The 71,798-nt window shown below is 46.1% G+C and overlaps 3 protein-coding genes across 3 annotated transcripts; 2 read left to right on the forward strand and 1 right to left on the reverse strand.

The window, feature by feature from the left end:
• The first annotated feature begins 4,071 nt into the window (after positions 1-4,071).
• Positions 4,072-9,935, forward strand: LOC133911916 (uncharacterized). The gene is made up of 5 exons (XM_062354395.1): positions 4,072-4,976; positions 5,079-5,423; positions 5,524-5,796; positions 8,278-8,505; positions 9,355-9,935. The coding sequence occupies exons 1-5, from the start codon at positions 4,575-4,577 to the stop codon at positions 9,673-9,675; spliced, it is 1,569 nt and encodes a 522-aa protein (XP_062210379.1). The 5' UTR covers positions 4,072-4,574; the 3' UTR covers positions 9,676-9,935.
• A 6,382-nt stretch (positions 9,936-16,317) lies between these two features.
• On the forward strand, positions 16,318-21,553 carry LOC133911917 (protein OBERON 4-like). Its single transcript, XM_062354396.1, has 2 exons — positions 16,318-20,321; positions 20,807-21,553. Exons 1-2 carry the CDS (start codon positions 16,934-16,936, stop codon positions 21,355-21,357), a joined length of 3,939 nt encoding a protein of 1,312 aa, XP_062210380.1. The 5' UTR covers positions 16,318-16,933; the 3' UTR covers positions 21,358-21,553.
• Positions 21,554-42,849: 21,296 nt separating this feature from the next.
• On the reverse strand, positions 42,850-48,239 carry LOC133911918 (sugar transport protein MST4-like). Its single transcript, XM_062354397.1, has 5 exons — positions 48,004-48,239; positions 46,433-46,752; positions 44,301-44,425; positions 43,909-44,197; positions 42,850-43,799 (listed from the first exon to the last, which is right to left on the reverse strand). Exons 1-5 carry the CDS (start codon positions 48,137-48,139, stop codon positions 43,119-43,121), a joined length of 1,551 nt encoding a protein of 516 aa, XP_062210381.1. The 5' UTR covers positions 48,140-48,239; the 3' UTR covers positions 42,850-43,118.
• Positions 48,240-71,798: the final 23,559 nt, after the last annotated feature.

Consider the following 71,798-nt stretch of genomic DNA (forward strand, 5'->3'; position numbering starts at 1 on the left):
TAGACTAAAATACCCTTGGTAGTAGATAGGAGCGTACTATAAGAGAGAGGTATTTTGATAACAAGCTAGTAACATTAAGAGCCAAGTTTTCTAGTCTTATAAATAGAGGGATATGCCTACGAAAGAGTTTGAACTAGTCACTTAAACCTATTGTGTCATTCATTTGAGAGCCTAGTGCTAGGGTTTTAGAGAAGAGTAAGATGAGTGCTTAACCTATATAATAGGTGAGAGTTTTTGAAGAAAAAATCTTTGTAATCTATCTAAAATGGAGCTGACATCTTTGAGTAATGAAGTTTATATTTTTGTATATGCTTGAATTTTCCTTCTTCTAGTCTTTCTCTATTGTTTCTCTTGCAAGTTTGCAAGTTTTTCTTTTTCAGTTTTGATTTTCTTATTGATATTTATTTTTGCATTTGAGCTGTGATTTTTCAATCTTAGAAAGTTGTTCTTTTAGTTGCTAGAGATATATGTATTTGAGAGGGTCTTGAATTCGCTTGTCTCTAATCCATCAACTTAGAGAGTTGTTTCTTTCGGTGCTTGTCTTTTTGTTTTATTCTTCGTTAAAGTTTCAAGTTTTTATGCTCAAAGACATATGAAATAGTTTTAAATAGTGCTTATGGTTCATATTTCATCTGTGGACTCGTGTTGATTAGAAACTTTCTTTCTCACCTTGCCTCTATAAAGTTTATACTTTTATTTATACATTTTTGAGAGACATTAAGTGAACAAGAAGTATGCTATCTATTTCGTAAGAAATTTATAAGATATCTATTCACCTCTCTAGTCGTCATTCTTATCCTAAATAGTCATTAAGCAGGTCTGTTTACCGGAAGCAAATTCTATAATACCGATTTCTTAAAAAATCTCTTTTCCTGTGATGATACGTGTTTTCTCCCTCATCTTTAGTCTAGCTATTTAATCAAAAGATGTGTAGTTAAATAAAAATTTTATATCTTCCCTCTCCACCTATATACTCGTGTCACTGACTTACAATTAACGGCCCCCTCCCTTACTGCCCTGCGCTTGCAGGCTGCAGCCTTGCTGCTGTTGCTGTCATATCCTCCCCTGGCCGCCAATTCAAAACCGTGCCTGCTGCTGGCTGCTCCACATGCGTCCAACTCCGAGACTCCGACCAACCAACGAACCGGCCCCGTTCCAGGTCAGGCGCCCCACATGTCACAGGGGGCACGCGGCTGCTACACTACTCCCGGAGGCCAGATGGAGGGAGGCTCTGCCCCTGAGAGCCACGCCCGCAGCGTCACGTTTTGAAACTTGCCAGCCTTGAGCTCGCCGCGCCCCCGCGCGCCGAGACGACACGGTCCCGCGTGTCACTCGCGGCGAAGCGGACCAGCGGAGCCCGAGGCGACGGGGCACGACGCGGCCGGCCGCGGAACGAGGCCGAGGACGAGACGGAACGGGTGTGCGTTGCGCTGCCTGCGGGTGCGTAACAAAACGGCTACGTTAACTACGGCCCGGAACCGTAACGGCTCGAACTAGCGGACGTGGGGGCTCGGGTTTAAAATTTGCGCGGGGTGGGGTCCCACGCCCTAGTTTAACCGCAGGCGCAGCCTTGCAGGGCTCCTGCAGTCCTGCCCCTGCGTCTGCATGGCGCGCATAGCACAGGCGGGCACGGGTCGCCTGCTCACGAGGCACTGGCCGCCGGCGCCACGTAGAGGAAGTTACTGCGAGTGGCTGACCCCGTGGCCGCGTGACATGGCGCGGCGCTGGGAGAGGTTATTGGATGGGACCAGTGGTGATGTACGGTGTACCGGGGTCTACTGCTAGGCCCGCTGGGAGGATGTTCTTTCTCGGCCGTGGCACAGGCCAGTGGTGAATGAATGTGCGGCTGCGCCGTGCGAGCTCACTTTAAAACGCGTGGGCACTGGGCAGCGTATGCTGGGTTAGGAAATGCGACCGGTGATGTAACAGTGCTATTTCCGGTGACGTCAGTTCTGCACTGATTGAGCATCTGCTTGTTTTTTTAAAGATAAAAAGAGATTATTTCATGGAACAAATGAAAATATCTCAGTCTACATTCTTGGATTTACATAGCTAATACTTATTATAACAAAGTAATCGAAAGGCTTTAAAACCACAAAACAAAATCCAAGTTCTTCTCTCATCAAACAAAGAAGAAGATAATATCAAACACAAATTATATCGTTAAATCTCCATCCATATTTAACGAAAATGTCTATCATATTAGTCTCCAAAAAGCAGCATGCAATATGTATTGCACACTGCTTGTCCTCCTTCTATAGCAATGTCTAAAACTAGATTCAACGTGTAGTCGTGAAAACAACATACATAGAAAAACAATCTTGTGTTTTTATCAAAAATCACATCATTTTGGCTGAGCCAAAATACCCAACACAAAGTACATACCCCTACCAACACCTTTTTTTATATTTTACATCCATCTTTAGCTATGAACCAATATGTTTTGGATACACTACTAGGTGGGTGCAAACCAAAGGTTATTTGAACAGTTCTCCAAATAAATTTAACAAGTGACAGTCGCTAGATAGTTTCATTTCTACTAAAACAACATTTTTCACTCTTTACCAATTCCTTCTTACTAAATTTTCTTTGATCAAAATAACTTCTCTATGCAAAGCATATGCCTGTTTACAGTCCGCGTACGATGGCTTGTAAATTGAAAGAAAAAGATATGTAAGGTATTTCTGCTACTCTAGAGTAAAGAGTCAAGAGTGTGGGTCATCATGCCAAGTCGTTGGGTGAATGTCCATTAATGGACTTTCCAGTCTTTAATTTGAATCAAATAGCACCACCCTTTTGCAATGCAGAATGCCCTTTGTACGGTGGACCATGCAAACTAAAGGAACAATCGTCCATCTAATAATCAATTTCATAGTTTCTTGCAAGATTTTAGTCAGACATTTTCCTTTGTTAGATCAAAATCCAACAAACCTCCTTGTTCGTCTTATATTCTTTTGTTTCATTACTCACACCCGTTCAACTTGAGCTTCTAGTTGCAACCCTTTCCCTGCCACCTCCTCCCCTCCACCGGTGTTGCTAGCTCTTGTAGCCCTCACCAGGACCAGGGAGTTACTCTATTCAGCATCTTCCCCTATTGTGGTACCTCCCAAAACAGCTATCGTCATCACCATTGTTGATGGCATAACCCTCCACCGCCACTCGCCATGGCCGATCTTCTTCTATATCTTTGGCAGCCCACGGTCGCTGGATCCAACACCTCCATGTTCTTCATTGGAGCCACTATTGTCTTTTCCACCTGCCAACCGACCTTTGTTCCTATTTACAGTAGCCCACAACCGATGAGTCTATCGCTCATACGTTCTTTCCAGAGCCCTCCACTCTGGCGGCGCCATGGGCATGCTTCCCTCTCCGCGCCATGGGCATATTTGGTTCATACCTAAGTTTGTTATATCTAAGATTAGTTACATCATATATTTTTAAGTAACTATTTGGTTGATTGCATAACTATGGCAAATTACACTTTATTAACCCTCTAGCCCACACATCATACACTCAGTGTTTTTACTAACTTTACCATACTTACAACTAAAAATTTATTAGCTATATTTTTTTTATAGCAAACCACATTTAGCTAACTTTAAATATAGCAAATTTAAAGACGAATGAAACATGCCCATACATACCAAACCAAAGGTTGGTGCTTGGCAACGTGATGGCCAGAGGCGACAGAAAGAGCGAGCGGTCCTACCTGTGAAGGCAGTTGACTGAAACTTTTCTAATTTTCAAATAACTAAGAATTAGCAAAACCATATGAATATTAATCGGTAAGACCATAGAAGCTGAAGGAACATACAACTAGTAATACAGTCACGGAAAGAGCTCAATATGTCATTTAGTCAAAGGAAAAAAATGCGTGACTACGAACATTTTAAATGGAACTGACTTCCAACTCTATGTGTTCACTGTTCTTATGATGCAGCATTGGCAATACCACGAATTTATGTTGGCGAGCAGAGCAATACCTTTTGGCACACTGTGAGATGCGTTTCAAAATTGTTAGATGCTGCATGGTTGGCTGGCTGCTTTCTCGTAGCATGGGCCACTCGCAGTAGCGCCTGCGCAGTAACGCCAAATGTTCACGCCTGCAACGCGCGGCCAAGTCCTCGCCATAGCCACCCGAAACGAGCAGCAGCTTTGCCCGCTCGATCCCCATCCCACCACCCAGCAGTCATTGCTCAATCGATGCGTTTCTGGGTTGCTGCCGAATCGGAGTTCCAGCCCGGCGTGGGGCAATCCAGTCATTTGCCGGCGAAGATCCTTTCAAATGGTGGCTTTTCGCGGAAAACGAGAAACACCGCCTCCTTTCCTTTGTCGTGCATCCGGTATTTTTCCTCCCAACGCCTTCTCCCTCCGACCAACACCTTCCACAGACCCGCAGCACCAAAAGCCCCCGACCGCTGCCGCCTGAACCCGAGGGAAAGAGAAGGGAACCCACCACTCCACCCCGTCGACATCCATCCGCGCACGCTTCTCCGCCCGCCCCGTTTCTCTCCGTTCGGTTGGGTTCGGTTGGAAGCGCCAATCTGATCTGCCCTGCCCGGAGCGGCGCCTCGATGTCCGCGCGGCGGACGGCCAAGAGCCAGCACGCGGTGTCGACGCCGAGGATCATCAACCTCAACCTAGCGAGGAGGTCGGGCGGTGGTAGGCCCGGCCGTAGCGCTGGGCGCACGCAGCCCCGCCCGGCGGCAGCGCCGGGGCCGGTCAACCTCGGCGCGCTGTTCGAGATGGAGCGCCGCGTGCGCGGGCTGGAGTCCGCGCCGGCGTCGCCGCCGCCGCAGTCTCAGGAGGAGGATGCCGTGGAGCAGGAGGAGGAGAAGTGGCGGTTCCAGGCGGAGATCCTCCGCGCCGAGTGCAACTTCCTCCGGATGGAGCGCGAGGTCGCGCTCCGCAAGCTCGACCGCCACCGCGGGCAGATGGAGGCCGCGCTCAAGTCCGCCGTCGAAACACTCGTCTCGGTAAACATACATCACGCACCAAATGAACTCCTCGTCGTTGCACGTTGCACCAGTCTGATCTCTGATGATGATGTGTACTCGTACGGACGGGTGCAACAACAGGGGAGGAAGAAGATCGACAAGAGGGGCGACGTTGGCGCGGTGGCGGCGCTGGACGAGGGGATCGAGGACCTCGAGGAGATGATGGAGGAACTGCGGGTGGAGAAGGAGAGCGGGAGGAGGGCGATGAGCGGGTTGCGAGAGCTGCAGCGGAGCCACGGCCGGAACTTCGATCGGCAGGCGTCCTCGCTCCGCCGGCGCCTCGAGAAGATGCCACCGCCGGTCGACACCGAGCCCTGCGTCAAGGACATCCGCGAGATCGCCCTGCCCGTCGCCCCGCTGCTACCGCCGCAGGCCGAGCACAGCGACGACGATGAGCGCGTCCACAGCGCCAACAGTACCTCTGATGTAAAGCATCTTAATATTAACACGTATAGCCTGGAGATGTTGTATTGCTGTAACTCATTGCCGATTGCTGAACGTTCATTACGTACTTTGCATACTGAAGGTAGAAATGCTGAGGATGAAAATGGAGGGGATGTCAAAGGGGATGCGGGAGAGGATGGCAGAGTACAGCCGGCGCCTGGAAATGGTCGCCGCCGGCGACAACGCTCGCTGCCAGTCCAGGAAATGCGGCAACCGGCACAGTCGAAAGGCGAGCGCGAGCAGCCAGAGGAGCTGGAGCGGGGGCAGCAACGCGAGCAACAGCAACGTGCCGTTGGCCCGGGACGGCCGCAGGCGCCAGAGCATGGCGGCGGAGCAGCGTCACCAGCAACCGAAGGTAAGATTCAAATTTGGCCCCTTACTGTTCGTGCCACTGCTTAGTATGTTCATCACTCCAGTTTCGATAGTTCTCGGGAAGCATGATTAGTAGCAAGCGGTTCGCCGTTAGTCTTGGGCGCCCGAATGTCGTTGACCTGGGGGCACTGCCGGTCAGCGACTCGACTCCACTTGACGCCATTATCAATACATGATGAGGTCGGCTTTGTTTCATCCGGGAGAGCAAGCCGAGTTTTGAAATCCCGGATGCAATGGCGTCGCTGTGCCGTGGGGATCACTTGTACAGGGTTGTGCACTGGGTTCGTAGGGAGATGAGTAATTGTCCGATGATCCCCTGGGTCCCCAGATCTATGGATTGACCCGATGCGCTCGACACCTAATACATTATGGCCATATGGGTTGATTGTTGCGTGCCTTTTCGGATTTATACTATGCTGCTGTTAATAGTCACAGTTTTTCTTTTGAAGTGGACGGGACCATTTGTAAGAACCGTGGTCCTTCTAGTTTTAGCTTTGCTTCGCCTCACTACTAGTAGAATTCAAAAGATAGCTTTACCATAAGTTCCCCTGATTTGAACCGTCAATGATCGCCAGACGGCCCACACTGTCAGTGATGCTGCCTTCCTCGCCGCAAGTGATCCTGGGCTAAAAGTCGTCATTTTTCGATAGTTCTGTTTGTATCGCTCACGTGAGAGGTGAGACATGGGCCTGCGAGAAGCTTTGCCTGTACGTCTTCAAGTTATTTTGTTTGTGAGGTTGCTAATTTCTAGACTGCATCTGCACTTGTGCATGTGCCTGTCTGCATCACTGCAACTCGTCCAACAAATGTAGTCACTTGGGGCTCAAGCATGACGATGCTGTGCCTGACTGTTCTGGGGATGAACGATTCGGCGCCGACGGGATATGTTTGAGTGGATGCGAAAATTCAATCTGACTTCTGACGCGCAAATTTGAAAACTGCGAAGGAGCTGAACTTCAGTTAAGACAACAAGCACGTGTCGGGGCAGGAACGGAAGTACCCACTTTGGGCAAAGGCGTCGAGAATCTATTTGGAAGAGCTCCATCTTTAAGATTTATATAGAATTTAAAATTTATAAGATAAAATAAAGTGTTTTAAATATGTTTTCAATTCAAGATAAAAACAATATGTCTTAAAAACTCTTAGTCTATTCACATCTTCAACTCTAAAAATTTATAAGCTAAAAATATTCTACTCTAAAAATTGTTAGAACTAGAACTCTACCAGATACACTATAAACTTTGAATCCACAAGCTGGCATAATGTATTTAGGCCAAGTATGACCTTCGCATAGGAGATGTTGCCCCCACAACGAGAAATCTAGCTTTTCCCGGCCAATGCAAAAGGTCTGGGCCAGGCCTCGGGACCAGGGCATGTGCTCGTCGAGTTGCTTTCGCATGAGCTAGTTTGTGTATCAACTGGAACATATCTGCTCATGCGCATGTGCCTACTCGTACACTGAAGTCTGTTGGTGTAACTGAATGAGTGAATGGCATTCCAGTATTGTGCTTTGCCAGAAGAGCCAGTTGAAGAGGCAGCGCATTCAAATTTCAAGCAATTTGTACTAGGAGTAAGCTATGATATTATATGCTTCAGTTTGTCGGACTAGCAATGCTTTCGAAATTGGTCGACGAGCGTTTTCACCATCATAGAGTTTTGTTTTGCACCGAACCATTTGTCGTGTTGGGCTAATTGAAGTCACGCTAAATTTATTCAGTGTTGCTCGCAGAAATTCTTTTAGTGTAACTGTTCCTTTTATTGGAAAATTTAGTACTTTTAGGTTTAATTTAATGTATAAATAATTCATGAGCGTAAACTGATAAACTAACATGTTCATATTACCATAGCATAATCTAGTTATGTGTATAAAAGCACTACATATATCTAGATCTACTACACTCAAAATTAGAAACCACATGAAATAAAATACGAGTAATATGGTTTTTACGTACTGGTCCTACGCTGTGGAGGTTGCTGAAGATACTAGTTGCACTGTGTTGACGGCACGATCGATCCTACTGATGACGCGCCGAATATGTTGACGATGACAGCGGACAATGTCCAAACAACCAGAAAGACGAGCCGTGGTGAAGAATTTGAGCAGTCGCGCGGAGCACTTACAAAAATCTTATTCGCCCTCTCTTGGTACAAGATCTCAAGAGCGAGGGTTTTAGAGACCTGCTCTCCCGATTATCGGTGCACACCGATACCGAGATGGAGATAAAATCCTAACTCTTATATAGACCCACGTAACGAGAGTCTTCCTAATTTTAAAGCTACTCTCAATTAACAGTCTATATATATATAGGAAGAAAAAATTCCACCTCTACATCTATTAATAATATGATACTAACAGAGGGTGAGTCTCAATATGAATCACATCTCTGTAATATGGAATTTTGAGATTTATTAAGAATTATTTCATAGGCCCACTCCAATAATTCTAACACCAACTGTCCATCAGATTATGGCTGAAGAGTGCAAAACGGTGGGATCTGGAAGCTGCTGCGACTGCAGGGAGATCATGGGGAAGATAATGGGGCAAGTAAAGGCAGAATCAGAACAATGGACAGAGATGCAAGATATGTTGGAGCAGGTCAGGTTGGAGATGCAAGAGCTGCAGTCTTCCAAGGATACATGGGAGCATCGTGCTCTTGCTTCTGATATCAGTCTACGCTCCCTGAATTCTCAAGTAAGTACAGGTTCTAAGTTCTAAGCTCATGCACTAGTAATTGAAGTGCTTCATGTTTATTGTAAATGCACAGGAGTACAGGACTGGTATGTGTAGTACTAACTATGAACGGAGTATGTTCTTATGTTCCTTTTGTTATTATGACAAAGAAGGTGCTGCATTTGTGGAGGCTGTGATGAACTGCTGATAACACCTAGTACTTACCCATTCTTTTCTTCAGAGACATGCTTATTTATTCCTGGAATTAGGAACATGAAATGGAGTACTATATACTCCTATATTAGGTTGCTTTTAGAAAATCTACTTCGGCACTGAAATTTATCTGCATTTGGTAACTTAGTCCTTACTCCAGAGTTACTGCTGAATTACTCTTTCTTACAGCAATGCTCAACTAGTCCTGAACTCCTGATACTCTACAAATGCTATTTTTTTTGTCTGTTCTTGACGTAAAAGCACCCTTCAATTGACCATTGACTTTTATAACTTCTATTGAGAATCAAATTTTAGAAAGTTTGATCACACAGAAAGCATTTTTTTTTAAAAAAAAACGGAGGAAGTACATGAAGTTTATTTCAAAACCGACCTATTAGTGCTTCTTTGTGTATTTTTACTGATAATAAACGTTCAATATGGTTTGAAGACTGGTTTGTTTTCTAGTTTGAGAATTAGGTAAACACAACATCTTGTAGTGTTGGTGATTGAAGTATTGAACTCTGAAGCCTGAACATCTCAAATGTTGAGTTCTTTAATTTGTGAGCGTCAGTATCCAGTTTAGTACTGCTGCTTCATGCTTGTATCAAGGTAAGCCATTGAGGTAGTCATCTAAACGAAAAATTTAACATGTGCCAGATGCTAGAGTGGAAACACCGGGCGCAAGTGTCAGAACAAGAAGTGGACGAGCTGCAGAGGAAGATTTCAGAGCTCCAAAGCAAGCTACACACATTCAAAGCCCACTTTCCAACTCCTACCATTCCTAGCCAAGATGAATGGTCAGAAGCGTGCAAGATGGAGAACCCAAGAACCAAGCCTCAGCACCACCGATCGCAGGAATGCGGCAAGGAGAAGGAGAAGCACGTCCTCATCTGCCGCGTGAAGTACTCGCCCAGCGTGATCCCGAAGCGCTCGCCGTTCCAGGAGATTGGCAACATCAGCTTGCCACGGCAGCGGTGAGGACTGAGGAGCATGGGTGTGGTGTGGTGTCTGCTGACTGACGGGCTGCTTCAGTGAAGGTTTCAAACAGGAGTGGAAGAGAGCTCTGTCACTTTGGCCTCTCCAGTTGCATCGATCAACCTCGATCTAATAAATAATCTAACCAAGTGATGAGTAATGGCGTCTGATTTCTCGTCAGATCTGTAGTAGTTAAGTCGCAAGTAGCCAGTAGGTGAGCTGAGACGGAGTTAATTTGCCCTGAGGCTGGAGTACAGTGTTGAGAATAGGGCTAAAATTCAAAATTAGACAACATAAGCGACCGTATTTGTTGAAATAGATAATATATTATTGTATTTATAATTTTAGCATCCGTATCGGCACCTTATTTACCGAAAACTGACTTTCGTCAAAAAAACGTTAGTGTTGATCTTGTCTAACCGCCTCACTTGAGAATATGGCCATAGTTGACTGTTTATGATCAGTCAGCCAAAACTGACTTTTGGACTTGGTCCCAACCAGCTCGAGCCTATAAGAAAGGGGTTTTTCGACATGTTGTCTCATGAATACAAGTGCATCTAATCGAATGGAGGCTAGAACCAAAAATCTAACCGATTAAGGGATGCTTGGAGCAACTTGAAGATCATTGTCCATCACTAGCCATCCATACCGGTGAGCATCCAATAACAACAACATCAGCATCGACATCAACAACGCACCTGCCTCATGCAGGCAGGGGTCTTCGCGGCCTTAGACGAACCTCCAATCAGGTTAGTCACGACTTCATAATGCGAACGTGGTGTTCATGACTTCAGGCTATCGATCTTTAGTTTCAGTTTAAGATTAGATACAATAATAAACCTAACAAACATGTGCCTCATCCTTCACCTAATCAGAGCATACTAGGTCAGCACATCTCAATTGATGTCTTATTGCTGTATGTTGCTTGATTTAACATCTCTGTGTTACTGTGTATGATACAACGCTCAATAAAATTTTCCAATCTTGAACAAGGAAAACAAGCACTGAATTATGTAAATGTACAAATGAAAGGAAGCGTTTATGCTATTCAAATATTTGCATATTTCACAATGAGCATAAAGCAACATGACATGTCCCTAAATTGCACAAAGAATTATTTAGTTCAATCCCACTATAGTGTGAGCTGTTACAAGAAAGCCATGATTCATATTTCAGATTTCTTTTTGTGATGCTTACAACATTTTTCATGATGCCATGTATTCCAAATCTGGATTCTTTAGTTGATTAGGTAAGAAGAAGGTTATTTTTGACCATCATTTATCACGAACTCATGTTTGTTAAGGATTATGTTTGAATGTATGTACATCATGCTTAGCAAGCCCTATAACAAGAAAGCTTGCATGAAAAGTGAGTTGTTACATCCTACTTTAGAATCCATCAATTGTTGGTTTTAAGATGTGTAATCCTTTAGAAATAGAAATAACTCTGTTGGCAGCTTCCATGAACACTACAATCCATTCTTTGACCCAATAAAGAAAAATGGACCCCTATTGCCCCTATTGCAGCACTTGCTCCAACCCTTTGGCCCCAATTTTATTTGAGATGGACATGCCCCTTTTAATCACAAGGCTAAAATTTCTTATGAATTATGCAGAGTCCTGGAGGGCAGCGGCAGCGCAGGCTCGAGCTAGGCAGGGCATGGCGGCAGTGCGGACATGAGCAAGGTGGGGCACGCGGCTGTGGGCACGAGTGCAACGGGTATGTACACCCAGGTTGAAAATACTGGGCCCGCCACTGATGACACACTTACAGTTATACAACCATCACATTTGAAACTAAAAGAAAAATAAATGATACAACAAATAATATATTGTTTAATACATAATCACATACAAAAGTAACATCACAAATAATTTATCTTCACGAACCATCAAATCCGTGACGCGCTTAATAATTTCCCATATAGCTATGGGGATGTTCTCTTTCTATTCATTTGTATTGCACTTCTATAGACCTACCAAGAACTTCTTCCTCAGTTCGTACCAATCATGTTCGTAAATTATATATCATTGTCAAGAAAAATAATTGTACAACTGTATGGTCCAAGAGGTTACTATAAACAGATGTGCAGTGGAGAATATTCATAGTGCAAATCGATGGTTCTCGTTGTTCACCAGTCCACGCACACATAAATTTGATAACAAAAAACCCCATCACATCCCTACAAAGAACGATCAGTTACATATATGTATATAATCTCATTTGTTGTATTGATGTTCTAAACAATTACCAATCTTCTTTTTTTAACACAATTTACTAACTTACGATGCCATACAAAGGTATCATAATTCCATGTGGGGTTTGCTGCTTTGAGTGCTAGCTTTAGGTTATTAACAGTCTTTAAAATTTTGAAGACATAGTACATGACTGGATCATCTTCTTTAAACCAAACCGGTATAGGCCATGGATCCAATGTAGAGATACTTTTAACCTCCACATCGAACACATATAGATGAATTGGCCATGAAAAGATGACATCAATAGAATATGCAAACATTTTGCAATGTCAATAGTCCATCCCAGGCCAGCTATAAAATATTTTTGCCAACCATTGAACATAAAGCTTCCAACGATGTGCCAACTTTCTTTTGAATTTAGACACCGACTGCAATAATAAGAAACTTTATAAACATAAGCAAACAGAGTGATTACATGAATCTAATAACTTACGTAAAATGGCATGTCCATGTAGTGAACTTTGATCTCTTTGAATAGCTGGTGTTAAGTTTGTATAGATTGATAAATTATGGATGATTACATTGAAGACTAATGGGCACTATATATAGAGGTGGATGGGGGAAACTCTAAACTAGGAGATGACTCTTATACTCTTGACACCCCCCCCCCCTCAAATGCAACATCATTGCATTTACATTGCAACTCTTTAAAAAAAATGATACATTGAAGTACGATATCGAAGATGTCGTCGAAGCGTGCAACTCTTGAACAATGTCGATGTGAAAACAAACTCCTCCACAAGGGGTACTGCTTTCACAACGTGTACTTCAGCAAATACCTCAAATATGAATCTTGCTTTGGAGATTTTGAACACGACGAGAATAGTGATATGTGTCAAATCAAGCCGAAGGGAGAAGAAAGATATCACTGCTACAAGACAGCAAGAAGACAATATCGTGATGACGATGAAGGAGACCATTGGTCATGATGTGTAGCAAAATGGCTACAAAAGGACCAAGAAGGCAAGGTCGCATCAATGATGACAATGATGGGATTAGCCAAATCAACGAGACTCAACTAACCATAAAACAAAAGAAGTAATTGACTGACTAACTGAATTTGTGGACACACATGGCTAAGATGAATTGAAAGAGTATATGTGTGGACTTGAATGGACAAACGAAGCGTAAAACATGGAATCTAGACACGGTGGAAGACATAACTCTAAAGCAGGATACTAGCAGCATATTGATAATAGTAGTAGCAAAATGACACAAAAGATAGCTAGCAGCAGATAGCAACATATTTGGATTGGCACAACAGAAACATGACTTGACATACTGGAGATACAAGCAAAAATTAGATTGAAAGAGCGGTAAAGAAGTCACCATGACAAGCTGCTACTAATCAATATGAACAACAAAGGAGTCACCGTCGAGCGTGAGACTTCGATGTCCTCAAGATAGAGGCAGACGACCCCAAGATAGGGACGAACAACGATGAAGAGTGGTGCGACAGAGCAAGTGAGCCCCGATGTGGATGGTGGTGATGATGAAGAACATCCTGACACGTGATAAAGAGTTGCGATGATGGATGACCGCGATGGCGGCGCAAACAGATGGTGGTGATGAAGCACAGACAGACAATGATGATAGGTAAGTGGTCATGACAGGCGACCTGTTGTGCTGTGACGGAGGGTGGTGGAAGGCAACGATGGCATGCAGCATGACGCGACAGAAGATGACTAGATCCCGGTGCAAGACAGTAGGCAAGCAGAATGTAATGACAGGCTACGGGCGGATCATGACGGCGCACACGACAGAGAGTGACGAAGGGAGGCCGTGCTATCCCTAATGTGGAGAGCCGCCAAGGTGGCATCGACTCATGACATGGAACGATGGGCTATCGACGATAAGGGAGGGGGTAGATCTCACCGAATCCGCCCTAGAGCAGGTTGCACAAAGGAAGGGATAGTCAAATCTGCGTCATCGGGTGCAATAGGGTGGCGGGTGGAAGACGTTCGCGATGGGGGCGACGTGATGGCACCGGATCGTTGCTCTGCCTTTGATGACCGTGTAACACAATGGCGAAGGGGAGGAGAACCTCCGCGACGGGCGTAGGGAACACCAACGGCGGAGGGAAGATGCACCTCCGCGATGACATGATGTGCCTCCACAATGAGCGCCTCTGTGATGGCGAGAAGCACCGCCACGATGGACTTCACGATGGGAACGTACGAGTGGGCACAACAACAATGCGGATGCGACCGTGACAGGCGAAGAGGGTGGAGAAGTGACGACATGCGACCTCCAAGATGAAGACAGCGTCGGGCGAGCAGATCCCGTCGATGCCTGACACGGAATGAGGGCATGCTTCTAGACGAATGACCGACAACCGATGCACCGCAATGGAGGATAGGGCGGCGATGAGCGATGCAAATCCACCAAATAGGATGGCTAATAGGGACGGTGTCTTCCGGATCTAGACATAAAGATTGAGGCGGCAGCCAGATCCAGATGTGAAGATGGCAGTGGACAACACGACAGAGAATGTGATGGATTTGGATTGTGGGTGGATTAGACTAGATCTGACCCTAATACTAACCAGGCTCTAATATTTAGTTTGTATAGATTAACAAATGATGAATGATTACATTTAACCCCAACGGGCACTATATATAGAGGTGGACGGGGAAACTCTAGACTGGAAGATAACTCTTATACCGTTGATAGCTGGAACTCGTCACATGCAAGCATTTGTATAGCCATGTTGAAACAATCGTTGTCTATAGACTTACGCACATTCAATGTTTTTTGAGTTTTTAAAAGGTTGAGCTAATGGGGTAAGGCTTGGAGCTTCGCACCTATTCTTTCCTATAAAACCAAATAAGTTCTTACATTATGTATAAAAACACATCAGAATAATCTATAAATATTGTATCTATTATATGAAATAAAATTGTGTACTCTAAAATATTGGTATGATCTATAGACATTATATATTTGCAAAGCTCTAAAATATGTGCATTCATCGGCATGATGGCGTTGGAAAGAACACAGAGTGATGACTGATCTTTTGTGCATGATGGCATACTAAAAAAGCCGCCGCTCGGAACGCACGGAGGAAGCTGCCGCTCGGCAGAGGCGTAACAGCGACATTCGTCATGCACAGACCATCGCGACCGTCATGACTCACGACATGTGGATCAGAGGAGGCCACCGTCGGCGCCATACAGAGCGAGAAGCGTGACTGCAGCCCTCAGCACGTGTGGAGGAGGCCGCCACCAGGAGGATCATGACCGTGGCGCGGGATTATCACGGGTCGCGGCTGGGGTGGGCGCGGACAATAGGGAAGGAGAGATCAAGAAGTAAATTATGTGCGGAAAGAAAAGAGGAAGGGCAAGAAATAGGGATTACTTTCCATGATTATAGTAACACGGAGGCATGAGATAATTCCAAATCGATAGATTAATTGATATTTGATTGGTAATTGATTGGGGTTTATAAGTTAGTCATGATTCGGTAATTAGCTTGCTTGATTTTTGCACATAATTTCCTAATTAGCTTGTTTGATATTTGCCCCCTAATTAATTTGGATTCAATGAGGAAGGAAATACCAACCGTATGTGGTGCACGTAAAGTCGGGGACGGACATCGTGACTTTGGCCTTTGGATGCAATGACAAGACCTGAATCAAATCTTGATTATTACATCGTTTATAGATCTTTATAGATTTGAAGGTGCTGGTTGTCCCCTATGCACTTTTTGGTGGGCATATGATGTTTTGCTTTTGCTCTTTATAGTGTAGATACGAGAAAGCAAGAAACTTGGTTGGACTTTTCCTTTTAAAAAAAGAAACTTGGTCGGGAATACGCTAGATTAAATTTCGTCCTTTGATTCATATCATGAAGGTGATCCAAAAGAGACATCCTTGGTGTTTTCTGAAAGGTAAATCCAAAGGAAAATGATTAGAAAACGATGGCACGAAAGTATCACAGTTGCAAAAAATGAACTGGCACTTGGTGTTGTTTGGACTTTGGAGTGTAATGGCCGTCGTAGAGCGATAACGTAACTGGGCGTTCCTTTGAAAATAAAAAGGTTAACATAAGTGGGCTTCTTAACGGGCCTCTATGGAGAGTCCATCTGAGATTTGGGCGGCAACAAACCCAGTATTGGCCCAGCCTCCCAGGCCACCGACTTTCCGGGACTCCGAGGAGTGGTTGTTGGACTGGAGTAGTGGGGATGGCAGCGGCAAGCGTGGAGGTCAACAAAGTCAAAGTGCCGATTCATTTTCTCTCCGACCTAGGGAAACACCAGTCAAAGCTGACCCACTCCCCAGTCCTCCCCCACCATCAATCCAACCCAACAACCACCCCGCCGCATCCCGGACTCGCCACCAGAAACCCCAACCCCCTCCCCCCCCCATCCCGCCTCTACCACACCCACCACCCCTCTCCCATCCCACCACGCGCCGCGCCGCGCCGCCGCACTGGCGTCGCCTGTTCCGTCGCCCGCGCCGGATCTGCTCTCTGCGCTTTGCCAGTCCGCATCGGCTCTCACGTGGTGTGGGCGGAAGACTACCGCACGTGTCCAGCGGGCAGCGGGCAGCGGGGCAGCCCACCTCACTTTCTCCGTACCGGGCCGCCCCCTGACGCCGGGCCCCGGCGAGCCTCACGCCCGCAAGTCAGTGGCACGCCGACCGCGCGGCATCGGTACGGAGGAGCCGCGTGTCGCTGGCCCCTGTCTGCGGTGAAAACCCGGGGGGGGGGGGGGGGCATGTTACCGCGGTTGGGTGGAGGAAAATCGCCGATCCGGGTCCAAATCCAGGCGACGGCCGTTGACTACGACTGGGAGGGAGTGGCCGGGAGCCAGCGAGAGGAGTGACCCGGAAGCAAGCGGAGGCGGCTAGAGACGAGGACAGGGACGGCAGCGGATGGGGGCGGGATCGGTAGCCATCTCTCGCACTCCTTTCCTTCCGCGCGCTGCTCCTCGCTTTCCTTATCTCTCCTGAGCACCGCACCGCACCGCACCCTTCTCGGCATCCGAGGGGTCTCCGCGGCAGCATGAAGAGGCAGAGGTCGTACGGCGACGGCCTCGACGACGACCGGCGGAGGTTCTACGACCGCGGGCCCCCGCCGCGGCGGGGGCCGCCGAGGGTGTATGAGGGCGACAGGCTGGACCGCCGGAAGGGGTTTGGCGGCGGGTCCTACGACAACAGGTACCGGGAGTACCCCTCGCCGCGGGAGTACGGAGGGGACCGGTCGATGCAGCGATCTGAGAGCTTTTCCGGGTTCCGCCGGGAGTTCCCCAAGGGGTTCCGGTCGGAGCGCGACCGGTCTCGGCGGGATGGGGACGGCAGCTCGTCGTGGCGGCGCCCAGGTGGCGGATGGAGGGACGCAGAGGGTTTACACGGGTACAGGGCACCAGACAGGCTGTCAGCGGCTTCGCTGCCTGCGCCGCCGCCGCCTTCACGGTCGCGATCGCCCAGTGAGCCGAGGAGGAGGTTACAGGTTGCGAAGGTAGAGAAATTGAGGAAAAGCTCCGGCATCAGTGAGATGGAGGAAGGGGAGGTCGCACAAGATACCGAGCCCAAGGCCTGGTCTGCTGCCGTGGAGCATCGGAAGCAGGTTGGGCCAAGCCGTGCAAAGGAGAAGGGACCGGAGCGAGGCAAGTTGAAGAAAGTGGATCCTGAAGTCCCAGCGGATTTTGGAACTCACTGTAAGGGAGCGACTGGTGCATCTGACCCTGATAATGCAGGGAAGGAGGAAGGCAAGCGAAGGGATGGTATATTGGCAAAAGCAGGGAAAGCAATGGATAAAGGGCGTGAGGAGTCTGCCTTGAAGGTTGCTGAGGAAGTCGGGGGAGGACATGAGGTGCAAGCACAAGATGCAGCTGCCAGTGATGCTAGTAAGTTTGGGCTAAGCACTTCATCCATGCAACAGGTAGCACTGCAGGAGGACGTGAAGCCACAAGAAGAGGCTAACAACTCTGTTGGTGTGGTTGGGCAGAACACCACCTCTAGTATCCTGAAGGAGGCTGATCAGGAAGAAGCGACAACACGAGATGAAACTATCAATGATATTGATGAAGTTGGAAAGGGTGCTTCATCCAGTTTAAGACAAAGGGCGCTGCAGGAGGAAGTGACGGTATTACACAAGACTTGCAGTGCTGCTGATGAGATTGGGGAGAGCACTTCACCCATTATGCAGCAAGAAGTGCTGCAGGAGGAAGCATTGGTGTTTGACGGAACTGCATGTGCTGTTAATGAGGTTGTGCAGAGCTGTCCGTCTGGTATGCTGCAGGAAATTCTTCAGGAAGAAGTGATGCAGCACGTTGGAACTGATAATGCTGTTGATAGGGTTGAAATTGGCACTACTTCTGGTCTGCTACCGGGGGCATTGCAGGAAAAAATGACAATACTAGATGAAACTGCCGATACTGTTGATGCCCCTGAACCGGTCGGTTATTCTGGTATGCTGAAGGAAGCGATGCATGAAGGAGAGCTGACACTAGATGGAACTGCCAATACCACAGGTGTGGCGGGACAAAGTAATTCATCCGATGGGGCAGAGGAATTTGAAAATTTAACTGTGATTAAAGAGAAGATGGATGAACCAACTGAATATGTTGCATCTCAGCCTGTAGAAGAGGGACTCGAGATGGATCATTGTGAAAAAAGAGGTGCATTAGAGGAAACCACATTTGCAAAAGAAGAGGCAGCTATGCATGAAAATCAAGTAAAAAGATTTTATATGGAGGCCAAAGCAGAAGGTGCCAATGTGTTCCTTCAACCAACCAAAGAGCATGCTGGGGGTATTAAGGAAGAGGTTGCCAATGCAAATCTGGTGACAAGGGAGCCAAGGGCAGAAGATAAAGGAAATGGCATAGCATTTGATGTCCTTAGTAAGAAAGATAAAGTTGACCGTGCAAATTCAGTTGTAAGAGGTCTTGACTCAACGTTGCAGCTTGGCATAGAACCAACAGAAACATCAAAATCTGCTTCAACTACTTCTGTAAAGCAGGAAAATGACGCAGTCAAGATTGGGAAACTTGATCTTTCGCTGAGCTTATCAGGTTGTTTACAGAATTCTGAATTTAAGTGTTCAATTCCCAAAAGTGATTCTCTAGTCCATTCAACATGCTCTCAGCCGTTACCATCGTCATCTTTCCGCACAAATTCAGATGGGTTCACAGCTTCCATATCATTGACTAATTCTCAAACACTTGGTCACAATCCTAGTTGCTCATTCACCCAACATTCAATTGACAATTATGAGCATTCAGTAGGCAGCAAACCTTTGTTTATGGGAGTTGATCAGATGAGCAATGGTGCAGGATGGCAACCTCAGTTGTCTAATGAATCTACACAGAAAGGGAGAGTACTCCAAAACGGCCATATGCCAGATAATACTTTGGTTGGTATAAATTGGCGTAACAATGGGATGCCCAATGACCTACAAAGACATGCAAGGATCCCAGGAGTTTTGTCGCAAAGGCATAGTCGTGGTTCTCACGATTCTGGATTGGAACATAGTAGAAGGCAGCTTACAAGAGAAAAAAGTAGCAGCAGTCTTACAAGCGGTGAACGGCAGGAGGGGGAACAGCTTGTTATTAACGGTGCTGGTGTCATTGAGAGGGTTATTTCCAAGGTTGTTTCAGAACCTTTGCATCACACAGGAAGGATGCTTCAAGAGATGACAGACAATTCTATAACATATTTGAGGGAGGCCATTTCTGAGATCATAGTCGATCCAGATAAAAGAGGACAAATAATTGCATTGCAGGAGGCACTTAAAAAAAGATCTGACTTGAATAGTGATATTTTACGAACATCTCCGAGGGTTTTGATGGAGATACTTGTTGCTTTGAAGACTGGTCTTCCATATTTTATACAGAAAAGTAGTAGTGTTGCTACCTCTGATTTAGTTGACATTTTTCTCAACTTGAAATGTCCTAATTTCTCATGCCAAAGCGTTCTGCCAGTGGATGATTGTGATTGTAAAATTTGTCAAAGGAAGACTGGTTTCTGTAGTTCTTGCATGTGCATTGTCTGCTCGAAGTTTGATTCAGCATCTAATACTTGTAGTTGGGTTGGTTGTGATGTATGTCTTCATTGGTGCCATACAGATTGTGGCATACATCACTCTCTGATTCGAAAGGGGCAAAGTGCTTCAGGGGCATACAACACTACGGAGATGCAATTTCATTGTACTGCATGTGGACATCCATCAGAGATGTTTGGTTTTGTGAAGGAAGTTTTTCAAACATGTGCAAGGCAATGGAGGATGGAGGCGCTGATTAGGGAGCTACAGTATGTGGAAAGAGTATTTTCTGCTAGTGATGATGCAAGGGGTAAGAGGGTCAAGGACTTTGTAAAGCAGATGCTAATTATGTTGGAACACAAGACGTATTTTCCCGAAGTTGTGAAATGCGTTGTTGCATTCTTTTCTGGTAAGCTACTAATCATAGTTAATGAAATATAATTGTATCATATCCATGTTCATTGAAGATGCTTGCTTTTATTGTGTTCCACCATGCCAGGTTTTTCTTATCTGGAAGTAGAAATCAGATTAGTAACTGGATTTCTGTTTTCATTAAAGATGCTTACTTTCATTGCGTTGCTGTTACTCGTTGCTTGATCCACAAAGCAAGAGCAGCTTCACTTTCAAAAAAAAAAGAGCAAGAGCAGCCAATCATCTTGTAGGATTTCTGTTTTCTAGTTTAGGAAACAGGGGGCACTGAAACTGGCAGCATCCAACTCGTAGTTTGTAACCATCTCTAGCGAGGGGAAAACACTATTAGATGGGAGCTTTGGGCTAAAAGCTTTTGTGATCCATGTTCTGAATTTCCGATGATCATGATGTTGACATATGGATAGACATGCTGTATATTGTCAGCAGACAAAACCATTCTAACTCTCCACTTTCCAATTCCAGATGATTATGCTAACATGGGCACTGGTCCATCAGTACCACTGAAAGGCATCCCATGCAGCATTGCTCAAGGAATAGATGGGATTCCTAGTTCAAGTCGGAAAGCAGCATGGGTACCATTTACCTTAGAGGGACTTCCAGTTTTAGAAAAAACAACTACACTTTCTGCCACAGGGAGCCCATCTGTGCATAGAAAATCTGGTGAACCTGAATTTCAGGCAATCAATAATAAGCCTGTAATTGATGAACTGGATAGCCTGGTCAGGTTAAAGCAAGCTGAAGCAAATATGTACCAGGACCGTGCCAATGATGCACGTAACGAAGCTGACAATCTGGAACGCATTGTCATGGTAAAAAGTGCACGAATTGAGGAAGATTATGCTGCTCAAATTGATAAACTCAACATTAATGAGTTACAAGGGCGGCGCAAGCAAAAGATTGAAGAACTCCAAGTCATTGAAAGGACACACCATCAGTTTCTCAGCATGAAAACAAGGATGAAAGCTGGCATTAGGGAATTGTTGTTGAAAATGGAGGCGTTGAAACAAAATTGAAGCACATGAACTGTGGTTACGACTTGTAGTTAGTTGTAGGATTCGTAATTTGCTGTCAACTTATTGAAGGAAGCCTGCACATATTGTTGTAAGTCAGTAAGTGTTACTCTCGTTCTGTTTTTATTCCCTCTTCTTCTAGGACTTGCATACTGTAAGATTTTTCTCTACTATTGTGATATAGAGTCCTTTTCTCTTACGGATCATTTCATTCACGTAGGCAAAATGATGAGCACTGAACTTTAGTTCTTGATGTATATATAATCTGAATAATTATTTACTTGCACATGCGTTGTTACCTAGTGTCGGGATGATCCTTAACAATAATCTGGGATATATTGGACGACGAGTGTGTTGATCCGTGTTTTCTATACTCATGTATCAATTTGGATTCAAGAACACCGATGTTTATCTAGATTCATGTCTTCCGTGAGATAATAGTTCTACGTCATGTGTATTGTCTTATGAATTTGTGATAGAATATCTTTTCTATTTACAAACACAGTCTTGATCCCTTTATATACTAGAGAAAAAGATGCACAAACAAATGGATTATGCCAAATCCCGTGACAGATCTATGCATGATGGAGTTAACTACTCCTAGCACATCATGCCGTTAGATAGGCATGATTGCCTTGCTCTTGTTGTCTTGCGCGTCTTGCACCATCATCGAATATCAGCACGCCCACCTGTCAGACCATCCCACGGTATTAAATGCTACGAGACGAGTCACTGCAATTTCCACACTGCCCGATGACCATGCTACGCCGAAAGCAAGTGCCTAGAGAAGGAAAAACACTCAAGTATGCAGCATTAGATGAGACTTGACCGGGTAGGACCTCGCTACGCGACTAGGGGGCTGGTCGTGCGAGCTTTACCCTAGTCGTGCGGTGTGGACATGGTCTTAGACAATATCTGCTGCATGTTGACACTTGGCGGTGCGAGACCTGTCACGTGAGACACCCCCTTACCTATTACATCGATAAGAGCCCTTAAGCTCTCTTGTGGTTATGGTGGACTAAGTGGTTCGCTGCGGGGTCCGTGGTCGTTACATGTCATGTGGTCGTGGACGGGTTCGTTCCCATCACCTGGGCCCCAGGTGATCGTAAATTTACCTAGGGAGTGGTTGTCGAAGCAGCCCAAATTAATGATTGACTTATAAAATCGTATCCCGAGGGAGGTTAAACACCCAGAGAGGGAGAAAAAAGTGGGAGAGAAAAAATATGGGAGAGAAACATTAATTGCCGCTAGATCCAAAGGAATTTCGGTTCCCCACGTGCATCATTTAAATTGGCACATCCATAACTCCCCATGAATCTCTTCACCGTCTTCCATCGCCCATAAGCTTTTTTGCACTTAGAGCTCTTCGTCTCATCCACCCTCTCTCTCTATCCTTGCCCTTGCAGCATCTTCCATCGCAATTCGATGGCGCACACCGGTAGCGATTCTGCCTTTCCCAGATCCAAGTGCGACACGACGAGGCTGAAGGAGCAGCACAAGGCCGGCCTGCTTACCCACCTATGAGAAACGGTGACGTCCTAAGAGGAGAGATTATGATACTTAGAAATCTAAACCAAATTGGCTCTAAAAACTTCACAAGATAAACGTATCTCACTTTATATCTAAATAGTTTATCTAGTGTGTCTACTCTACCACTCAAGAGAATTGTAATATACTCTAGCAAGGTAAATTACAAGTATGTAAATACAAAAACGTAAATAAGGTAGAGAGAAACTTGGCATAAGGAATTTTTATCCCATGATATCGATGGCACGAATGCCACCCCTAGTCCATGTTGGAGCTCCACAATGGATATGCTCCTGGTCGGCACGACTCTTCCGGTCACAGCTCTTGAGCTATCAAGTCACCAAGACAAGGTCTAAAGCACGATGAGCTACCAAGCCACCAAGGCAATGTCTCATCATTAGCATCTCTTCCGGTCACTTGCCGCTGTGATCATTTTAGAGCTTGAGCTACCAAGGCAAAGGTCTCTGCATCCCCGTGCACGTGTCTTGCTGCTACTCCGTACTAAGTCGAAGAGTCAACAAGCTTGAGCCACCAAAGCCCAAGATGCCAGTGAGTCACCAAAACTCTTAGACACCGATGTACCACTTGGTATAAGCTACGATCACTCCTTAATCCCTTCTTCAAGCTGCAGCACCTAGCTACAACTCACTCTAGGCTTATAAGTACTAAACACTCTATTCTTGTGCTTAATTTCCTTGGATAATCACTTTAAGCACTTTGGTGGCTTGGAGTCTTCTCAAGTGTGTATGAGCTTCTTCTAGACTTTAGCAGCATGCCACACCTTCAAATGATTGAGTGAGGGGTATTTATAGTCTCAAACCCATCAAGTAGCCATTTTCCCAACGGCTCAGAAAAGTTGTTAACACCAGATGATCCGATAAGAATAGTAGTACTAACACCGGATCATCCGATGAGTACAACCTCAGAAACTAGCCGTTGGACTTCCACTCAAAGTCTCTGTGAACACTGGACACTCCGGTGTGTCTTTAAATCCATCACTGGACCTTCCGATGAGTTATCTTTAGTCATCCAAGCCTTTGAAGTCTCTCTGTATAAAATGCTTTGATGCATTCATCCGGTGTTTATTCTATTCACACTGGATCATCCGATGAGTTAAACCTTCTCTTGTTTTTCCTGACATGCTCTGGTGCAGCTATCTCTCTGATCATCGAACTATGCGGTGAGTTGAATTTTATTCTTCAGCACTTGCAGTCGCCTTTGCAAGAAATGTTACAATGCTATATTCCAGTGTGCACAAACTAAGCATCGGAATATCCGGCGGGTTAATCTTCAGTCTTCTGCTCTTGCATTCTTCTCTACAAGAAATGCTCCGGTGTTACCCTATGCAGATCACTGGACTATCCGGTTAGGCTATCTAGTGAGGTCCTCAGCCTTCTCCCCCTTTATTAGAAATACTCCAGTGTGTTCAATACACAGAGCATCGGACTATCCAGTGGGACGATCAGCCTCTATGCACAATGCTCTGGTGAGTGCAAACTTCTGAACACTGGACTTTTCGGTGAGGTCATTTCTCCTGAGACTTCTCCACTTCAGTCAAACTATGTCCTAGTTGTGGTGACTTCTTGATGTATTGTATCCATAAGATCTACTAACATATATTCTTGATAAATATGTTAGTCTCAATGACTATGTTGTTATTAATCACTAAAATTGCAATCATAGTCTAATAGGGTCATTTTCGCTACAATCTCACCATTTTTGGTGATTGATGACAACACAACCAAAATAAGTGGCAAATAATAAATGATACCAATCATAAAGAACACAAAATCTTATCATATTGCTTGAATGCATGTTCTTACCATTTAGTCTTCCTTTGTTGTGGCTCCCCTTTTCTCCATTGTTACTATCTCTCTTCATCGACCCATGCAAGAACTTCTCCCCTTTGTCAACCTAGGTGTCTCATATTGCTTCTTGTATCTTCTTCTTCTTCTCCTTTTTCAACTTCGGCATTCCTAGACATCTTGTCTCTTGCTTCTTGTTTTGGTCATCAAACTTCTCCCCCTTTGTTAACAATCTAAAAAGGACAAACATATGTTAAACTCGTGGAAGAACATTAGAGCACATGGGAGAGAGCTTCATAAATCCTGATCCATATGAAATGATACTTATTTAAAAGATATACCAATTGTAAGGATATGAGCTATTGATATCAATTGAAAAAGATAAACAAGGATCATGTGGGTTGCTCATAAGAAATAGAGAAACATAAGCAATCTACCATATAAAAATCTACACTAGGTATTGCAATAAAGTGAAATAAGCATATGCAATCCTAGTCAAGGCAAATGAGCTACAAAAATTGAAAGATTTTGCATATAGCTCCATTAACTTTTTTATCTTTGGATAGGGATTTTGGTATATGATGATCATGATCTTCATCAAAGTGCTCAATCTTATACAGTTGGCTTCTTTGCTTGAACATTTACTTCATTTTGGGAGTGAAGTCTCCAAATCCTTACAGACACATCGGGCTTCAAGTCTTCTTTAGAACCTAAATCGATTGGGGCCTATTCATGTTGATGATGACTTTCTTAGGCACCTAAATTGGTTGGTTCCACATATAATTCTTTCTCTCAACCATATGTGCAACCACCTTACCATTGTTCTTCTTCTTGAGCTTTTAGTGGTTGCTTTTAGTCTTGATTTTGTAGTTGGACTTGGTGTACATGTTAAAGGTCTTGTTGGAGAGGTTCATTGCTTTGTTCTTCTCCTTAATCTCCTTCTTGACTTGCTTGCATTGAAATGACTTGTGACCTTCTTGATGACATTTAAAACATGTCACGGTGGACCCCTCCACAAGGTTCTTCACCATAATAGCATGTTTATCTTGAGAAGGTTGAATATGGTTCTTGCCCTTCAATTTTGCCAAGTCCTTCTTAAGTATTTCCACTTCTTGCTTGAGCTCATCATTCTCTTGAGTAATGAGGTCATTAGATTGTTCTACAAGAATATTCTCCACACATATCTCATTGCAAAGGGGTGAGTTAGATACATCAATTAAATCATCACAAAAAGTGCAAGCATCTACCTTAGGATTAAAATTAAATAGAGAGATAGATTGCTCCAAAGGGATCTTAGTTTGAGATTCAATGCACTCAAATTTTGCCTTAAGCTCTTAATGCTCCTTGTTTAGCAAATTAAATTTGCTCAATAATTGTTCATAATTAGAATCAAAGGTAGCATGAATGTCATTAAGTGCATTAAATTTCTTAAGCTCTTTTGATTATTTCTTAAGGGTCATTTATTGCTCATTGATCAAATGAAGGAGTTTATCGTAGGAAGGAGAATACTCATTGGATTTATCATCATTTACATCACTATCCATACCTTTGACCATAAGGTACTTGTGTGATGACTTGCGTGATGACAACTTGTGTGATGATGATCTTGAAAACGAGCTTCTCTTGGAGGAGTGGGTGGTGAAGCTCTCATCACTTGAACATGAATCTTCATCTTCACTCACTCATCTTCTCATGCTTGCAAATTCTTTAGCTCTTCCCCTTGTCTCCCTCTTGCACTTTGTCTTCTTCTCCTTCTTGATGCGATCAATTGTTTTAACCAAGTCTTTTATGGAGATTCGTTGATCAATCTTGATATTGATCTTCTTGATGTTCTTCTCCACTTGAGAGTTGATCTTGGTGACTTCAAGGTCTATTTCTTCATCACTTGATGTGCTTTGCTCATCATTTTCATTGCTCTCTTTATCTTTATCTTCATCTTCGCTTGATCTTGACTCTTGCTCTTGCCTCCTCATCTTCACCTTTATGTGTGAGCATGGTGCTTGCTTGCTTGTGAGAGCAAGGTTCTTAGTGTCGGATGAGGAAGAGGCTTCCACCCCCCATGTTCATAGTCATCTTATCGGTGGTGATTTTGCCGAGCACTTGACTTGGAGTCATCTTCTTGATATCGTTGTTATCGTAGATGATGGAGACTATCAACTTGTACTTTAGAAGAAGAGCTTAAAGTATTCTTCTCACCACTTGATCATCGTCAATTGGCATCAAACCTAGCCTATTTATCTCATTGAGAAGAATATTCAAACGTAAGTACATGTCATTAGCACTTTCATGGGCAAATTATTTGATGCTACTGAGCTTAGTAATAAGCACATGATATTTCTCATTACGTATATCCTATGTGCCTTCATGTATTTCAATGAGACTATTCTAAATATCATGTGTATTGGTGAGAGAATAAATATGATTAAATGCAATAATATTCGAAGATGATAAAAGGATACTCTTCGTCAATGCATCTAATTGCCTCTTGGTGATGCGATGTCTCATCCCTTCCTCGGTGATTCTCCAAACATCTAAGTCTTTAGCTTGCAAATAACAAGTCATTAGAATTTTCCATCGGAGAAATTTAGTGCCATCGAAATGTGGAGTGCTATGTGTATCCATCTCAACCCTAGACGTCACAACTCTAGGATATAAAGCCTATCAAGAGCACGAGACTGTGATACCAATTGTGAGGAACGATGACGCCCTAAGAGAGGGTGAATTAGGACACTTAGAAATCTAAACAAAATTGGCTCAAAAAAACTTCACAAGATAAACCTATCTCAATTTCTGTCTAAATGTGCTCTAAGTTTATCTAGTGTGTCTACTATCGCTCAAGAGCGTTGCAACTTACTCTAGCATGGTAAATTGCAAGTATGTAAATGTAAAAAAACGTAAATAAGGTAGAGAGAGAAACTCAGCAAAAGGGATTTTTATCCTGTGGTATCGATAGCATGAATGCCACCCCTAGTCCATGTTGGAGCTCCACAAAGGATATTCTCCCGGTCGACACGACTCTTACGATCACGGCTCTTGAGCTACCAAGTAACCAAGACAAGGTCTCAAGCATGATGAGCCACCAAGGCACCAAGGTAAGGTCTCACCACTAGACTCTCTTCCGGTCATTTGCCATCGTGATTGCTTCGGAGCTTGAGACACCAAGGAAAGGGTATCCACGTCCCTGTACATGTGTCTTGCCGCTGCTCCACACCAAGTCAGAGGATCAAAAAGCTTGAGCCACCAAGGCCCAAAATGTTGACGAGTCACCAAGACTCCAAGGCACCAACGTACAACTCGGTACAAGCTAGGATCACTCCTTAATCCCTTCTTTAAGCTACAACACCTAGCTACAACTCACTCTAGGCCTATAAGTACTAAACACTCTATGCTCTTGTGGTCAATTGCCCTGGATAATCACTTTAAGCACTTTGGTGGCTTGGATTTCTTCTAAAGTGTGTATGAGCTTCATCTAGACTCCAACAGCATGCCACACCTTCAAATGACTGAGTTGAGGGGTATTTATAGCCTCAAACCCTCCAACTAGCCGTTTTTCCAATGGCTCAGAAAAGCTTTTAACACCGAATGATCCAATGACATTAGTAGTACTAACACCGGATCATCCGGTGAGTACAACCTCAGAAAACCTTCTCTTGTTTTCTCTGGAAATTCTCTGGTGCAACTATCTCTGTGATCACCAGCTTATGCGGATAGTTGATCTTCATTCTTCAGCATTTACAATCACCTCTGCAAGAAATGCTTTGGTGCTATACTCCGGTGTGCAAAAACCAAGCATCGGACCATCCGGTAGGTTGATCTTCAGCCTTTTGCCCTTGCATTCTTCTCTGCAACAAATACTCCGGTGTTACCCTGTGCAGATCACCAGACTATCCAGTGAGATCCTCAGAAATACTCCGGTGAGTTTAACCACGGAGCACCAGACTATCCGGTGAGGCTATCAGCCTCTGTGCATAATGCTCTGGCGAGTGGAAATTCCTAAATACTAAACTTTCCGGTGAGGCCAATTCTCTTGGGACTTCTCTAATTCAATCAAACTTTATCCTGACAGCGGTGGCTTCTTAATGTATTGCATCCATAAGACCTACTAACATATATTCTTGACAAGCATGTTAGTCCCAATGACTATGTTGCCATTAATCACCAAAATCACAATCATGTATTAGTAGGGCCATTTCGCTACACCACCGCCTTTCCATAGGGTACTACTGTGCGGAGAGCGTGTCGCCCCCTCCCCTTCACCAAGGGGAGGTCATACTGTTCATCTCATTCTTTTTGGTAGGCCTCGTGCTGCCATTCTCCGAGTTCTTCACAACCGTCATTTATTTTTACGACATCTGCCACCTCCATCTCGACCCAACTCCATTTTCATATTGAGCATTTTCGCTCACCTATGTGAGAACTTTGTCAGGGTCGAGCCATACCTCAACCTATTCTGGTTCTTCTACACAGCTCGGTCGGTGGCCGGCCCAGCCACTGGGAGCTACGGGTTCCACCTCCGCGATGGTGTCGTGAACTCTTACATCGAGGTGGGCCTCAAGTCATCGTGATCGGGCTGGAGGGAGGATTGGTTCTACCTCACGACCGATGATTCCTTGGACAACCTTCGCGTGTCGAGCACGTCGGTACAAATCACAGAGAACTGGGGGAATTTGCCCATGACCACCCCCGAGCTATTGACCCTAGTCAAATGAGTTGGCCAGCTTTGAAAAGCCAGGCTAACAGGGTTGGTCGTCGCTCGTGACTATAACAAACGGCTGACTGTGTCCCCTGCAAAGGTGAGCACACCCAACGTTCATGTACTCCGGGTTGAATGACGAGACCCGATCGAGCTTCACAGGCTACCCAGTAGTTGAATCCTCTGTACTGCCCTTTCTTCCAAAAAGTGTGCGACCTCTCACACCCCTTTTGTTATTCAAATCTTACTGATGATGTCGTCAGCTCGTGAGATCGAATCCTAATGCTGGGCTACCTGAGGAAAGACGGTCCTTTGGTTGGTGCCCTTCTGCTATGTGATCTCACCCCTCCAGAGAGAACACGACGCATGAGGGTAAGTTTAGCATTTCCACAATTTCCACCCTCGAGCTGTCTTATGACCTGGATTGTCATAGTTGACACAATTTGCGGGGTCTTCCTAAAGTCGACATACTGCACCTGGTCATCAATGAGGTCTTGGGGGCCTCTGGCCAAGCCACTCTTGGGAGTGGATTTCATCTTGATCTCCACTCGGGAGCCCAAAAGGGTGTGGCCCCGCCTCCTCCTGATCAATATGGTTGTGCCTCTGATACACTTGGTCACAGAGGTAGCCAGACCGCTCTGGGTCATATGTTGACCATAGGTGGAGATCTTGCGCATAGCGCTGGTCAACAGAGGAGCACCAGTCTCACCCTGAGCCAGCTTGGCACCAAATTGCTCGTAGTCAAAAGTCGACCACAGGTGGAGGTACAGCGAGCGGTGCCAGCCACCGGGGGAGCGATCAATCACTCCCTGAGCTAGCTAGGTCCGACCAGTCTAATCGTCAAGTCTCCGTTCAAGGGGGAAAAAGGTTGATGAAGAATTTGGCCTCCACGGAAGAATTCAAATGCGCCCGTGGGACATCATCTGTCCACGGCACGATGACGGATGTGGCCTCCCCGTCGGGTCAACTCAGTGGTTTTGCGAAGTCAAGAGTTGTGCTTACCCCTCCGACCACATGGTAAGTCCCCTGATTAGGTGTAGACATTTCGTGTTCTTTCCTTGACCCCATAACTTGTTGTCGTTGTAGGTCCTCCACCCCATCAATGACTCTGATAGAAACTCCTCCTTAGGTGCCTCAGCCGAGCATTCCATCCACCAGACAGTCATGGTCCCAACACCACCTAAAGTGCTCGCCATGACCCTTGTGCCTCCTCCGGTGCCTGCTCTAGCCTCTGACCTGCTCTCCCTGGTCGCCAGCCTCCTTGCCTCCATCAGCCAACTGATCGCTAAGAAGGAGGAGATAGTCCGCAGATGCGCCGAGTTAGAGAGGCTTGTGGCCGAGGAAAAGGAGGCGAGGCACGTGCTTCAGTGGGAGAATGCCACACTTCAATAGGAGAAGAACATATTTCATGCGAAGAGGGATGTGCTCGTTGCTCAACAATCCAAGCTGATGGAGGATGAGCAGATGACCCACGACTTTCTTTGAACTACATTTATGGTGATGCAGGGGGGCACTGAGGAGCATTGGGCTGGAAGCCAACGAGCCAAAGGAGCAGCTCGCGCAGGGCTGGTCCTACTCGATCAGCATCCTCACGGGAAGTTCACCTAGCTCCTAGGCATCCTGATGGCGAGAACGGTAGAGGATGTGGCAAAGGCGGCTAAGATCGCAACAAGGAGTAATGCCTGACTAGCCAACCCTTGCGCGCTCTGTGACCTATTTCCAACCAGTTTGCCAGGAGTAACTGCTCGCGATGCAAAGGTACTTGGAGCAGACGTCAAGGGAGAATGACCAACGGCAGGCATAGTGATTGCCTTAGTCAGGCGTTCACCCACTTTGACTCATTACTCCAATTCGTTGACATTCATGTCCGCCCAACTCTCGGGGATACCGCGAACAGTCATATCGACTAGTTTTTGGCTGCCTCCAAGGAGGCAGGTGACCTTGAGCAGAGGCTTCGCAAGACTGTTGGTGACCACCTCTTTGAGATCGGAGTCTTCAACGTCTACCTTGCCCTCACCTGCATCAGCGATCACTTTCTCGACCTCGACCTCGCTTCGGCAGTCTCTACAGGTTTTGACGATGTTCAACGAATCACGGCGGAGCTCGATGACCTTGTAGACTCATTTCTGTATGCAGCTCGCTCCCTTCTTTGGATTATCTGGTTCAACCCACTGAGTGGCATCTTTGGATCTTATGGACTTTAAATAAAATCATTAGAACCAACCCCCACACATCTTCGGATCTTTTGTACTCGAGGACTTGTTTCCATATAAAAAAAATTGTGCTCGTGTAGTGGTCATTACTTCCAGGGGGATCCCGGCTTTTCATGTCGCTCGCTAGCTAGGCTTGTGGTGCCTAGGATAGCCCTTAGCTCTATAAGCCTTTCGGTGGCAACCAGCGCTCGACTTGAGTTTGAACTTGTGGCATCATGGCCCATATCCATCAGGTGCCCCTACCCTTGACACTAAACAAGCTACAATTCTCATTCCTTATTTGGCACCCATGCATGAGTAATCAACCAAAATGAAAAAATAATGAGACATCATAAAAGGTACCCTAAACAAGGAAAATAACAAGGAAAACCTAAACTGCTCTCGCCCCCGACCATCTGATTGGCAAGAAGGCTACCGACCAGGCGATCTAACCCTTGAATTGAAAAACTTACATGCTAACGGAAGATCGTTGTCCGTGAGATCCTGCAAAATAATGAATTTTGTCACTGAATCGTCAAAACTTGCAAGCCATACTCCACTCTTGTCCGGAAGATCATGCAAAATAGAGAAAATGGCTTGTTTTCGAACAGCCTTATACATAGATCTTGCGCAACTGGGCTACGTTCTAGAACATATGGTTGCACCGAAGCCCATGAGCCTGACCCTGGGTCTACTAAAACTGCCACGTGATGCCTAGCCTATATGGTGTTGCGTGATGCACTATGCTTGCAGGATCAAAGGGTTGCTTCCCTAGGCATTCTTTCATGTCTAAAATGTGTAGACATTGCTTGCATGACCATCACATTTGCCATCTAAGTCACAGTACAACATGCTTGGATCACGTAGAGCTCGGCCTCTGCGACCTCTACCGCTTCGGCTGCTGCAGGCTCCACCACCTTGGGCTTCGATGATCTCTTGCAAGACATCGTAAGTTGAAAACTCTATTGGGTTGACTTCTTTTTTCTTCGAGGTATACCCAGGGGGCTCGTTTTTCCTCGAGTGCTTTGGCTTGTCTATCGGCTGGCAGTGTTTGCGTCCTTGTTTGATTGATAAGGCTTCGGTGTTTTTGACACTGCCATTTCGCTTTTCTTCGATGATGGTCCACTTTGGACCTTGCATATTACTCCACTATGAGGCCTCTTGCTTGTCAACTTTCCTACCAGCAACCCTCCTCTTATGCCCTGGATAGCGGCATCGATGATTGTGTCCTCACTCAAGCCCTTTGTCTAACAGCGCACATGTATGAAGCGACACATGTAGTCCTTCAGTGGCTCTGTCGGCTACTATTTTACTACGAAGAGGTCACTGGTTGTGATCTTCTCAACCCGATTGACCTGGAAATTGTAGAAAAAGGGCATCATGCAACTGCTCCAATGAGTAAAAGAACCCCAGAGGTAAGGCGGATGTTTGGGAAAATAGACCAACCTGAGGATAATGGTTGACGATCACTATCAAAGGTTCCTCCAGAGCCTTCTGCCTCCAGACTCAGCAGGAGGCCCTATCCCCAGAGGCTGCGAACCCCTTCGGGCCACCTCTCCGGCAAGTACATGGCCCTCCAAAGACTCGAAGCTATAACAAGTCCCCCCCAGAGCCTTCGGCCTCCGAACTCAGCAGGAGGCCTTATCCTCGGAGGCTACTGACCCCTTCGGGCCGCCCCTCTGGTGTCCATGCGGCCTTCTAAAGCCTAAAGACGCAGCCGGCCTCTGGAGATAACATTAGGGAAGAAAGGACACCCCCCTACAACCGACCTGACGTGAGGTGACGGGCGATTAATGCCAGTGCAAGTGGTGATTATCCTGACACCCCAACATGATGCAAGTCATCCTGACACCCCCAGCAAAGCGGCGTCAAGCCATAATTGGCAACCGGCTCACCCCTCAGGGGGTAGACACCGACATAGTTACCATGACAGATATTTATCTTCTATGTAGGGTAAAAGGTAGTTATCCAGGATAAGGCTCAGTAATTTAGCCAGGTCCAAGATATTTGTACATAATGCTAATTTATACACTAAGCTACGTACTACCTTATAAATAAGAGGTCGTGGTCACCTAGAAGAAGGAGGCAAGAAGAAGCCCGCTCAACACAGCGCGGAGGAGCATAATCACCAAGTCTTCCTGTGATACTCCCCCTAGCCCAGTTCATATTTTTACTATCAATACATTCGTTATGTTCCTTCCTCTCAAACTTTGTCTCCAAGCTTGAGTCTCCTCCTTAGAAGAAACTCTCGCCGTACTTGCTAGGACAAGATGAATTCTTGTTCCAACAGTGGCGCCGTCCGTGGGATCCCAAACACAGAAGTGCCAAAGAGACGTAGGAATCTACTAGAAACACCACCAACACGTTAGCCGCCATATACATCGTTGCAACCATATGCATGGTTGTCTTAGCCGTGCACATCACGCATACCCTCCAGCCCCACTGCCATATGGGACGGCGTTCCTCCGTCCTTGATCGACCCAGAACCTTGGGTCGGTACGGAAACTCCAAATGGCACGGAGCCCTTCCAGCCTCTACATGGCGAAGACCTCGCTGCACCAGAAGAGGTCGCGACCGAGGTCGCAGCCAAGCAGACCACCTTCCAATGGTTCTGGGCGATCGAACCCTGGAATGTTCCTGCCTGAACTTGGTCCCATGGTATCTCCTTCGACAGCACCTGGGACGCCCCAGGCGAGACAACACCTTCAGAGAATCTGTCCACCCAGCGTCCTCCTCGCCCCCCTCCCCCGGCGAAAGAAAGTTCTGAAGAGGCGCAATGCCCCCAAGTGCGCAGACCCTGCCAACGCCTCTGATGCAGCCCTCGTGACACCAACCACGCGCGGGGAACCCCAAGTCCACCTCGTCCAGGGAGGCGCAGTCGGAGCCACTCCAGCTCCGAAAACTGGTTCACCAGACGACCCCGACGGTCTCCCCAAAGGAAAGGAGGACCTAGGGAAACCACGGGGGTCCATGGCACGCGGCCCCCAGCAGTGACCTGAATGTCAACCACAAGCTCCGGTACCCTCGGAGGCATATGGGTGTATCCTGCATGGACCAGGGCGCGGTCACAGCATCAATGATTGTCGAACCCTCACGACCTTCCAAGAGGAGTACTTGACCAAGGAGGGAACCAGCGAAGGATGACACAGGGGCCGGAAGCCTGGGGTAAACTCCAGTACCGACAGTGCAATATCCCAGCGATGAGGACTGAATTAGAAAACACCATCGCGAGGCTCCGGGCGGATTACCTCCGGAGCCGGGCAACGACTAAGGGTCGAGGGGGTCGAGGACCACCTATCTCGACTAGCATTCGGCTCCACCTCCGACAAACACCGTCGCCAGGCTCCGGGCGGATTACCCCCATAGCCGGGCAACGGCTAAGGGGCGAGGGAGTCAAGGACCACCTCTCCTAGCCTAGTCGTAGGCTTCGAGGCCTTCAGGCCTCATAATAGATGCCTTATTCTGGCAAAGGTACACCAACTATTACTTAATAGATAGTTTACCTAGCTGGTCTATCTTTCTTACAGTACGATAAAATTATGTAGGAGGCCTCCAACCTTACTGCTAGAAGTTTTTACAACAGATAACCATTAGGTAGAAATGGTAAATCTAGATTACATCCCTGTTTAGCAATAAGCAATAGAATTTAAGTTACATCTTCAATTGACATGAGTTATGAATAGCCGTATGACCTAGCTATGTCTTATACTGCAATTAGCTGCATATTGCCAACAGTAGACTCCAAAACTTAACTAGTACATAACTATGCGAAACCCACGCCTGCAGCTGCGCCACATGCCTAGGTCACCCAGAGGGCAGATTTTGTCAGGGTGTCCTGGAAGGCATTGCATAGCATCGGCGGTGTCGAAGCCACGCCACGGGGGATGTCCTCGGGGGTGGTGATGCGGTGCTCTGAGGAATGCTATCTCAAGGAATTCTCGTTGCACAACATGCCTACACGCCGCAGACACAGCAGGCCTAGGTCACCACGGAGGCATCAAGCCTAGGTTTTCTGGAAGGTGTTGCATAGCCTCGATAGTGTATAGATGCCGGTTATCAAGGGACTTCTTTGGTAATGTAGTTGCGGCGCCCCCGACAGATTTCTTCGGGAGGCGTGACATGCCCACGCACTTGTAACCATTGCTTGCCTAAACCTAAGGTCACCTGAAAAGGTTTCCCGGAGGGTAATCTTTGCCTTGGTTGGTAGAGGAGCCCACACACCTATAGCAGCACAGCATGCCTAGGTCACCCAGAGGGCAGATTATACCAGGGTGTCCTGGAAGGCATCGCATAGTCTCGGTAGTGTGGACGCCGCAAATCAAGGGATGACCTTGATGTGAGGATGCAGTGCTCTGAGGAATACTGTCGCAAGGAATCCTCGTTGCACGACATGCTTATATACCACAAGCGCAGCATGCCTAGGTCACCGCGAGGGCATCAAGCCTAGGTTTCTTGGAAGGTATTGCATAGCTTTTGTCGTATAAATGCCACGTGCCAGGGCACACCCTTGGTGAACAGTGTTGCAGTGCACCCGGGGCGTTTTCTCGAGAGCACGATAAGCCTACACACCACGGGCGTAGCATGCCTAGGCCACCTAGAAGGTAAGACCACCGAGAAACTTACAAAACCTTTGTCAAAAACGGAGAGTGCTACAAAACCTCCGGCAAAAACAAAGAGTCCTGTAAAACCTCTACCAAAACGGAGAGACTCCCAAAACCTCTGCAAAACGGAGAGTCTTACAAAAGCTTTGGCAAAAAGGAGAGACTTCCGAAAACCTCCGCGAGGCGGAGCATCTTACGAAAACCTTAGCCAACAACGGATAGTCTTGCAAAACCTCCGCCAAAACGGAGATACTCCCAAAACCTCCGCAAAATGGAGAGTCTTACAAAAGCTCCGGTAAAAATGGAGAGACTTCTGAAAACCTCCGCGAGGCAAAGCATCTTACGAAAACCTCCGCCAACAACGGATAGTCTTGCAAAACCTCCGCATCGCCTAGTCCATATTTTTACTATCAATATATTCGTGGTGTTCCTCTCAAACTTCGTTTCCAAGCTTGAGTCTCCTCCATAGAAGAAACACTCACCGTACTTGCTGGGACAAGACGAACTCTTATTCCAACAGCGGAGTACCAAGATCTTGCTATCCCTTTTATTGCCAACACAAAGGCCTTCACCAATATTGTGTCATCTCCACCAGCAGATTCAACTGTTGCCTCAAAGCTCATGATGAATTCCCTCAGGTCTGATTCTTCATCAAACATTACCGCCCTCAATATTTTAAAACCCGAAGGCCAAGGCTATCATGCAAGCCAATGGAGAGCAGTGATTCTGGATCGCCTACGCGTGACTTATGCCAAAGATCCTACATATGTCGTGTTGTAAATGCTAACGAAGGGGTGATAATATTTCGTGTATCTTCACCCTCTCATTGCAGTATGCTAATTTGTTCTTGCATTTGCCCTAGAGTTCTCTCGGCTTCGTCAGCTCGTCGGCGATATTCACCCGCCTTCCAACTTGCTGCCAAGCTCTATAGCATACGATTTGCCTCTCTAGGTCTTCAGCTTCTAGCCGTGCAACTCTTTCTACCTCAGTTTCTTCATCTTCATTTTTGTATTCTTCGAAGTGATCCAAGTCCTCATGGTCCTCCACATGAGATGCCTTTCCCTTCGCTGTTGTCGAAGCTTTGAAATGAGAGTGAAGCTCGATTTCTATCCTTCACATCGAAGCGCTAGCATTCTCCTGGTGAGTTGGCTCTTTGTGAACTCAGCCATCCCCATCGGCCAGCATGGCCACATCATTTTCTTCATCTTGAACTTCTTCGACTGCCTCAGATGTTGTGATGTTTGGATCCACCGCAGTCGAAGGGGCAGCCGTGACCGCCCCCCCCCCCCCCATGGAAGTTATGTCTGTTGTGCCATTGATGCATCAGTGGCCTTCGACTTCTTTTTGGGTGACATGGCTTCGTAATGTTTCGATCCCTACGGACGGTGCTAGCTATTGGCAACTTGCGTAACCAAACAAAGTGAAGGGCCTTTGTCACCAAAGGGATCCAAAGGCTTGGTGAGAAGCACCCATAATTTAGGGGATTGTACACTACTATTAATGACACAAGTCTTTTTGGTTACAGTGTCGCCCTATTTATAGAATGTACACGACCGCTCTCTATTACAATTTACGAAATTACCTCTCTAACTGCCATATTCTTGGTATATTCGTAGATAATTTGGTACTATCCTAAATACAGCTGGCTTTTTTACAATCGTGCCCTTCGTCATCCTCAATTTCTAATCCTAATCCTTTCTTCGCTTGAGCTCCTGGATGTCTACGTCCTGAGGTACCTTCGGCATCTCCTTCAGCTAGCTACTTCATGATGTCGATCGAAGGTCTTCGCCTAGATTCTAAAGACTTGACAAAAGCTTCATCTGCATTGACATCTTCATCGTTCCTTTAGTTGACTCCCTCATGTTGTCGATCAAAGGCCTTTGGTTAGCCTGCAAAGGCTCGACATAGCCTTCGCTCATCCGAGCTGTAAGAAACGCTCCCGCGACACCGAGCGACTGAATGGTACCTTTGAGTCCTCGAAGGATTTCTACAACATTTGTCAGTAAACAGTAACCGCAGAGATCTTTAACCCAGCATCCGAAAGGGACATGTAAAACCATTTCCCAACAGCAAGCAACGTCTTGTCGCGGCCCGGTGGCCTGTACAAGAGCACACCCTTGGAAGGTGACATACCGAACTTTTCAAAAAAATTTGGGTGCTCGACCGGGTATTGCACGGTTTCTTGGAGCTCCCTCTTAACTCCCTCGAGACCACCAATGTCGTTCCAGCTCACATTGGGCACATCGACGATGATCTCACACTACGCTGAAGGATTCATGCCGGCGAGTGCCGTCTTCAGGTGCTCGTTTGTGATTGCCATAGAATTCAGAATCTCCGCGTCGATTGACTCATCCTCCAGGTCGATGGCGTCCATCTTCTCCCTAATGCACTATAGCGCAGCCTCGGTGCAAAGCGCAGCCAGGTCGACGCCGACGTAGCTGTGTGTATCCTTGGCAACAATCTCTAGGTTGACGTCGTCGGCCAGCTTCATGTTCTTCATGTGGATTCGGAGTACCTCGAGCCGCCCAACCTCGTATGGCACGCCAATGTCAATCTCACGGTCGAACCTGCTGAACCGCCTCAGAGCAGGGTCGATGTTGTTCGGGTAGTTCGTCGCGCCCATGACGATGACGTGGGTGCGTGCCTTCAACCCGTCCATTAGCGTGAGCAGCTGAGAGACGATGCACTTCTCGACCGTGCTGTGGGTTTTGTCCCTCTTGGGAGCGATGGAGTCGATCTCATCGATGAAGATAATGGATGGCGCGTTCTTCTCGGCCAACTCGAAGGCCTTCCTGAGGTTGCTTTCACTTTCTCCAGACATCTTTGACATGATTCCCGGGCCATTTATGCAGAAGAAGAACGCGTCGGTCTCATTGTCCACGGCACGGGCCGGGGGTCTTGTCCCTCTTGCCGGAGCCGGAGGGTCGTAGAGAAGAATCTATAATAATAATAATAATTTTCTAGTCTAAACCTCCTCGCACCCTTGGCACGGGAGAGTGTCCACGACAGCATTTTTTACCATCACCGTTTGATCAGCAATGAACGGTATCGCTGTCCCATGTATGGCACGGTCACTCATGTGCAAGTATCCAAGACTCCACTAACCGCTGAACGAACGCAAAGTGAAGCTCAAAAAGAGACGAAATTCCTTATAGCTGTGAACTCCTCATCTTCAACATCTAGCTGGTGAAACTAACTCGATTGTTGTTTCTCTCTCCACCGCACTGCCCCAGTTACATAGGTACGAATCAAACTTTCTTTTGTAGATCCAGCACTTGCGAGCTGATGGAGTACATCTTGGGCCAAATCGAGCGCAGAATCTGATCCGAGAATAGATCGGTAAAAAAAAAATCATCTTCTACATATACTGGCAACGTCTCCTCTTTCTCCATCGACAGTTACAATCTCCACAACAGTTACCCTCACGGCAACTCACTCCACCGTGAGGGTTTAGACCCGGAAAGAATCTGTATTCCCACACGGGCTGCTTTGCATGCTTGAGCTACCGTCGTCTACGCTTCTTGGCACGTGGACATCTTGCGCGCGCAATCGCTCTCTTATGTCTTTCCAAACTGAATGCAGTGCCAGTAGCACAATACTCAGGTTCATAGTTTCTGTTTCCTACGATTATTCTCTTCTCTGGTTTAGCAATTAGTCTAGAGCAAGGGACAATTGTGTGATAGAATCTGAGTAGCCTGAATTTAGTGCACTTCAGGGGTAAGGCATAATTGTCTGCACATGTAAAAGGTAAAGGCATAAACACATCAAGCCTGCATAATTAACCTGATGGAACACAATGATTGATTGATTAACTGTGTACTTCTGAACTGCTATGAAACTGATAATAGAGCTTCCTGTTATATTAATCAAGCAAAGGAAAATCTCTACACAAATTGTATTCTCTTATATGCTTGTGATACAACCGGCTGCAAAATCAGTCTGCAGTGCTTCTCCCACATGTCCACCCACCCAAGCCATTAACTTAGTCTGCAGTGCTTCTCCCACATGTCCATACCACCTAATCCATTAACTGAAAATGAGGTGCGTACATGCTGGAAGAACAAATCAGGATTCATGTTACAAAATGATTTCATAGGTAACGCTAGGGAACGGGAGGTTATCTTCGCTTGTGTTCTCTGTTTGGGCATAGCTTCCTACGGAACTGCCCCGTACAGTGTTGCCTTGTAACACTTTTGTTTTTATCAAATCATAGCATAACCGAGATAAGGGACCTTATACTGCAGAGGCTGCAATATCTGGCCTGTGTAGCACGCTAAAGCCTAAAAGTTTAATAAACAAGTTTGTTCTGCAGTATAATTTTGTGATAACTGGCACATTGAATATTGTACCTTCACATACACACCTGCAACTTTGCGACAATAAGCTTGCTTCAAATTTTCATATAAGAATGCCATAAGAATTTCGTTTTTTTCTTTACAACTTAATCAGTACTTACTGAAAATTTTCTAACCAGGTTATGCATAATACAACAATTAGGATTTTATTAAACAAACTGGAGAAAGTATAAGTACATCATAGATCTTAATCACTATCAAATGCCTTATGGTGTTAACACTGATCTTTATGCAAATCTGTGCCTTGCAGGGCCTAATGCATCTGGCACTCATGCACCGGTCTCGACAATTGAAGCTTTAACAACTTCTAGTACCTTTCGGAGGCTTGACGCCGATGCTCTTGAACAGCGGAGGGTGCTTGAGTGGCAGCTCGACCAGCTCCCCGATCTGCCTCAGCTGCTTCCGCATGCCACCAACGTCATCGTATCCGACGTCGTCGAGCCTTTCCTCGTCTTCCTGCTTCACCGGCTCGCCATCACAGAAGAAGATCTCCGTGTCCGGCGCGACGACGCAGTACGCCACCGCGTGTCGATATCCATGACTTTAAACTCGACGCTCCGCATGCCGAGTGCCGCCACGCACGAGGAAGAGGTCGCCCTTGTGGACCGGGCGGTACGCGTCGAGGAAGTAGGGCTTGAGGAACGCCTCGAAAAGGTCGCCCGTGAGGCCCTCGACGGTGTCGTCGACGGGGAGGATGTGCACGCGCGCGCCGTACTTGGCGTCGTGGCAGTAGTGCACGGCCACGACGTCGGCGAGGGCAGGGGGGACCCAATTTAAAAATTGAGTGGTGCATATTAGTGATTTTATCTTTACAACTTAATAAAAAAGAGATTAAGATCATTGGAAAAAAAAGAATCTGAGCGGAGCATGTGCCCTCGCTGGTTACATGCTGAGTCTGCCGGTGGGCGAGACACATCCGGAGGTTGGACCGGACCGCCTTGTTGATCTTCAGCCTGTGCTCCTCGCACCGCTCATCGGACATGGTGGTGCAAGACGTGTCGCGGCGGCGCTTGCCCTTGAGCAGGACGATGTCACCGCGGAGGATGGAGAGATTCTCCATGGTGGCCGGGTGGAGCGTGCAGAGTGAGTTGTTATCGGTTGTGGCCTCCTCCACCACCAGCCGTTCGCGGCCCTCTTCAGGGCGGAAGAAGAGGATGCGGCCGCGCCGTTAGCCATCGTGCGGGGGCTTGTGTTCGCCCGCGTGCTCGCCTTACACTTCTTGCTGGTCGCTGCTGCTACAGAAGCAATGCAGCTTGTATTTTGATGGTGAAGGCAGTGGGGGCTTGGTCTCCTTTACAGCATGTACAATATGATGTTTGGAGCATATGTATTTAGATGGAAGATAAAATACTTAAACGTCACCGCTTATATTAGTACTATTAAAATAGTTAATAATATTTAAACATATTTAGTCTTTATTAACATTAGAAATTACAAATTTTATACATATATTTTATACTCTCTTTCTTTAATCACATAACCATAAGCACGCGGAGTCGAGTCCGCGCGGTGGGAGCCGTCGTGCGATCGAGTAGTCCGTTTGATGATTTGATCGCTTCGCGTGCGAGTCCGAGTCCGAAAAGGTCCACGTCGCATTGGATCGAGGGAGAGACCACGGATTGCATATCGAATTTTTTTTATATTTCGAAAATTAAAAATTATAAAAATAGACACCTATTTCAAAAATAATTACAAAAACAGGCATCGGTTGACCATTCAACAAGTGACAGGTTCAAAAATTAAAAAAATTACGTTTTATTGTTCACAAAATTCAAAACACAATCTAAATAATCATGAAAAATTCTAAAAAAATAGTGGTGTCTAGGATACTATGATCTAACTCTAAAAAAAATACAGACAAAAATATGATATATATAATGAGAAAAAAGACAAATTTTATTGTACACATTCTAAGACTGTGTAAAAAGAAAATTTTATTTTTTTGTTTCTCATTGTAAAAGTAATTGTTTATGTTGAAATTTTTTAAAAGCTATATTATAGTATCCTTTACACCATACTTTTTTTCAAAAAATCATGATTATTATGATAGTGTTTTGAATTTTGAGAACATTAGAATGATGTTGTTTTAACATGTCTCTGTTTGAAAGGTGACATATTTACTTTTTTAAACCTGTCGAGCTTATTTTTACAATTTTTCAAATGTACGTACATTTTTACAATTTTTATTTTTTAAATATAAAAATAAAAATTATTGCATATCTGGTAGCATCCTGTTCAAGACTCAGCCCAATAGGTTCAGAAATAATTCCCAGGCCTATTACGGCCCAAAGGAGAAGAGCATGCAGTTTGACCTGGACTCGGTAGAAATTTTAATTCTGACAAACTTAATTGGCTTTGCCAACAGATATTACAATTCATAATGGATACAAATCTCGCCTCTTGTAGAACATCAAGGTTGCGGCCGGCCCTACCTGCTTTGCATCGCGAATACATAGACCGTCCTCTCCCTTAGTACATTGTAATAAGCAGCTGAACACGCAACTGAAGCTATCAACTTCGATCGCTCTGTTTCCCAACTAAAGATGTGCCGATCCAGATAACTTTGCTCAGCAGCAATACGTACGATCGAGTTAAACGGCGCCATTGTTGGCGGTGATCTTGCCGTTGACGATGTGGTGGTTGTCGTCGTCCATGAAGCGCTTCCAGAACCAGTGCTGCTTCCACACCCTCTCGGTCATCTCCTCTATGGGCACGTTCTTGGTCTCCGGCAGGAAGAAGAGCACGAAGAGCGACATGACGACGACCCAGGCGGAGAAGAAGGCGAAGATGGCGAACTTGAGGTGGCAGAGCATGGAGAGGAACGCCTGCGCGATGACGAAGGTGAAGAGCAGGTTCACGCAGACGGTGACGCTCTGCCCCGCGGACCGCGTCTCGAGTGGGAAGGTCTCGCTGGGGATGAGCCAGCCGAGGGGTCCCCAGGACCAGGCGAAGGAGGAGACGAAGGTGCAGACCATGACGACGACCATGATGGCCCAGCCGTGGCCGAGGTCGTCGGAGTGGTCGGTGACCTTGATACCCAGCACCACGGCGATGGCCACCTGCGACAGGAACATCTGCACGCCAGCCTCCAGCAGCAGCATCCGCCGGCCCACACGGTCCACGGAGTACACGGACACCAGCGTTGACAGCACGTTCACGGCCCCCGTGATCACCGCCGAGTAGAGCGACGCGTCGTTCTTGAACCCCAGCGTGTTGAAAAGCACCGGTGCGTAGAACATGATCGCGTTGATCCCCGTGAATTGCTGGAAGATCTGCAGCATCCCATATTTGCATCGCATTGCATACATGTTAAACAGCGGTTCAATGGCACGTGGTACGGTGGTAGCGATCAGCAACGGTAACAAGCAAGTAGCTAGGTACCTGGAGGAGGACGGCGATGACGAGCTGTGGGCGGTTGTGGCGGCGGAGGAGGTTGCGGAAGGGGTGCTTGACTTCGTGCGCGATGCGGCTGGCCTCCACGATCTCGTTGAACTCGGGCTCCACGTTGTCGGTGCCGCGGATCTTCTTGAGCACGGCCTTGCCTTCGTCCAGGCGGCCGCGCTCGACGAGGCTGTTGGGCGTGTCCACCACGAAGAGCGCGCCCAGGGTGAGCAGCAAGGCCGGGATGCCGGCGAGCGACAGCGACAGCCTCCAGCCCCACGGGTGGATCCTGCACGAATGCCGGTGGCGCACGTAAGTGTCAGTGTAGCGCATGCGCGGTGCGCGCGCGCATACAGAAGCGAAGCGTACGAATTGAACAGAGGACGGCGTACTTGGAGGTGCCGTAGTTGACGAGGTTGGCGAAGAGGATGCCGATGGTGACGTTGAGCTGGAACAGGATGTTGAGCCCGCCACGGATCCTCGTCGGCGCGATCTCAGACAGGAACAGAGGAACGGCCTGCACGGATCCAGTGAATTGAGTGCAACTCAGTTTTGTGATGCAGATGCTCATAAGCAATTAAGCATTGTCGACTTCAGCAACTATTTGGCAGATTATTAGAAACAGCATAAATGAAAAATTCACGTCGGTTCATTTTTACCCTCAGGTTAGCTAATTAGATTTTGAAAGAGGTAAATGACTCAAAGTCCCAAAAAAATTAGGCCAGACCATCACTTGAACGTCTTCAAAAGACTGAAAGGAGTGTGAGAGCGGTTGGTGCACCCGTGCACTCATTCTGTGTTTATTTCCGACCTTGTTAATTGAATTACTGAACTTATCCTCATCTAAGAACATGTCAGTACAACTAACACAGAAGAGTACAAAGCGTTTTGTTCTCTCACCACAGTTTTCATGTACCTATCTAGAACTAATATTCCCCCCTACAAGGTGCTGAATAAACTGATCACTGATCACATGAACACTGCCCTGCTCAGATAATTGGGCTTTGGATGTCCTATATGTTGGCTTGGACCATGCATTGTTTGCAATGCATTGCAGCGGTAGGTGATCTGCATCTTGCTACTGCCTTTGGCAATGTTTAATCCGCCGCCAAAGCTCATTTGATTTCATTTTGAAGCTCGGGACAACCTCCAGAATCTAGTGATTGTGGCTGCAGAGGCAACCAAAACCACGGCTTCAGTTTAATAACCTGACAAGAACAAAACCGGAACCTCCAAGCAAACTACTACCTGTCCAAGTCCAGCATCCTAGCAGCCAGGCAAGTAATTTCCTTCAGGACAAGAAGTTAAGCTAGGGCTCTCAACATATCGCCATTCGTGACCCATGTGGTCTGGTCTACACGTAGAGTCAACATGGCTAGCTGCAAGGTACAGATTCCTCTGTCGTTTGCTCTGGTCACAACTGGGACAGCTAAAGAGCAGGTAGCCACGAGTGATGTGCTATAAGAGTACGTTGCAGTTCCACCAGTCAAACCAATGCACCTATCACCTGCTGATCGGTCGAAAACTCGAAACCCTCTCATCTTCTGACCCAGCACAACCGTTAATTTGAAATTTTCTTCAGTAATTCTAATTTACTGCTTGTCATTGGATCCCTGTAATCTTCAGACGTGAAAAGGTAATCACTACAAGTCACGCACGTCCGGCTGGAGTAGTAGTATACATACTCAGCACGCATCGTTTCTACGCGTTTGACCCCAGAATTCCGGAGAATACGGAGGGTCATCTTACGTATCAAAATACACTTCTCGGAGCACCGAACTAAGCGTGAGCAATTTTAAGACCAAAAGATGCTTAGTTTGACAAGGACGGTGGCTAGAATATACACACGTCCTTCTCATGGGTGCAGAAAAAAATGCCTCGTGCGTGCTAAAAATCCTGAAACCGGGAGCTAGTTTGACTTGAAATAGATTCCTACTACCTAATACTTTTTGACTAAAGTGTTTCATCGAAAAGTAACAGGAAACAATCTATATATTACGTGTCTAGTCTCTAACTCTAAGTTAATATTATGCCACTTTCAATTACAATTAAAAAATAATAGAATTACAATCCACAAAACATTCTAGTTACAATTAAAAAATAATATAGTTACAATCCATGAAACAGAAAGTTATAACGAGAAGTAAATAAAAGAAATTGAGTTGCAATTGCATTATAGAGGAATATAACTCATAACAAATTTCTTATTTAATAATGTACAATTTAAAAAATATGATTGTAATCATAGTACAATTTAAATATAACTTCGGTTCTTATATATATTAATTGTAATTTATTATAACTCGTTAGTTTCTCGTGTTACAATTATTTATTTTTAAATACGCGGATATAACTAATCTATCTAACATATTGTAACTAATAATTTTTTAAGTTGTAATTAGAGATGTGTATAGTGGTAAACTATAATACATATAGATACAGAATAGACTCGTCGTATACTTTATATATATATATATATAGACACACACGTGCATGCATATCCTTTATGAGCTAATTGGATTACCTGGTTGGCAAAGCCGACGCCGCAGCCGAGCAGGATCCTGCCGATGATGAGCATGGCGAGGTCCTGGGCGGCGCCGTTGAAGATGACCCCGACGATGAAGAAGACGCCGGCGACGAGCATGGTGAGTCGGCGGCCGAGGCGGCGGGTGGTGTAGGAGGCGAAGAAGGTGGCGATGAGGCCGGCGAGGTAGAGCGACGACGTGAAGAGCTGCAGGCCCTGGTTGTCGTACTTGCAGTAGTTGCTCTCCTTGTCCTCGCGCTTCTTCCGCAGCACCGCGGGGAAGAACTTGCCCAGGAAATCGTCGTTCGCCGTCACACCGCCTGCAAAATTGATGGCGTTTTTTTTTCTCACATCTTTTAACTAACACGAGAGTGATCGATGATAATTTTTACAAGTTCGTCCCAGTGATGATTCGACAGTTCGTTGGTCTTGCAGGTATATTAATGCGAATGCAAAATCTAGTACTTCCACCGTTTCAGTTCAGGTATTATAAGTTTATGTTCCAAGATACTCCAGTTTGTGATTGCTGCTGGTGCTTAGAATATTCCTCGGAGCTTGTGAAATGTGGTATGAAAGCGTTGGCTACGGTAGCGACAATACATTTTTTTTATGAAAATGCATGCTAAGTTACTCAGGAAAAGGAAGCAAATGGAGTGCTCTGCATGATATATCTATCTGGTACCCCGGATATACAAAATTCACACAATTAATATTGGAATCATGAAGGTAATGTTTACAATTCTCATGTGTTCTTGTGTGCATGTGTCCACACCTTGGGGGCATATATTATTTCTATCCATAAACCGTCGGTGGCGCCAAATAATCTCAACGGATTTTTACAATTAATGATAACAAAGACTTCAAATTTTCATGAAAACCTTAGTGTTACGTGATGATAAGAAAAACTAGTAGGAATCAATGTGCCGTGATTTGAGATATCTTGGAAGGAACGAAAATGTTGTAACACTAAGTAGTTCACACACGAGTGGTGCTTTTTTTTCCAAATGTTTTTCCTTTTGAGCAACGATTTATCGACCTTGAGAAAGTGACCACACGCCACACAAAAATTGGAAAGAAAGCTGTCTCATTAGGCGTGCTCCATAGCTTTGCACGAGTTGACTATCCAGCATGTCATAGCAGGTTGCTAGCTCTCACACGTCACAGCACGATGTTTTCTTCTCTGACTCTAAGACTACAAAAAATAATGTGGATTATCATAGATTCATATTCCTAAGTTTTTTTATTAATCATGCAAAATTGGAAAAATTTCGAATCACAGCTACTAATGGGCCGTATCAATGTCCATAGTAAAAGTCCATTAATTTTGTTTGAACTTTGTGCTTATCCGCTTGTGTTCACAAGAAGACGAACACGCTTGGAAAACATTGCTTCACGCAGCACCCATATCCATTGAAATAAAATCCTCCTCAAGAGAGTAGCATGTCTGCATAACGAAGAGGACATATCGATCGTTTCGACGTTTCTCCATGGAAGGGGAATTTCGCTTGATTCTCTTGAGCTAGCACAAGAGAAACATATTTTCATGGGGATGGGTGAGGAGCTCGGCGTACCTGAGATTCCGACGTCGTACCCGAACATGAGCCCGCCGGTGGCCGCCATGATGCAGGAGATGACCACGATCGGCGTGATCTTGGCCTCGAACTCCACGCCGGACGGCGCCGACACCGAGAACCCTCCCGCCGGCATCTTGGCTCCCGGTACCAAACGTCTGGTGCTCTCGTCGCAAGGCAGCAACAGAAGTAGAAGCAGCTAGGGAGGCCGGAACAGGAGGGAGATGGACACGAACAAGGCTCCCAGTCTCTCGGTTTATATAGAGAGGGAAGCCCGGCTCCACGGAGAAATTTCAAACGCATCCGACCGGTCAGGTGCCACCACGTCACCGAAGTGAATCGTTCTGTGGGTCCCGCTTGAGTCCAGTTTGCGGGCCGGCCGAGACTGGCTTGGCTGGTCGGCTGGCTAGTCAACGACGGCTCCACGGCCCACGGGCCCCCGACGATTTGTCAATCCAAAAGCAGGAGCCCGCGGAATAGAGACGTGCGACTTTTTTATATTTTTTAAATAAAAATTGCAAATGTATGTATCCGTCTTAAAAAATTACAAATATAGAATATAGATTATTGTCGTTTGTTGGAAGTACGACAAGTTTTAAAATCGAAATATGCATGATAATTTTAAAAATAAAAAATATTATGTTCCAACTGTCAAACCCAAAACATTATCGAAATAATAATGAAAAATTATATGGTATAGATGATGCTATTATCTAGCTCTTCAAAAAATTTCTTTGGCCTCTTTTCAACGAACGACAAGAGTTTAGATTTATAATTTTTCAAAACAAATATATATATTTGCAATTTTTATTTAAACAATATAAAATAAAAAAAGTTCTTCCTCCTGCTGCGGCTGTGCATAAGAACAGCGACTTTTCGATCATTTTTTGCCTATCCGTTCCAAACTTTTTTGAGCTTTTTCAGTCCATTTTGGAAAACTCCTCTAAAAAAGGTTCCTTTTGGAAAACTGGAGAATAGTACCAGTTTGGAATTTTGGATAGGGCGCCGTCCTTTTTGACCAAAGGATGTCCTCAACTCCGTGGGCCCATTTGTCAGTCACAAGTACACGTCTCGGAAATTTGGAGTGGCTCCAGAGACAATTCCGCACGCAGCTAGACTAGCACTGCCGCTCGATTGATTCATGTGAATGGAGGACCTTGACTCGAAGAGCGATCCGAGGAAAAATCATATCTCACGTGGGGATGGGCTCACTTGAAAATTATACGGCACACGAAATTGACTCCAGGTGGCCTGAAGTATCACAGTCGGCGTGCATAGACGCCAGCGTGTTGCAACGGTGATGAGTACGTACTTGTATTCTGCAGGGGGGGGGGGGGGGGGTAGCCGCTCGTATTGTCCAAGTGGTGCTAAACTAGATTAGTTCCGTGTTGTTTTGTTGATTGGCTCGTGATTTCATCGAGATATGATCCGATAAGACCTGGGATCTCATAAATGTACCTGTTATCCATGTTACAAGAACCTGCTATTTTTTTAATAAGGAAAATATCTTCGCTCAGATATTTTTATTAAAAAAGAACAGAAAAATGCAGACCGGCCCTCGGGGTCGAGCGGAGCGGCCGCCCCGGCCCCCAGGTCCCCATATGTATGAGATATCAGCAGTCTATATATTTTGGTCAGGCCCAAAATAATTAATCAAGTTCCAATTTAATTATGTGGTTATATGTTTTAATTTAATCGCACTAATTGGTGTTGTTTATAAAACTTGCAGGCTGTAGCTATGCTGCCTGGGCCTGCTATTCCTATACTGTCACTTGATTTTGATTATTACGGTTGAGGCCGTGATCGTGACTGATCGTGAATTTGTGATGGGCAATTACGCAATCGGCATTCATGGTGAAGCGGCCCTATAACGTGCAGCATCGCACTTGCTGAGAAGGCTTGCATTCGGTGAGATGGTGACTCGTCTTATATTTCTAATTGGTGATCCTTTCGGCATTTCATCTGTTAATGTAATTTGTTTTTTAATTTTGAGCATATTCTTGATATCATGTCTTCTAGAAAGAATGCATCTGATAGCGAAAAAAGAAAAAATAAGAACCGAGTAGATGAGTTGATAGAACAAGGCTCAGAACTTTCACCCTCCCTACCGCACGATTCTAACTAGGCTGTTGGGATCGAAGTCTCAGACAAGATGGGACCTTCAGGGGTAGAACTGACGAAGGCCCGTTATGTGACGTGTACTGGAGAATGAACAGTCTGGAATCATGTTTACGTTTACACTGTGGCTCTATTTATAGCCCACACCCCGCAATCACAGACCCGGTTTACACTTATTACCCCCTAACCTACTACATTCCCGAAATATCCGGGGGCAATATGGTACAATTAAACATGGTCCCATAATCACAACAGTGCCCATGACAGCTGGGCCCACTATCCGGCTATTTCTCAACCGAAGGGTGTCGAAGTCATCTCCGTCCAGCCTTCCGATGAGCTGCCTCTACCATCTCCAAGCGAAGCCTTGATCTTGTCTTCGCCACCACCAGGCGAAGGCCTGGCTCGGTCGTCACCGCTTCCAGGCGAAGGCCTGATCCCGTCTTCGATGCCTCCTGTCGAAGGCCTGGAGCGCAAACTGTAGCTTCGCCGGGTAGTCGGGGCAGACCAGTCTTCGCATCCATCGGACCGGTTGTGGATGACTCCAACTCCAACTAACTTCGCAGTTGCCCTCGGGTATGGGGACGGCTGGGGATGATCCCCAACAGTAGCCCCCTACTGGCAAGGTTTATCTTCGATAGGCCAAGCTTGTAGAATTTTGAGGTATCTAAGCGCCATCCCCCTTCGGCCTATCGAAGTTGGTTGGAGGCAAAGCCTGGTTTTATTATTGATATTATTGTTGTTATAATAATAATATATGTTATTATTATTTTTTTCTCTCTTTTTTTATCATTAATTTTTAATTAATTTAATTTATTTTTTTTTACCTGTTGAAACGTTAGGGGTAACTGTTTGCATTTAATGTTCACGGTAGTTACCCGAGCGCGTTTTCCGACGTCGGTTGAGATTTCGATGCTGGTGGTGTTAACCGCGCTCGACTTCTCCTATAAATACAGAGGCAGTCAAAAAAAAATTTCACCTTGCCTTTGTTTAGAGTCTTTGCTCTCGTACGAAGCAAGTTTGAGACCTTCGGACAGCCTAGTCTCAGCCCCCTGTTCCCTTCGCTCCGCTTGGAAGTCCCTTGAACTCGATGGCGCCGAAATACAGATCGTCGCTTCCGAATACATATTGGATTGGACAGTCCAAGATGGATAGCAAAGTTTTGGCTGGCCTTGTCAGGAAGGGGCTAATTGATGACGTATCTAACGTCCGGCTTCCCGGGAAGCAGGAGATTCCCGAACCCGCTGATGATGAAGCCATTGTTTTTGTGCATTACTTTAGGGCTGGCCTTCGACTTCCCTGCGACGAAATGGTAATTAAGGTGTTGAAGCTCTTCGAAGTGTACTTGCATCAGTTGACGCCCAATGCCATAGTCAGAATGAGTCTGTTCACTTGGGCTGCCCGATCTGAGGGAGTTAAGGCTTCCGCGAGGGCATTCTCCGCTGCGCACCGCTTGCACCATCAACCAAAACCCGTTTTTGTTCGCGGAGTGCAGAGCGAAGCGCACTATGGTTGTCTTAATTTCGCATACCGCGTCGGCCTGTCCACTCCCGCGGTTGTATACAGGAACAAGTGGTCGAGCGACTGGACCCAATGGTGGTTTTACCACAAAGTTGAAAGCGAAGAGTATCTTGTATCGAAGTGCGAAGGAGTAAAGGGAAATCGCGCCCCTGATGTCCGGTTGAAAACATCGCAAGAAACGGCGCTTGAAGCCTTCGCACGGTGCGTGAAACATCTGTCAACTCGTGACCTGGTCGAAGAGTTTCTAGCGGCCGGCATCTGGCCTCTCAGCCGTGGCTGGAGTATGCCAACCTTCGGAGAGAAAGGGCCTGAGGGGCTCTGCCGTCCTCAGCCTGCTGTAGAGGGCTTCGCAGGTACCCTCTTGGACGTGTACTATATTTTGATTTAAATCTTGTTGCTTAACAGTTGTTTTAATGGTAACTTTGTTTATAGATTTGTCAGTGGCCGAAGTTGAAGCGAAGGTTGTGATGTTGGTTGGGAAGGTTACCCCTGGCGAAGCGCAACTCTGCGCAGACCAGGGGCTTAACCATAGGTTAAACAGGATTTTTGAGTACCGTGGATTGTCTTACGATGAGCGGCCGAAGATTTCGGCTGTCCTGCAGAGCAACGTGGGAGGTTCCCCACCAGTAGAGATAAGCGAAGAGCCTATCGCTTGCCCTCCGGCGAAAAGAAAGGCTTCGGAACGATCGCCAAAAACTAGGCGTACCAAGAAAGCTGTCGCACTGCGCAAAAAACCACGCGAAGCTGCGCTGGAGCCTCACGTGGAAACGTCACCGGAGGGCTCCGCTGCCTCGCGCGGCTTGACCCGTCGGGAGAGTTCCGAAGGAGTGCAAGAGGGCCAAGCGCCGAAATCCACGTTTTGCACACGCGTCGATCTTCCGACATTAATCCTGAGCGACGACGAGGAGTTGACGGGTGCGGGCGTGGCATCGGAGCCCGGTGTCCCAGAGGAGCCCGTTGATGAGGGCGGCGGCGACGTAGAAGTGGCAGGGCATTCATCGCCCTCCTCGTCGTCGACCTCATCTTCCGAAAGCGAAGATTCGACGCCAAGTGCGCCGCGATGGAGAGGGAAAGGCCTTATGGGTCTTGGCGGGCTGCTTGACGCGAAGGCCCTTGCTCCCGAGGCTTTGCGGCCCGCCTGTTTTGAGCCGAGTGCCGGGGAGGTAAACGATGCGAAGAGGATTTTTGGCTCCTTCGTTCTCCCTGAGATCGAGATCCCGCTTGGGCGGAAGTCTTCGACCAAATTGATTGATGCTTCTGATGTGGCAATTGCGAAGGTATATTGTATCTTATCTTTGAATGAAATAAAGGAAATTTTGTATTTACTAAGTTGTCAGTTGAAATTTCAGGTTTTACTTCTCTCCCGAGCTCAACGCAAACAAGCAGAAAAGTCTGAAGCCCGCGCCCGAAGCGTTGAGGGCCAGATTGAACTGCTACAAAAACGGGCAGAGAAAGCTGAGAGTCAGAAGCGCGAGTTGTCATGGCAAGCGAAGGATGCAGAATTGCGATCGGAGAAGCTCGAAGCGGAGCTCGAAGCGTTGCGTGCGGCGAAGGATATTGCTGACGGCGAAGTGAATCGTCTCCGTCAGAATTTGCAATCCTCCGAAGTGCAAGTTTGTGAACTGCAATCAGAGTGCGCATCGGAGAGAGAAAGAGCGGAGCGGCTGCAGATTGAACTGGGCGAAGCGAAGGCTTATAACGAAGATGCTCTTAACGTCATTGGGGAGCTTGAGCCGAAGGCGGTAGCCGCCTGCGAAGCAATCAGCCATACATTTGAAGGTATAGGCGCCTCGGCAATTCCTCCATCAGTTGAACTCGTCGGACTGGGTGGACTTATTGGTTGGATCCACGAGACCAGCAGTAGCCTGCTTCCAGCCGCTCAGCTATATGGAGATTTCTGCGCCATGGTCGCCGCCCGGAGCCTCGTGCAGTCTGTGGAGATGACGGGTTGCAACCATCATACTGCCCTTCAATGACCCTCCTTCCAGTATCCTTCGGATCTGTCGACTTCGGCTGTTACCAAGTCGTCGAAGAGCACCGCCCGTTCATTCACCACCAATTATTGGTGTAAGTATGGGCGCAAGCTAGCTCTTCGAGAGGCCGAAGTGAATCGTCAAAGGGTACAGATTCCAAACTTGCGGGTTTTTTTCGAAGGCAATAATTTGTTTATTGTTAAAATTTATAGGCTAAGGTGAGGGAGGACACTTCGTCGAAACCGACTAATACGGCGGCCGAAGATACTGGGAAGGTGTGATGAATTGGCGCGAAGGGTCGTTGTCATATTTTGGTTTTGTCATTTAGAATGCAATACAGTGGCTGTGTAATACATTATGTATTAATGTCGAAGTGATATTGACCTTTTTGCGCTCCCTGCGCAGGTCCTTGCTTCGGACACTGTGCAGGTAGCCGAAGAAGCTGTTCTTTTGACTATGATGAGGGATAATTTTTATGTCTCCTGGTCCTGCTGGGAATCATTTCAACGCCGCCATGCTGATATCGACTTGGAACGTTATTGGCACACGAAGTGTAGATCGTACGACGATATGAATGCTAGGACGAAGGCGTTTTGGAAATCAGTTCTTCCTTCAACGATAGTTAACCGGCGAGCTGAACGAATTCTTCGCCGCGAGGCAAGAGAGAACATTGATGGTGCATCGGTACTTCTTGAACCGAAAATTGAACCGCAAGACAACGAGCCGTTTTGCCGGAGACCCCAATTGTGTTATCGGCGTGGTCCCTCTTCGCAAGTAGCTAGGCGAAGTGGTAGTAACAACAGATCTTCCATGCCGACGTGTTGTAATCAAGTTGGGGCCACTTCGGCCCCATCATCGCGTTTCCATGCCAGCGAAGGCATCGAGTATCAATTTTATTTTAGTCGCTTGTATAAGGATTTTGTTGATCCAGAGGTTGATTTAGATGCGGAATAAACTTGGTTTGTGTTGTGACTTGCTGTTGTTTTTTTGTCTCACTTCGCACGTCGCGCGGAGTATGTTTTTTTTTTGTTCAATTCTCCCGGATCGTAAGTCAAATTCTCCGGGTTGACTTTCTTGACGAAAACCATCCCCCGATTTTCGCCGCAGTTTCCTGCGATTCCATTGGGTTGGTAATCTTATGTTAATTAGTGTTACACTTGCGAAGCGCCGTCCCCCGCCCTACTTTTACTCGCAGGTAACTTCGGCCTACTTTGGGTGGATCGATGTCTGATTCTTAGACTTCGAAGTTTTCCGCCTTCTACTTGTTTTCTCCGTTAATATTTATGCTTGCAGTTTTAGTGCTGTGCCTTTCGGTTGGAGTAGGAAAATTTCGTCGTAGGTTTGCTTATTCCTTCAGTGCGGGAGCAAGCACTCTCAGCCCACGAGTTCCGCCGAAGTTCGCTTTCCACCGATCGCCTTGACGATACCTTGTTTGAGCGAATGTTTGTTTTTTCCTTCGGTGCGGGGGCAGGTACTCTTAGCCCCCGACTTTTATCAAAGCTCGCTGCCTTTTATTTGGCTTGGCGATGCTTCGTTTAAGCGAAGGTTTGTTTTTTCCTTCGGTGAGGGGGCAGGCTCTCTTAGCCCCTGACTTTTATCGAAGCTCGCTGCCTTTTATTTGGCTTGGCGATGCTTCGTTTAAGCGAAGGTTTGTTTTTTCCTTCAGTGCGGGGGCAGGCTCTCTTAGCCCCCGACTTTTATCGAAGCTCGCTGCCTTTCATTTGGCCTTGCGATGCTTCGTTTAAGCGAAGGTTTGTTTTTTCCTTCAGTGCGGGGGCAGGCTCTCTTAGTCCCCGACTTTTATTGAAGCTCGCTACCTTTTATTTGGCTTGGTGATGCTTCGTTTAAGCGAAGGTTTGTGTTTTCCTTCGGTGCGAGAGCAGGCACTCTTAGCCCCCGACTTTTATCGAAGCTCGCTGCCTTTTATTTGGCTTGGCGATGCTTCGTTTAAGCGAAGGTTTGTTTTTTCCTTCGGTGCGGGGGCAGGCACTCTTAGCCCCCGACTTTTATCGAAGCTCGCTGCCTTTTATTTGGCTTGGCGATTTTTATAATCCCGCGAAGGTCGTAAGTGTATGCTTTCCTGCTTACACTTTGCACCTTATTACGGTCGTCGATTGGTGCGCCAATCTTGTGAGGTGACGCACTTCGACGAAAGGTAGTGCTACTCGAGACAAGAAATATTTCTGGGGGTTTCTATCTTTGTTCATATGGGTTTCTGCCTCGTTAAAAACCTCACCCCCTAGCGAAGGGGTCCCCCTGTGAGGAAAAGAGTGCAGTACCCTTACATGATAATTACATGGGCTTGTACGGAAACTAGAAAAAACAAAAAATAAAAAATAAAAAATAAAAATTACATTGGAGTCTCGGACTTATGCTGCCGATTCTCAAGCATAAAACTTGCGAAGATTGTCTGCGTTCCAAGTGTGTGGAAGCTCTTCACCTTCCATATTCGCCAGATGGTACGAACCGGGTCTCAAGGATCTTTTAACTATGAAGGGGCCGTCCCATTTGCTATGAAGTTTGCCAAACGATGTTGCTGTACCAAACCTTCGCAATACCAAATCTCCTGGTGCGAAGGCATTTTAAGATACGTTCTTGTCTCTCCATTTTCTTGTCTCTTCTTGGTAAGTAGCCAGGTTTTTGGCGGCTTGCAATCTTACTTCTTCGAGGGCTTCTTTTGACGAAAGTTCATCACATTGCTCTACGTCATTCCCGACCCTGAATGATTTGGCTTTCAATTCTTCGGGGGTCATGGCCTCTTCGCCAAATAGTAGGCGGAACGGCTTGTAGCCTGTTGGTCTTGCGACCGTTGTTCTTAATGACCATAACACCTTGGGTAGTTCTTCGACCCACTTTCCTTTCGGCAATCCTTGAAGACGCTTCGCAACTCCTGCAAAGATGATACCATTTGCTCTCTCAACTGCGCCATTGGATTGCAGGTGGTAGACTGATGCGAACATTAACTTTATGCCCAGGCTATTACAGAATTCTTTAAATCCAGTACTATCGAACTGAGTACCGTTGTCCACAGTCACTTCGCTTGGAACCCCGAAGCGGCACACGATGTTCTGCCATAGGAATTTTTGTATATTTTTTTATATTATGCTTACGAGTGGCATTGCTTCTACCCATTTTGAGAAATACTCTACCGCCACCACGGCGTAGCGCAAATTTCCTGGGGATATTGGCAGTTGTCCGACAATATCAATTCCCCATCGCCGTAATGGCCAAATTGGCGGAATGAGTTGTATCTTCGTTGTCGATCTGCTTGATCCCTTCGCCCAAAATTGGCACTGTTGGCAACTTCGTACCAGTTGGTCTGCATCAATTACAGCCGTTGGCCAATAGAAGCCCTGCCTGTATGCTTTTCCTACCAAAGCCCTTGTTCCAATATGTGAACCGCACAGCCCGCTGTGAATTTCTCTTAACAGTTGTTGGCCTTCTTTCTGAGATATGCATCGTAAAAATGGTGCGCAAACTCCTGCTTTGTACAGATCTTCGTCTATAATTTTATAATTTCTTACTCTTTGAGCCATGCACTTTTTTCGACGTGATCTTCGATACTGCTTTGACCCCGCAGATATGCTATTATCGGGAGACGCCAGTCTTCGTTTTCAACCGATGCGACTATTTGTATCTGGCTGGAATTGTCATCGCAGGCCGATTTACTTAGTTTCTGATAGAAGACATCTGGAGGCATGGGCATGTTTTGCGAAGCTGCTTACGCTAGGTCATCTGCTTCGTTGTTATCATTTCTTGATACACTCTTCACCGTGAATCCGACGAAGTACTTTTCCATCTTTCGCACTGCTGATATGTACTTGACAAGTTCTGGTTCCTTTGCTTGGAATGTTTTTTCAATCTGGCTTGCTACAACCTTCGAGTCTGTTTTGACAAGTATTCTTCGAACTCCCAAAGCCTTCGCCTTGCGAAGTGCCAGGAGTACAGCTTCGTATTCCGCCGTATTGTTTGTGGATCGGAACTCCAACCTTGCAGCGTATCGCAGCTTCGCCCCTGACGGTGAGAATATTACCGCCGAGACTCCTGCTCCTGCCGCTCCCCAAGCTCCGTCACAGTATGCGGTTCAGGTTGGTTCTGCTGTTTCGTCATCCGAAGGTTCAGTTGAAGGTGTCCACTCTACCACAAAATCCGCCAATGCTTGTGATTTTAATGATGTTCGTGCTGCGAAGACAATCATGAAAGGAGCTATCTCTGTTGCCCACTTTGCTATTCTTCCGATGGCCTCTTTGTTTTCAAACATGTCTCGAAGGGGTAGGGAAGTTGGCACTGTGATCTTGTGAGAAGCAAAATAGTGGCGAAGCTTGCGGGATGCCATTACAAGTGCGTACGCCACTTTTTCCAGCTTGGTGTATGACTTTTTCGGTCCTGCTAGTACTTCGGATACGTAATAGACTGGTGCTTGCAACACTCTGGTATCTTCGATTTTTTTTCCTGCACGAGAACAACGCTGACTGCTGACGGCGAAGCTGCTATGTATAACAGTAAATCTGCGTCCGGATCCGGGCTGGTTAATGCTGTAAGCTTCGCCAAGTATACTTTTAATTCATCGAAGGAAGCCTGTTGTTCGGCACCCCATTGGAAAGGTTCAGAACTCCTTAACACCTTGAAGAGTGGTAGACTTCGCTCGGCGGATTTTGCGATGAACCTGTTCAATGCTGCTAGTCTTCCTGTCAAGCGTTGGGCTTGCTTTCTATTATGTGGCGGTTTCATGTCCAGGAGCGCCTGTATCTTCTGAGGATCCGCTTTGATTCCTCTCTTCGACACTAGAAACCCTAGAAGTCTTCCTGATTGCACCCCGAAGACGCATTTCTCTGGGTTTAATTTTAAACCTGCACTTCGCAGATTATCGAATGTTTCCCGTAGGTCTTCGATGTGTTGGTTTTTCCTGGTACTTTTTACTACTATGTCATCAACATAGGCCAGTACATTTCGTCCCAGCTGCGACTTTAACGTAGCTTGCACCAATCTTGTAAAGGTTGCTCCAGCATTGCGGAGTCCAAAGGGCGTTCTCACGAAGCAGTATGTTCCGAAGGAGGTTCTGAAACTTGTTTTTTCTTCATCTTCCTTTGCCATCCATATTTGATGGTAACCAGCATAGGCATCGAGGAAACTTAACATCTCGCACCCGGCTGCGGAGTTTATAAGCTGGTCAATTCTAGGTAACGGAAAGTCATCTTTTGGGCAGGCTCTGTTTAAGTCTGTGAAATCGATGCACATTCTCCATTTTCCATTGCTTTTTCTTACTAATACTGGGTTAGCTAGCCATTCCGAGTGTATAACTTCGCGTATTACTCCGGCATCAAGCAATTTTTCTACTTCGACTTTTGCTGCTTCCTCCCTTTCCCCCGAAGCCTTTCTAAGCTTTTGTTTCCTTGGCTTCGCTCTGGGGTCCACATTTAACTTGTGCTGAATGATGCTTCGACTTACTCCTTGCAGGTCCCTGGGGGACCATGCGAATAAGTCGCTGTTTGTGTGAAGGAATACGACTAGTTGTTGCTGATATTCTTCCGGGGCTTCCGCCCCTATCGTAATCTTCTTATCTTCTTCATGATTCAGTGGTACTACTTTGGTAGGTCCTTCTGGTGCAGCCTTTGTGCATTTCTCTACGATGTTGCTTCTTTGCCCTGCTTCGGCCTCCGTCGAAGGGTCTTCGATGTTGTGGACATTTATTCTCCCTGGGGCTATGCCTACTTCGATTCGCCTAGCAACTCGCTGATCTCCCAGGATCTTTATGACTCCTTCTGGGCCAGGTATCTTCATGCACAAATAAGCGTGGTGCGGGACTGCTCTGAATTTATTGAGGAACCCCCTCCCAAATATCGCATTGTATGGGTAATTAATATCTACCACGTCGAAGGTGATTTCCTCTGTGCGGAAATTTGTCTGTTCGCCGAATGACATTGGGATTGTTAATTTCCCCAAGGCGTTAATTGCGCTTCCGCTGAAGCCCAGCAACGGCGACCCAGCTTGTTTCAGGTCATCTCTTCGCAGCCCCATCTTATCGAAGGCATTGGCGAAGATAATGTCTGCAGAACTTCCTCCATCGATCAATATCCTGTGTACTTCGCTTCCCGAAATGTTCGCAGTAATGACTAGGGCATCTGTGTGCGGATAATCTAATACCCTCATGTCCTCTTGCGAGAATGTGATGGGAATGTTAGACTATCTTGAATTAACGTATGTTGGTCCTACTCCGACGTGGTTAACCCTTCGTACGTATTCTTTTCACTGTCTTTTGGATTCTGTTTGCTGGTTGGACCCCCCTAAGATAGGCAACACCACATTGTACCCATTGGTCAAGGTATTGACTAATTTGCTACTTTCTGGTGGTGGCTCGATTGCTGGCCTTGGCGGAGGCGGGGGCAGATCACCCCGTATGTTCAGTTGTCTGTTTTGATCAAATTGGATTGGTGGTGCGGGTGCGAATTGTGGTGCTGGAACTTGATTCCATTGGTTTGGAAACATCATGCTTTGATTGTGGTTCTGCCAACCTTCGCCTCTTGCGAAGCCTGTTGTGTGGTGAACCACTCGTTCGTTATCTGCTGTCGGTTTTGCTAAACTTTGCTTCATGGCCACGACTTGTGGACAATGTTTAGTCCGGTGGCCTGCTCCTTCACCGTGCAGTTCACAGTAAAAAGTTGTTTGGTCATGCGAAAGTCGACCACCTCTACCTCCGCGGCCTCTTCCCCTGCTTGTCCGGCCCCCTCTATTGGATAAACTGTAAGCTTCGCACGAATTTTGAAATGCTTCAGGCGGGCCAGGGTCGATCTGGTTGATTTCTTTTTGCCGCGGATGATCCGGACCTTCAGGTTTTCTTGGTCGTTGGGGTCTATCTCTCGGGTTGCTTGGAACTGTCTCCCTATTTGGTGCATGTTTTGCTCTTGAGGCAGTAAACTCGTTTTTCCTTCGTAGATGATCTAATTCAGACCTTGAGTATTCTTTCATCTTGTTCAATAACTCTTGAACGCTTGCGGGTCTTTTTCTAGTGAGCTTCGCTGCTAAAATGCCTCCTCTGATTCCCTGAATTGCAGCATCGATGATGGTATCTTCGCTCAATCCCTTCGCCTGACATCATATGTGAACGAATCGGCGCATGTAGCTTTGTAAAGTTTCTGTCGGTTGTTGCTTCAGGGCGAAGAGGTCAGTTGCGGTAATGTTGTCTGCTCGGTTTCCTTGGAAGTTGCTGTATAGGGCAGCCCGCAACTGCTCCCAGGAATGTATGGACCCCGGGGGCAGGGCGGAGTACCATGACCTTGCTATTCCCTTGATTGCCAAGACAAAAGCCTTCGCCAAAGTTACACCATCACCTCCAGCTGACTCCACGGCTGCCTCGAAGCTCATGACAAATTCTTTCGGATCCAACTCTCCATCGAACATGACCACCCTAGGCATCTTGAATCCTATCGGCCATGGCTGATTTTGTAGGTCCATTGCCAGGGGTGATTCAGGGTCTCCTGTGGAAGATCTTCGCCGAACTTCTTGCGAAGCCCGTATGTAATCTCTTGGTGGCGTTGGTCGGCGAGAGATGCCTTCTGTTTGAAGTATATCAATTTCTTCTTGGAGCCTCTCCAACGCCTTTTTTGCTTCCTCCGCCCTACAGCGGTACTCCGCAGCTTTCCGGGATGCTGCTAGGCCGTCCAACATGCGCTTTTTGTGTGCAATCGGTCTTTCCAACTCCTCAGCCTCTAATCTATCATTTCGTTCTTCGTTTGTTTCTTCATCATGTTCTGACTCGGCGAAGTCGTCTAGGTCCTCCCATTCTTCGCTTCGGCCTCTGTCGCCTTGTTTTTCCGGAACATCGAAGCGAATGCGATCTATCGGCTCCATGATTGGCATTTGCTCGGCATCCACTCGCAGTGTGTCGTCATGTCGGCCATCGGCAGTTTGTTGTTGCGCTGTGTCAACTTCGCAATTCTGGCGTTGTGCGGCCGAAGCCCCCCCCCCCCCGGTTGAGGCATTTCCTGATTCTGGTACCACTGGGGCGGTTCGATCGGCCAAGGTCCGACTGTGGCTGTTAGTTCTAGCAGCGCCTCCGCTCCTCCAAGTGGCTTCGCTTTCTTTTTCGGTGGCATGCCTTCGTGGGTTCGATCCCCCGGACGGCGCCAATTGTTGGGATCGAAGTCCCAGACAAGATGGGGCCTTCGGGGGTAGAACTGACGAAGGCCCGTTATGTGACGTGTACTGGAGAGTGAACAGTCTGGAATCCTGTTTACGTTTACACTGTGGCTCTATTTATAGCCCACACCCCCGCAATCACAGACCCGGTTTACACTTATTACCCCCTAACCTACTACATTCCCGGAATATCCGGGGGCAATATGGTACAATTAAACATGGTCCCATAATCACAACAGTGCCCATGACAGCTGGGCCCACTATCCGACTATTTCTCAACCGAAGGGTGTCGAAGTCATCTCCATCCATCCTTCTAATGAGCTGCCTCTACCATCTCCAAGCGAAGCCTTGATCTTGTCTTCGCCACCACCAGGCGAAGGCCTGGCTCGGTCGTCACCGCTTCCAGGCGAAGGCCTGGTCCCGTCTTCGCTGCCTCCTGTCGAAGGCCTGGAGCGCGAACTGTAGCTTTGCCGGGTAGTCGGGGCAGACCAGTCTTCGCATCCATCGGACCGGTTGTGGATGACTCCAACTCCAACTAACTTCGCAGTTGCCATCGGGTATGGGGACGGCTGGGGATGATCCCCAACATAGGCGTATTGGCGCGTCTACGCTGTGTCTGTTTTTTTCATAGAATATGACAAAAGAAGACTAAAAAATTATGTTCACCAATTTTGGCATCTCAATATTTATTTATGAATTTATTAATATTTAACACATTTATTTAATTATAGGAAAAAAATATTTTTTTATATATGCACATAATTTTAATATGTAGACGACAATGGTACGAACCTAACAAAATTTGTTTTATATTTTTTGAGTTTTAGATATTTTTCTGTGCATTTTAGATTATTTCAACCGATTTATCAATATAACTATTATACTATCGGTGAATCAGGAACCAGGGGTCCCCGAATCCTGAGGACAGACCAGCAATCCACCACGTGGCACCATCCCGCGGGGTCACCTCCGCGTGGTAAAAAAGACTAAGTCCGCTCGGGGCCACAATCAGTGGTACCCGAGTACCCGGGTTCCCCGATGATCTGCGAAGACTAAAGTGACTGGGGAGAAAGTGCTCGGGGAGGTGAACAGTGACCCTCGAGCACCCAAGTCCCTCGATGACTAGGAGAACCGAGTACCAGGAGAGGTGTGCCCGAGGCTGCGAGCAGTAGCCCCCCGGGCACCCGAGTACCCCGAGGACTCAAGGAAGTTAGTTCCGGGAGAGAGTGCTCGGGGCTGCGGGCAGCGACCTCCGAGCACTCGGTTCCCCGAGGTTCCGTACAGTCAAGTCCGGGAGAGAGTGCTCGGGCCATGAACTGTGGCCCCCGAGCCCTCAGTTTCCCGAGAACCAAGAGAGGGCATTCTCGGGAGAGAGTGCTCGGGGAGGTGAACAGTGACCCCTGAGCACTCGGTTCCCCGACGACCTAGGAAGCCCCCCGTCAGTGGCCCCCACAGGGGTCCAACGATGAGGTATCAGCCAGTGAAAGGCTCGAGGCCGCATTTAAGAGCGTGCGTGGCCTATCACCTCCAACTACTCCCGCCACGCTCGGTGTCAGTTCCCGCCATATTCTGGCAGAAGGGCGTGGGGACATTTAATACGCGGGTCCCATCCCGTGCCATCCGGCGCGCCTCGGGATAGCATCGCAAGGCCCGAGGCGTTCCGTCTGCCGCGATGCTGTGGCAGGCAAACAAGACCGGGCGGGCATGCCAGGCCGCTCTGCGGCTGCCCGGTGGGCCCTCTCCACGGCGCCCGTTGCCAGCGCCATCATGACGACTGAAGACCGGGCGCGGGGCGCGTTTTCAACCCCCGTCACTTCGCGCAGAGGCTATGATGACGCCTTTTCCATTTATGGCGCCTTGGAACTCGCGCCCTCCCATTCGGGACACGCTACCACCGGCGGGTATTTAAAGCGACCGGCAGCACGGATAAAGACAGGGTCTAAAGTCTGAAGGGTGAATTAATTGATAGGCAACGCTCGAACTCTCAGACAGGTACACACAGAGTCCAACAAAGATCGAAGAATACCTTCGTACGAGCATAGAAACCGAAGAATAAGGAGCCTTAGGCTCTAGGATAGACAGACATCCTTGTAACTAGCACATTTCTGAGAGACATTCTCACGGCATTTATAGCATCCATATAGGAGTAGGGTGTTACGCGCAGTGCGGCCCGAACCTGTCTAAAAATCCCCCAACGCATTTACTCTTTTCTGCATTAGATCATTCCTCACCACCTGCCACTGCATTCATATCCATTTATTTCTCCAGCAAACATATTCAGAATCATCCCTCCGGCCGAATCTATAAAAAGGGGTCCCTCAGGATTCCTACGACAAGAGCTAACCCTCCAACATATACTTTCGCTATTTTTCTAGAATTCCCTAAAAAATTATATTATACATGTAAATATATGTATACGTATATACATACATATATGTATATATACACATATACATATATGTATACATATGTGTATCTATATCCGTATATATACATGTATACAAACATAAGACACACATGGACAGTAGCTACAGTACCATGGACCTAGCATCCCTCCAATTCTTGGAGCTTTAATATATAGTATTGATTATAGAAAGGAGCTATTGACAAATTTTTTAAGAGTAATACAAGCAGTTAAGAAACTCAGATGAATTGGCGATGGTTATTGTGGAGGAATAACTTAATAGGAATTCAGAAGACCAAGGCCCTATAGAAAGAAATATTGACATCAATAAAGATGATAACAGTGTGAGTGATCATGAGTATATATTTAATTTATTTATCGGTGTTGATAAAGAACCGATTTTTCCTATAGATATCTATGATCCAAGAAATTGGAGAAATCTTGATAACAAAGCAAGGGTCATATTAGTTGAGAAGGGACCTATAAAAGAAGAAAATCTTAAATTCATTTTAGATGGTAACTCAAGACATTTTCATATGCTCATTATTCTAGAATAATGAGCAATAGAGAGATACATAACATAAAATGGTTGGTTTATTCTAAGCTTGTGTTGAGATGATTGTAGAATTTGATTTGATAATGCATGACCACCTTAGAGTATTCAAAACAATGAAATTCATTATCATTATCTCAGTCATCAAAATCAACTTGTGGATTCGTTACAAATACTATCTTAAAAATTATCAAAAGACTAAATATTTATCCATTATCCTTGACCATACCCCATATATGAGTCATGAAGAACAAATAACTTTGATAGTTCGATGTGTCAATATGTATGAGGGAAAACAAAAATTTAGAGTACTTTATAGGGTTCTTGAAGGTGGATGATGCATCCGATTTGGAGCTTTTTAATGTATTGCTTGAATTCATGAAGTCCTTTGGTCTTAATATTGATGATACTAGGGTTAAGGTTATGACAATAATTTAAATATCAAAGAAAAATACCAGAGGGTAAAAAAGAAGATTGCTTGATATCAATCCAAGAGCTTTATATATGTCATGCGCTTGTCATAGTCTTAATTTTACTCATTGTGACATGGAAAAACTATGTGTTCAAAGTTGTTTTATTTTTCAGTATTGTACAACAAATATATGTATTATTTTATGGTTCTACCAAAAGATGGATAGTTTTGCTTGACCATGTTTCAAGTTTAACTGTGAAATCATTGAGCAATATCCGTTAGAAGAGTCAAATCAACAATATTAAAGCAATTAGATATCAAGCTTCTCATCTAAGGTCAGCTTTGTTTGAGTTACATCAAACTTATGATATCGAACCCAAGGACAAGAGTGATGTAAAAAATTTATTCGACGTTCTTGGTAGCTTTGAGTTTATAATTGGTATGGTTATTTGGTATGCCATTTTATTTACTGTAAATAATGTGAGTAAAAAGTTGCAATCATTATCCATGTGCATCGACTATATCTTGCACCAAATTGAAGGTATGATTTAATACTTTGAGAAGTATAGAAATGAAGGGTACGTATCTAGTTTGAACATTGCCAAAGATCTTGCATCTGAAATGGGTGTTGAGCCATCGTTTCCAGTAAAATGCCATGTTCTTAGAAAGAAACAATTTGATGAAATTGATTGTTGAGAAGGTCTTTGAAGTTAGTTACTTGTTTTGTCATGGTTGATATAGCAACAATTTTATTGAAAAATATATTTGAAGAACTACAAGTGTTTAAAGGTATATTCGGATTTTTACTGAGTTCAAACACATTGAAGTCACTGAATGATATTGAACTAACAGATTATTGCACTAAAATTGTAAAAACTACCTCTTTACATGGTTCATCTAATATGGAGTTAAATGATCTAATATATGAATTAATGATTATGCAATTTACTTTGCCGAATAGAACAATGTCTACTATTGAGATTTTTAAATTTGTTAGAGAAGTGGACTGTTATCCTAATATTTCTATTGCTTATCAAATCTTATTTACTATGCATGTGACTGTAGCATCGGCTGAAAGAAGCTTTTCAAAATTGAAGTTATTGAAGAACTATTAGAGTTAAGTAATGTCTCAAGAAAAACTAAATGATTTGGCGATATTATGTATTAAGAAGAATTTTGCTAGATTAGATTAATATTGATACTATCATTACTGACTTCGCTTCTGTAAATGTTAGAAAAAATTGTTTTAGATAATCTCTACCGGTAAAATGTTTTTTATAGTAGTCTATATGTTATAATTTTGATTTTTTTAATATATCACCGTTAGAAGTAACAATTTTTTTAATATTCAAAATATTATCTTTACAATTGATATATAAATATTTTAAAGTTTATGTTTAATAGCCCTCTGTTTTTAGTTTCGTCTTGTGCCATCGAAAGACCAGCCCTAGAAAAATGAGCAACTGCCGCATTGGTACTTAAAAGGAATAATGCATTAGACATACTTAATGCATGAGTAAGTCAGAAAGGAGACAGCCGTGCAAACATGTGTGTGCTAACGACCGGTCAATCTCCAATTTGCTCAGCAATACAAAAGTAAATTGGCCTCGTTCTTCCATCCAGCGTCCCAAAATATTTTTACGACGTTATATCACGTCCCAAATTTTTAATCACGCAATTAAACATAATTATGTTTTTAAGCATTATATTTAAATTTGCGTAATTCTAATTCGGATTACTAATGCAATTCGTTTGAGATCATTTGGATGAGAGAAAGAAATTTAGTAGAGAAAAGAATTAAATTCGTAGTTAAAATATATCTCTTTCTCTATAACATGTGGGACCCACCCGGCCCCACCATCCCTCCCTCCACTTGGGCAGCAGCCCCACTGCTCCCTCACTCCCACTCACGTGCCTCTCTCCTCTCCCAACCAGCCAAAGCAAGAGAGCAAGAGCTCACTCTCCCTCTCACTTCCTCTCTCCTTTCTCCCTCAAATCCACGCTCTAGGAGCCGAATCAAGGTATGCATATAGTACCATTGCGATCACAAGCTCACAAGCATTCCATTCCTCCAATTTGTTTGCTCATTCCCGAAGGATTTGAGCCGGATTTGGTGTCTTTTGGTGTTATGGTTGAAATGTAAAGAACACCGGATTTCTTTGTCTTCCGAGCTTTTCCCTCTATTTCCTCCTTCAATCGACGGTCCACAACCTTGGTAAAGGACTTTGGGTGAGTCCCTTAAACTCCCATGGCAAGAATCCACCTTTGGATGGTTGGATTTCGAATTTTGAGCTACGGGTTTAAAGTTCATGAGTTCTTGATGAATTAGAAGCAATAGCCGAGTTTTGGTCGATTTCGACGTATGCATGTTGTCCTATGTGGTGGAGGAAGTCAATGTGATGCTCTAGGTTCAAGTCCCCACTCCAAATATCACCGGAATCGTCGTCGATGAGCTCCCCAAGTGCACCCGGCGACTCCTAGCGGTCTGACCGCCACCCCAGGCCAGTCAGACCGCCAGGGGCCAAAACACTCTGTACTGGGGCGGTCTGACCGCGTTTTCGGCGGTCTAACCGTGAGTCTTGGCGGTCTGACCGCCAGTGACCCTCGGTCTGACCGCTGTACACCCACACAGCACATTTACTGCTTGCTGAAACTTGTAAAATTCATAATAAATTCTCTGTAGCTCAAAAAATTATGAAACAAATTTTGTTGGTTTTATAATAACCTACTCTACCTATTAAAATATCTCCAGACATGAAATAATGAATTAAATTTCTGAGATTAATTAATTAGGTTAAAGCTTCATTAATTCACCGTTAATTCATCATAAGTCCAAAATTGATGAATCCAATTTTTTTAGTTTCCTTATGACTTGTTCTATCTAGGAAAAATATTTTCATCCATTATATGAATATTTTGGCATGTATTTGCACTTTATTCATACTCATTGCATTGCACGCGTTGATCCTTTTTAGAGAACGTCGATCCGTCGATCCCGGAGGCCGAGGTCGATCTCGACGTGCCGCACCTTTGTGAACCAGTGCATCAAGGCAAGCATCTATCATATTGCACGGTGTTAACTTGAAAGTCTAAAGCGTTATCTATACTTATGTATGTATGCATGTGTCGGGTACCTTTGGGTAGAACCTATGCCGTTACATTCTTCTACTTTGGTCACAAGTTCATGTATGTTCCTTGAAGCCTAGAGATGATGTCGATGTCTAAAGGTCTTCGCTATGCTTAGCAATGCTTAGGTATTTCGGTAGAAGTCGAACGACGGTGTTCTCCGTTGTTCGCGATGATAGGATCTGCTACTGTTTACAATTACATTTTGATGGTGATGGTATGGTTGGTGAGTGGTGAGTATGAGATGAGGTGTGAACGGTGCTAGGAGGGTGCTTAGCCTGCCCGGATGTGGAGTTCCCCTGGGTAGGACGGTAGAGAAAAACCAGGCATCGTAGACCGTTTGCACCGGTTAAGTACCGATCGTCGGGGTTGTTGGCTTTAGCACTTACCTTACTCACCACATGCCGATCTAATGGTAAGGCGAGCCGAATACCTTCGCAGATGTGGCTTTGTGGGCGTGAACAACGACGGTCTGAGCGGGCGGGCTTGTAAACGGTACTAGTTTGCTCAGGGATTAGTTCTAGTACCGCCGCGCCTAGCATTGCATGCCCCACACGGTTGGGGCTGGTTGAGAAAGGTTGTCACGAGTACCCCCTTGTGTGCACTTTGGCCGGTGGCACAAGCTGAATGGTCCTCGTGTCGTGTGGGTCCAGGAGTATCCCCCTGCAGGGTGTATAAACATTTCGAAATGCCATGCTCTCGGTCATGAGCATGCTATTGTTTCATCTGCACCGGTCGTAGAGTTCTCGTTGTGGTTTGTGGATGATGGAATGAGGTTGATGGGTGGGCATGTGATTTTGGTCTGGGTATGGTGGTTGGTGGTTCGAGTTGGCACTTGTTCACATTGATATACTTGTTATTACTTTTATATATGCTCAGTTGTTGGTTATGGCAAGGTAGTTTCATATATGTTGGTTAAACTAGTTGCTCACACATACGTCCAGGTTGCTTACCGCTTAATTAACTTAACCATGTTAATTCTTGCTACCAGCTTAATGCATGATCCTTGGAGTCGGGAATATATATATATGTACTCATACTGTGTAAGACTTGCGAGTACCTTCGTACTCAGAATGCTGCCCTTAAGTTGTTGCAGGTTCACAGGTTGGCGAGGAAGAGGCGCTGTTTGGCTACTTTGTGCCTGCCGATCAGGGTGACGAGCAGGAATAGCACATTCTACTCCGAACTCGGTGCTCTTGGTATGGAGCCTAAGGGCATATGGCTCCATATCCTTTTGTTGTATAGTTTATTTTCTTCCACTGCATAGATCTTCTGTTGGTTAGGAGTTGAGGGGTTTTGTCTCCTCCTAGCTCGTTTTTGTTGTAAACTGTTGAAATCAGCTGCATGCTTAATACTTGTAATATAAATGTTTATTACTCGCTCTTTATTAAGCTATGTTGTGATGTACATGTTGGAAGGCATGTGTTCTGATCCTTGGGCACAAAACACGTGCCAGGACTGCCGGAGCGGTATTTTGATTAATCGTCGAGGTTGTGATTATGTTAATGATCCGCCCGATGATTAGTTCGAATACTGTTTGGACGGGTCCTCACACGTTAAATGTTAATTCCTACCATACAGTCAACAAATATTATCACTTGAACGTATAAAAAAAACCGTGATGCGACCGCACGCCACAAGAAATGATTTGGACCGCGGTAAGAAATCACAATCCCCCGCGTTCAGGAATCTCGCGACGTGACTTCGATGCTGCGCTCAATTCGCCTTCTCAGGCAGCTGAGCTCATGGGTGGACTAACGCCCTGGCAGTAAGGCTAACCATGGGTCAGGTTTTGTTGGATTTGGATACAGAAAAATCATGCTCAACTCGAAACACGACATCTCTATACTGATATGTGCCTGAAGTAATAAATGGATGAAAATTTAAACTCAAACCCGTCAGACGCTTATCAGGTTTAGGCTACCAGGCGCGTCCTGCCTGTCACGCGGGCGAGAAAATAGCCAAATGACAGGCTTGGCACAGACGATTGTGTGCCACTGTGGAACGTGCTGCGGCCTGAGAGAGGGTGCGTGTCAGGTAGCTAGGTGGAATCCACCAGGTGTCCCGTGACTCAAATTCGCAGGCTAGGGACCGCACGCTAGCTCCAACTCGAGTCGACTCTCCATGCCGCGAGGGGCCCACTGGCTGCTGTGTGCTGAGATCTGAGCCATGGCACCACGCCCTGCACCCCGCGACGCGCGACTCCCCACAGGCATGCACATGCCGGCCCTGTAATGTGTTAAGCTAGGCTACATGTATATGCATTTACCGGGTGATCCATGGGCACCCACGGGCGAAATACAAAATTCAAACTTGACCTAACCCAATTCGAATATCCGATCCATCAAAACTAGGTGAAATTGTGACCCAAACCTATCGGGTCCGGAACCCGTGGATACCATGCACATGTCCAATTGCTAGTGGTGCTCAAGTTGCTAACTCCATATCAAATTTAAAATTTGTATATTAAAATATTTATTTTTAATTTAAAATAAAAATAGATGGTTCATTCAAACATCTCCAATGAACTTATAGCTTCAATACTATAAGTTTTAAAACTATACATACATAGCTCCAGAAAATGCAGCGTGGGGCCTTGCTGCAGCGCTCAATCCGCCATCTGAACCCACAACCTGGAAATGCTTGAAACGTGCCGCATGCGCGCGCTCGCGATCAAAATGTTCTGCGAAATTTCCCTCGCTGACGAGTGGCGTCGACACTTGGGCGCAATACGAATCGCCACCATAAGGATTTCGAACAAGGAAAATCGTGCGCAGAATCTTACAGGTCAGCACATCCTGTAGAGTGGTAAAATAGTGCGCGGTCCACGCATCGGTGTCGATCACGTATGTGTTGAGCCACACCGTTCTCCGTGGGGAATTTCTATCGGACTGCGTTTTTCAGTTTCAGTTTCCGCGTGCGATCGGTCGCGATCAGGCAGGTCGCAAACTGGTAGCCCGGCCACGGGCGCATCCGGTAGGTCCAGGTTGGGCTTGACAAGCCGGCTCGCTGATCACGTACACGCGCTATTTCTCTATCTTGGCACGTCCATTTCATCAGCGGCTTGTTTAATTATTATCAACCGCGTCTACAGTAGAGAGAGGCAACTGAGAGGGCTCTTCGGATCCGGGCGTCGATCTCGCCGTCTCCTGGCCTCCAGTGGTGTATATTTGCTAGGTTTGGGTCCTGTGGTTCCTCCGAGTTTTGTTCCCTCACTTCTTCTCTCACGGATTCGGCGGCCGCGTCGAGCTCTTCGGGGTCCAGATGCAGCGGATGATCTTATATGAGGCGCGTAGGGCCACGTCTACGTGCTCCTTTTCTCGGGCCTCTTCGTTGCAGGCGTTTGCTCGGGTCGGTGGCTGGCTGCATTGTTCCGGTTGCTGCCATGGACGGCAAGCCCGTCGGTGCAGCGGAGGTCCAAGAGGGTGGCGTTTGGACGGCTTGCGTGCTGGTGCTGGTTGCGTTCCTCGAGTCCGTTGTAGCGCATGGGTCTTCGGCTGCCTCGGCTGTCCTCCTTTTCACTGTGGTTGGGGTGAGGTGTGTTAGGATTTTGGT

Source organism: Phragmites australis, chromosome 3, assembly GCF_958298935.1.
Source record: "Phragmites australis chromosome 3, lpPhrAust1.1, whole genome shotgun sequence".
NCBI classification, from domain to species: Eukaryota; Viridiplantae; Streptophyta; class Magnoliopsida; order Poales; family Poaceae; genus Phragmites; species Phragmites australis.

What these genes read in the sequence shown, in the direction of transcription:
- LOC133911917 (XM_062354396.1), top strand. Translation starts at nt 16,934, where the DNA reads ATGAAGAGGCAGAGGTCGTACGGCGACGGCCTCGACGACGACCGGCGG. An exon ending in CGTTGTTGCATTCTTTTCTG is followed by an intron (nt 20,322 to 20,806) that starts GTAAGCTACTAA and finishes TTCCAATTCCAG; the next exon opens with ATGATTATGCTAACATGGGC.
- LOC133911918 (XM_062354397.1), bottom strand. Translation starts at nt 48,139, where the DNA reads ATGCCGGCGGGAGGGTTCTCGGTGTCGGCGCCGTCCGGCGTGGAGTTC. An exon ending in GTACGACGTCGGAATCTCAG is followed by an intron (nt 46,753 to 48,003) that starts GTACGCCGAGCT and finishes TCAATTTTGCAG; the next exon opens with GCGGTGTGACGGCGAACGAC. An exon ending in GTCAACTACGGCACCTCCAA is followed by an intron (nt 44,198 to 44,300) that starts GTACGCCGTCCT and finishes GCATTCGTGCAG; the next exon opens with GATCCACCCGTGGGGCTGGA.
- LOC133911916 (XM_062354395.1), top strand. Translation starts at nt 4,575, where the DNA reads ATGTCCGCGCGGCGGACGGCCAAGAGCCAGCACGCGGTGTCGACGCCG. An exon ending in CCGTCGAAACACTCGTCTCG is followed by an intron (nt 4,977 to 5,078) that starts GTAAACATACAT and finishes GTGCAACAACAG; the next exon opens with GGGAGGAAGAAGATCGACAA. An exon ending in AGCGTCACCAGCAACCGAAG is followed by an intron (nt 5,797 to 8,277) that starts GTAAGATTCAAA and finishes ACTGTCCATCAG; the next exon opens with ATTATGGCTGAAGAGTGCAA.